Source organism: Arvicanthis niloticus, chromosome 16 (assembly GCF_011762505.2).
Source record: "Arvicanthis niloticus isolate mArvNil1 chromosome 16, mArvNil1.pat.X, whole genome shotgun sequence".
Classification (NCBI taxonomy): Eukaryota; Metazoa; Chordata; class Mammalia; order Rodentia; family Muridae; genus Arvicanthis; species Arvicanthis niloticus.
The window spans coordinates 75,948-148,036 of NC_047673.1; the positions used below are offsets into that span (position 1 = coordinate 75,948).

Sequence of the window (72,089 nt, forward strand, 5' to 3'; positions counted from 1 at the left end):
CCCCTGAAGCTGACTCCCTTAAACTTTAGTCTGTGAAGTAGCTATTGCCTACCCTGTTTAACCTTGCAGGGTACATAGTAAACTGTTCTCCCTGTTTTGATCTGAAGGCAGAAGCCATGCAAATCTTTTTCCTATAATGGACAATTAACCACATGACTCAAAGTTTAGAACTCTGTTATGATATATCCCTTTAACTTAAGGATTTAGGATGTTTAATCAAGAGGAAAGCAAGGTCATTGCCCTGGGAAGCAAAAGACTAGGATCAAGGGAAACTCAAGTCAACATACCTTGCTTCAGAAACATTTTTTTTTTTGAAAAGCTGAAGCTGCAGCTGTTCTAGAATTACTATGCTTTCCAAGGGAGAAATCACTCCATACACAATTAAAAGATTAATTAAAAATCCCTTTAATAACTGCTTGCATCCAACTCGAGTTTGAGAATTCTGAAATTTTTGTTTCTTTAAAAAAAAAAAAAAACTACAGAATTCTTATGAGAATGTACTTTCGTTTTAATCCCAGGTGTAGTGATGTGAGGCTGCTACTGACTATCTGCAACCACGGACCATGATTTGCAACATGCTCTAGCAGAAGCATGGTTTTGCCAGCTACAGATTTCTGTGATGGTGTGACATCTGGAATTCCAGTAACTTTTTGGAGGGCACATAAATGGAAGGACCCTGAGAGGCAGGGTGGAGGGTTGTTGGTCTTTTAGGAAGGTTGGTTGTTTGTGGTTGTGGTCAAAGAAGAAACAAAATGAAAGAAATTAGATTCAAGGATCTCTTTCTCCTCTTTCCTTGTTTATCTTCTTTATGATGGGAGTGATTAAGTCTCTTTTAGGTTCAGGTCCCAGGTTATGTTTTAAACAATTTAAATATGGACTGGAGACTGCAAGTCTAGCCACATAGACTGATAGGATATTTATACAGCAAAGATGTTCCCAGGTTTATTTCTTAAGTACATCAGTGCCCTAAAACAAAATGTCATTCTTTGGTAATGGGATCCTAAGTGGAAGGTCCCAGATGGTGAAAACCATAGCAAAAGGAGAAGATAGAAAGTATAAAAGCTGGGGTGGGGAGGTCTTGCACAAGCTATGTCTTATGCTAAGTAAGCTTAAGAAGAATACCACCTTGTACAGTCCTTATATGGGGGAAATGGAAGGAAATGGGAGACATCTATCAAGTCAGCAGAAACATATGAAGAAACTATGAAGTCCAAGTTAATTGCTTCTGAGATAGAAATCGGGCATCTACAACTTAGAACACATTCCAAGAGGTTGTAAAACAATGAACCAAAGGTCATAAAAAGGGAACTAACATTTTATTATAGGTACAAAGCCAGAAAATAAAATATTGACTAGGTTTCTCTATACAAAACTTCGATGATAACTCAGTTATGGTCTTTAACTCTCCAGGAATCTGGAGAGCTAGTGACAGATAATGAATGTCTAGTCTTAATGGATACACACGTAAACATTCTCTATTGTAAACGTCTTATTTATGATTTGAATTTATGTTTGAACTTTTGGAGACGTTGTTTTTTTTTTTTTTAAAAAAAAGGATGCTTGGAAAAAACATATGATCTATTCCCCTAGAAAAGGTACAAAAACTAGGAACACAGACATTGCAAGGCATTGTTACATCAGAGCAGAAGTAAAGAGCAAGACAAAAAGAAGGACTGCAGAGTAGAATAATTTAGACATTAAATGGAAGCTTAGAAGTTAAGAGAGAACTTTTTAGGGTTTTTTTTTTGGGGGGGAGAATAACTTAGAAATAAAGATTAAAATCACTTTTCAAAGTGTCCCTGTTTCTTCCTGCAATTAGCAGGCAGGGATAAGGACAAAGGCTACTCTACTTAATCCACCTGTTTTATGATGAGGTGCTAAATGTCAGAGACTGAAGTTTCTGGCCTCTGGAACTCAGGCGGGCCAGTTACTACTGTAAAGTAATTTAGACTTAAGAAAGGTAAACGTCTTATTAAAAAGCAACCCTAAATATCTCCCAGGACCAAGTCTTGGCCCCCGCCAACGCTATTCCCTATCGACTACCTTCAAGAGATTGTTGGAGCTGAGTTCCGACACTAAGCGTTAGTAAACCCTTTGCATCAACTCTACTCTTTTACACCACAGCTTAATATTGGATTGCGACCCAACGCATGAGATCTCTTTTACAACATCCACAAAATTAATTTCAAATGGATCGTATACCTTAATGTTAAATGCCAAGGGCAGAACTTGTAGAAACTAGGGTTGTTTCTCATCCTGCCGAGGATGTTTCTACACATAAACCACTGTTCCAAATGGTCTGCACAGATGTAGCCTCCATAGTGAAGTTATTTAGAGGCTACTGCTGGGTCCAGAGAGTGGCTAGGACCACAAAGGACCTCACGGGTGTCTGCTGGTTCCCACCCAGACTCAGGAAAGACCTATCACACTAACTCCCGATGCTCAGCCCCCTGCTCCTCCCTGTTTTTTGGCAATGACCCTGTGCTCACTTGTCGAAAATTGGAGCTTGACTGAGCGCACCTCACAACACCCAGAAGCAAGGCTCAGAGCACATCACATCAGCCACATGGGACCCAAAAGAACCCTCTTTACCTCTGACTGGCAAGTCTGCCTAAGGCTCTGACTGGCCAGTGAGTCTTGAGTGACATGAGCACCTCCCTTAGTGTGCTCAGTGGTGGTTCCTGGTCCGAACTTCAGAGTCAGACCTTTTCCAGCTCTGCAGGGATCTTGTGCTGACCCTCCAATAGCCTACCTGTCTGTCTTGCCATCCACCCCCACGGAGGACCCACTACTCCAGCTCCCACTAATCAACCATCTGCTCCTCTCTTTGTGGGCAGTGACTCTGTGCTCACTAGGTCCCGACTACAGAGATTGCCTGTGCTCCCCTCACAACACTCATTAGAGATTTTCCCTCCTTCCTCCAGGAATCAAGGTAAATAGCTTGCATAGCCCATTACTCAACTTGTAGTGGAGTTATTAGCCTGTCCCACAAGTAGAAGGGTGCCCAAAATATTAACAATTAAGAAAGATTTTAGGAAACGAACTTTGTGGCTTCATGCAGGGTTCAGGTAAACTGCAGCTACTTCTTACCTGGTAGGTATGAGACAAGCCTGGGAGAAAATCAGGAAACAGATGACAAACACTGTGGAGCACTATTCTTAGCTGGCACATCTTCCTCAGTGGGAAGGTAAAAAAAAAAAAAAAATTAAAAAAAACCTCAACCCAACCCAACCCAAAAAACAAAACAAAACAAAAACCACAGCAGTATTAGTGAAGATTCTTTAGATGAGCAGAACTGGTAGAAGGAATGTATATAAGATTTATTAGACTAGTTCACAAGCTGTGGTCCAACTAGTCTAACTATGGTTTGTTAACCAATGGAAAGTTGAAGAATCTAGTAGTGGTTCAGACCATGTGGCTGGATGTCTACAGTACATACCAGAATTCCAAAGAAGGCTTTAATACCAGGGGAACACCTCCCCAAAAAACAAAAATTACCACAACAAAAAACTTGCTGGTCAGAGGTAGGGCAAGAGGAGCTACCATCTTCAATGCTGTGTGTGTGTGTGTGTGTGTGTGTGTGTGTGTGTGTGCACGCGCGCATATGTATATCGGCTGGCTGCCACCAGGAGCTGGCCTAGATTAGAGGTGGATCTTATCACCTCCAAAGGTCCAGATTAAGAAAAGATTTTCTCAATTCAAAAACTAAAATTATGAAAAATCCTGCAGTGCTCACTCTTTCGGTTTTAGTTAATTCTACATGAAGTCAGTTTGACTACTAAGAATAGTCATCAGAGAAGACAAAAGAATTGAACCTCCCCCCCCCCCCCCATTGGTGGGCAAGAAGAGCATTGGAGTAATTTCCAAAGCAATGCTTTTCTTTAACAAAGGAAGTACTGGGGTTTTACTAAGGGAGTCTGGAGATGTTCACATATAGGTTTTCCTACTTCTACAAATAAGTTAGATCTTCTGATATTTAGGGTATTCTTAGCTCAAAGTCAGCAGAAAGATGTAAACTATAAAAATGATAGACAGAAATGCCTCTGGAATGTTCACCTTATACTACAAGGTCTTAGCTGAAAATCCAGCAAATGATGCTGTGAAAGTAGATTGCTTAGGAGCCAATGCTTGCTGTTGATTATGATCTATGTATGATCTAACAGCTAGAGGCATCAATGCCACGATTCTCACAAAGGATAGAGAGCACAAAAACAGAAAACATCAAAGAAAAGTCACCTATCAGAACTGTGGATACTTTTCTTAAAGGAACAGCTTTGCTGAGTTATTTTAACCTCACAATAAGGCTGCTTTAGCCTCTGAGCTTCTGAAAGTGAGTGTGGGAGTACTTTAGTAGCAATTTTTATAATCAATCAAAAGAAACATGTACATTGTTTTATCAATTAAGATTATACTGAAGCCCGGTAGTGGTGGTGCACACCTTTAATCCCAGCACTTGGGAGGCCAACCTGGTCTACAGAGTGAGTTCCAGGACAGCTAGGACTACACAGAGAAACCCTGTCTCGAAAAACAAAACAAAACAAAACAACAAAAACAAATAAACAAACAAAAAATTATACTGAAAAGAAAACATTAAACATTTTTTCTTATATTTTATTTACATTTCAGATGCCATCCCCTTTCCCCTCCCTAGAAAACCCCTATCCCATGCCCACTTTTCCTTTTATACATTTTTAAAAAAATGTTAATCAAAGGCTTTATAAGTTTGGTAATGCTCAATCAGAAGTGTAACCCAATACCCCACCTAGATATATCAACTATCTTTGACTGGTGGAGACACGTGAACATCTGCCTCCATGCCCTCCCCCCTCTTTCTCTCTCTCATCACCTAGCTTCACCCTTCCTGTTAAAATAAAACTTTTCTCTCAAAATGCAATTAGAGCATAATTATTCCTAATTGTACCAGTGAGGTACAAGATAGACCTAATACCCAGTCCATCATTTTGTTGACAAGATAGACCTAATACCCAGTCCATCATTTTGTTGACTAACCAGAACCTCTGTCATCTCTCCTAACTAAAACACTTACTTTTGATCCTGGCTTTTTTCTTGGCTTTAGAATGAATGTCAGCTGAAAACCATCTACTCAGATCTTTTCTCTCAAAGTAAATAGCCAGGATTGGCTATGAGACTATAGGTCTTCAACCCCGTCAGAAATCCAGAATGACTGAGTTAACTGAAATTATGGGAAGCACTAAGCATAGCTTCTAAAACTTAGCCAATTTATAGAGACCTCTGAACACCTGGAAAGCCCCTATACTACTGAACATTGGAGCATCAAATCTTCAGCCTTCAGGCCCAGAATCATCTGACAGACCTTAGTGATTATTAAGGGCTGATTACTCTGTCTAGGCAGATATACTCAGTTGACTATTTTGCAAGTGTGTCCTTTTCTGGACAGTAATTTGTCTGTGGATGGAAAGAGGCAATTCTTGCCTAGTGGCTGTCACCACACAACTGGAGTAACTCCAAGGATGCTCAATTTCTTCTTAGAATCCAAGACAGGAAGCTGTCAGGAGCAGACAGGTCTCTAATCAAAATGAACATTAATATAGAAATATTTATAGCATCAATTCTATGGACTTCTGATGTTTTGAAAACCAACTATCCATGTAAGGTAACCTGGACTGTTGTCTGTTAACTCCTCTCAGCTATTTCTAAATAAAATATGGAAGACATCCTAACAATAAACTCAAAGCCCTGAATTTGCTATAGTCCCTTAACTCATAGGCTAACTGTCCCAAATCAGTTAAAAAAAGTTAAAGAAGGACTGGGTTTAAGCCTTGTATTCCTAAATGTGTTATACAGGCACAATGCCCATGAGCATATCAATATTCATTAAACATTTTCTTGGCTAAGGAAATTTTGTATGAAATATGGATCTATCACTATGAGTATGTCTATGTGTATAGGTATGTATATTTGTGTATAATTCTTATTTTTCTTAGGATATTATCTTTCCTCATGAGAGTAAAACATAAAACTGGTGGCATCTTTTTATTGTAAATACATTAAAAACAGTATTAGAAGAGATACTAATAATTTAGGTTGGAAAATATGTTTTAGTTAACTAACTTGCATAAAGTCTTTAAAAATAAAAGGGTCTATTAACATTACATGGTGAGAATTACTTATTTTTCTGTTTTCAAGATAATTTGTCATTTAAAAGTGTTTTTAGATTTAAGAGATTTCTTTTTATATTCTTTAGGTATATACATGTGAGTTTATTAAATGAGAAAGCTCAAATACAGAATTAGTAGTGAAATAACAGTTAAAATATAAAACAGAAATCTTATACTGAATTCCAAGGAAAAAAACGTTATTTTTGTTATCTTAAATGTGATATTATATTACCAATTTTTCTTTCGTATATTATTTATGGTTGCAGGTCACCACAATGTGAGGAACTGTTGAGAACCGCACTGGCCCACGTTCAGGCACCAAAAATGTTGAGAACCGCACTAGTCCCACGTTCGGGCGCCAAAAATGGACCCTCTCCACTCCATGCTTGGCAGCCACTGTATCCCAGCCCAAGCTGCAGCTCCGGTCCGTGGGTCAGGGTTCAGCAAGAGAGTGAGGATGGACTCGAAGAATGGAGACTAGACAGAGTGTGTTTTAATCCCGTTTATTCTTCAGTCTCTCTTCCTAGTCCAAGTCCCAAGTCTTGAGTTCCTAGTTGTACTCCTCCTAGTTCCTAGTTGTACTCACTCTCTGTTACTCCAAATTGTTCTCACCTAGTTGTACTCAATCTGTTCTCTTCCGAGTGTCTAATGTCTACTCCTACTCCTACTCCTAGTGTCTGAATCTCTGTTACTCCAAATTGTTCTCTCTAAAGTGTCTGATTCTCTGATCTCCAAATTGTTCCGAATTCTCCTGTCTGCCTCTCGCCTTTTATATGTCTCACTTCTAAGCCATGCCTCTAAGTCGAGCCTTTAAGTCATGCCCTTAGGTCTTGTCTCTAAATCTGATCTCTAAGTCACACCTTTAATCTCACACACCTTTAATCTCACACACCCAAGGAAAGTCCTGGGTATCCAAAGCAAGATGTTATCAGAGTGTGCTCAGCTGTTGTAGGCTATTGTAATCCAAGTCTCATATCAGGGTATATGGCTCAAGATGGCTGCAAAGCTGATAGCTGTTTTCTGCTAAAAGTCGGCTCCCAACAAGGAACTCTAATAAATATATTTATATATTCTCTGTTCCTAATCCTCAGTCCACCATTGGGCCAGTATATTTCAAAATTGGTCTTTATTTGTGATACCCTGGTAGTTTTGAGCCTTCATATGCCAAACAAGAAAGACTTCCTTGTTTTGTGCTTAATCTGTCTTGCTCCACATTTATCACTCAATTCATACTCATCAAATCAGATTACTTTGAGCTTTCACCCCATGATGTCTAAATCCCAGTATCTCAGGTCCTGTTCTTACTGCTTTTGGGGTACCTGGATGAGAGCACTGTTGACCCAGTTCATGAAGCTTTACCTGTGGGAAGAGGCTTTGAGAGGTTTTAGCTGATGAGCAGAAGAAATAAGAAAAATTTCAAACAACAGTCTTATGAAATTTCCATATGCCTAAAATAAGAGTCAGGGACAAACTGTTAACTGCAACATACTTTTGTGTACTTCAAAATTTTTACATGAATTTAAATGACATAAAGAGTCCCCTAACCTGCTGCTCAAAACTTAACCCCTAACCCTAAAAACCCTAACCCTAATACAACCCAAAACCCTAACCCTAGCCTTTAGGACATTAATGACTACACAGTTTTAAAACAGCCTGAGGTATAAAATTATTGTCTTAAATAGAAAAGTTGGGGAGGTAAGAAAGGGAGAAAAACAGGAGGGGTGGAGAGTGAAAAAGAATGATTAGAATACAATTAGATACTTTCCTATTAATCATTTATATATTCAATACTGGCTCTGAATACATTTGTTTCATACCTATAACCTATTTTTTCTTTTTTGATGACAATACATTTCAATATAAAAATGTATCCCATTCGAACATGTTTCATGTGTTTTTAATATCAGTACATGGGAGGCAGAGGTAGGCAGATCAATATGAGTCTGAGGACAGCATGGTTTACACACTGAGTTTCTGGACAGCAACTGCTATATACACTATCACAAACAAAGGAACACTGAACACATGATGCTTACTGCATGCTTATTTTCACATTTTGCACTTTTCTCTTTCACCTTCAATGCTAAAGGGTATTTACAAGAAAAAAAAATAGCAGGTTCAATATGGTGGAGCTATGCAGTTAAGAAGAAATTTTCTAGATAAGAAATGTCCAATTAGTTTTATTTCTTTTTGGGGGAGGGAAGTGGGGGGGAGAGCTGGGTATTGAACCTTGGGCATTGGGCCTTGGATATGTTAGACAAATGCTCTACTACTAAGCTACATATACAGTCATCTTTTATGGGTTTTTTTTTTTTTTTGGTGGCTTTGTTATAAAGGTATGCTCTGTATGTAATACATGTAGATAGAAATAAATCTACATTTCATACAAGCTTAATCAAGTACACTTTATATAATATACAGCTATGAAGCAAATGAAGCAAAATATATAAGCAGCATGCTTAGGGCATGTTCAAAATACAATATTTTGTGAGCTATTGATATCATTGTAGCTAGTAAAGAAATGTGCCAAAACTCCCTTTGCCATTCCACTTAAACTGGTTCCCCATAATTTCAATAAACATCTCCTGTGACATTATGTTGTCATCAGCTTGTACGATCCCAAGTTCACTCAGTCTTTTCTTCATCCGGCCTTTTTGCATGGAAATAGCAAGTAGTTCACTTATAATTTCACAATTTCCCTTAGCTTGTTCATTAAAGTCAGCTGTGGCATAAGGCTCCATTTTGTCAGTCACACACTGAAGCATTTCTTCCAGATCTAATCCTTCAGTGACATCTGCCTCTTTATTTTTTTTAACCGTATTGTCTGAGGAAACAAATTATAATGAAGTTAAATATACAGTCTAAACCAACAAGGAGATTATTTCTAATACAGTCTTTTAGACTCAAGTATTTTCTACCAAAAGTTTATTATAGGATTTCTTTACTATAAGAATCTCAATGAGTAGCTACTTGGATCTTCGTGCAAAGTTTCATAACATTAATAGAGTCATCAATTCTAAACTTTACCTTTCTCATCTTTAAATCTCAGTCACTAGAAAAATATTTTCCTAGACATTTACTATCTCCTAAGTTATGCATTGGGAGCTAAGATGCAAAGAATAATATAATACTGCTACTTTTGTTAAATAAACTCATAATCTACCAGCTAGTTACCATCCTCAAGAACGTATTCTCATGCTGGAGGCCTGCCCTGGCCATCTGGGGTTTGGTGTTGAGGTGGATGAAAGCCAAAACTGATGATCTCCATCTTTGTAACTCTAATACTGGGGGCTAGAAGCTGATGGCTTCTGGAAACTTAACATTCTCTTGCTTATTTTCTGACATGAAAACCACTGGCTTCTCTTCTCTTTAACTCTCCGTGCTTGAATAAGTTCTGGGGAAACTTAGCCCTTTGTGCTTAAATAAGCATTGGGGAAACAACTCTTTGTTACTGTTCTGTGCCTCAATAAGTGCTAAAAAACTTAACTCTAACTCCTTTTTTTTTTCCTTTTTTTTTTTTTATTGGATATTTTCTTTATTTACATTTCAAATGCTATCTCTTTTTCCCTCCCCCAAAAAACTCCCTATCCCATCCCCTTTTCCCTGCTTCTATGAGGGTGTTCCCCTACCCATCCACCCACTCCCACCTCCTTGCCCTCAAATTCCTCTACACGGGGGCATCGAGCCTTCACAGGACCAAGGGCCTCTCCTCTCACTGATGCCCAACAAGGCCATCCTCTGCTACATGCGCAGCTGGAGCCATATGTACTCCTTGGTTGGTGGTTTAGTCCCTGGGAGCTTTGGGGGGGGGGGATGTCTGGTTGGTTGATATTATTGTTCTTCCTATGGGGTTAGAAACCCCTTCAGTTCCTTCAGTCCTTTCTATAACTCCTTCACTGGGGACCTCATTGGGGACTCTGTGCTCAGTCCAATGATTGGCTGTGAGCATCTGCCTCTGTTTGTCAGGCTCTGGCAGAGCCTGTTGACAGGAGCCTGCTAAAACTTAACTCTTAATACCTAAATAAGTGCTGGGCAATTATGAAAAGAATTCATTGCTAGTGTTTCCTTCTCTGGCCAGTTAGCTAAGAAGCTTCTCACTGGCCAGGAAGCTCATTAACTCTTTTTGAACCAGAGAGAAAAGAAAGGAAAGGAAGTCACTCACACAAACAACACAAACATTGGGTGAAGTGGAAACCAGCTACACCACCTGTCTTTATTGCTTTCAGCCTTTTTTTTTTTAGCTTTTTAGATAAAAATTTCTCTATATAAAAAGAATTACCTCTTAGATAAAATGTTACATAAAAGGGGAGTTACAGAGAAGTATTAATAGCAAGTACAAAGTTTCATATTATAAGCTCATTATAAGTTCAAAGCAAAAAATTTTTATATGGCTTTGCCCTATCATCGTGCATACCTGTGGCTTCATCCTTGCACCTGAATGTTTTAACACAAATTTGTTCCAAGCATATATGTCTTTTTAGTGTAATTATGAAAGCTCATTATATTGCTTATTATGCAGCTTTTACTTACTATTTTTGAGGAGTGGGCACATTTTATTCTTGATTCTAACTTTATTACATATTTCTAGTAAAACAAATAAAACCATCTTAAAACTTCTTCCTAAAATTATTTGAATCAAATCAGAAATTCTATGAAATCATTAATTCATCTAAACAGCATTAATAAAAGTTCACCTTTATGTTGATCTGCAGGAAATCTGCTCAATAGGGTGGGCTAATGCCCAGGAATCCTTAGGCTATGGAACAGTGACAGGAAAGGCATATCAGCTGCAAGAAGCACCCCTGAGATGAAGTCTTTAGGGACCTTGCCTCTCAGAGCTCACCTGTTACAGACCATGCAAAAATGGTGGGCCACTTCCAGCAAGGTCATCTGCTAGCCTTAGCCTTTCCTAGATGACTCCTGAAACTCTTATGATTGTTACATGCCAAAAATATTTTGTATTATTATCTTGCAATGTGATTAAGGCTATTTAAGAAAGCTTTTTTTTTTTTTTTTTTTTTTTTTTTTTTTTTTTTTTTTTTTTTTCTAGCTGGTTGCTGAAGATTCAAAGCATGAGAAATTAGTTTGAATCTGTGTATCTTAATCAATGGGGCTACGGAATGATTCCAGCCAAGACATTCCTTAGTCCTAAAATCTATACTATGTATTCTGCAAATGAATGACAGGAATAAACTTGGATTCTTCCACTAGATCTTTCAAGGTAAGATTCTGTTCAACATACATCTCAATTTTACTTTGTTCTGTCCTGAGTGGAATGGCTCCTGAAGAATGACAAGGCCTATTCTTTAAACCACTTCAAAATTTCCACAACCATATTAATACATTTTACTTCTTTATGTCTAATATTTAAAAGTGATTTACATCAGTGGCTTGAGATTTATAAATTTCCACTGTGTGTGCTTACCTTTTATGTCAGGAAAAGTGGTGACAAGGAGAAACTTACTTTTACCAATGAAAAGTAAAGGCAAAAGAAACCTCAAACTTAGAAAATTCATTTCCTACTTCCATCCTCCACAAATATTTACAGAAGTCATTTTGTTTTATACACAAGAACCCAAGAAGACTTACTGAACCACATCAAAGCTCCAAATGAATAGATCAACTAGCCAAATTTGAAAGTATCTTCCACGCTTAGATTAATAAATAATGGCTTCACCATTCTTTATAACCTTGTTCTAACTCTATGACCAAGCAAACTCAAATCTTTCTGTTTTTTTTTTTTTTTTAAAGTGATCCCTGATTTCTGTATAGTTAAGTGTAACTTTGAACTTCAATCCTCCTGCTTCTTACTTCCAAATGTTGGGACTGTCCTACAGTTTTGTGCATTTTAAGGCCAACACTCTACAAGCTGAACTATATCCCCAGACTTACAGCAATATTTTTGAGGGAGAAAACCAAAGTCCTCATCAGAATTTGGTACTGAAATACAGTAAACTAGATCTAGTTTTATATTCAATTAATAAATGTATTTACATTCTTTAAAATTAAATTACTAAATATAGCATACCATTAATTTCATCTTGGGCATTTTCCTGTAGATCACAGAAAATCGTAGGCTTCACCAAAACAACACCATAACCTTCATTATTATGTATGACGTTATTTATCATAGATATTTTGGGAATATCATAATGTTCATCAAGGAAGTCCTGTGACATTGAAAACAAATGTCTTAAGGAATTGTCATATTAAACATATGTTTCATAAGTTCTTTATCCTTTCCCACACTATTTCTAAAAATAAAAGTAAAAGCTATGCTTTATTAGTAAGTTATAGCAGTAAATGCACAGTATTATTTCTGTAGATCTAAAGATAACAAACGATTGTTAGGAGGCTTTTAATCACTATTAGTGTTATTAAAATGTAAACACTGTTTATGCTTTACAAAACAAACTAACAGAGCACAACATAAAAATGAAATAAACAACTTTTTAGGGGTGAAATTCATTCTAACCTTTAGAAAAAAATGTTTCAGCCAATACCCACCTTAATGAGGATTCCTTCTTTGCAGTGATGGATTTCATTGTCAGTCAGGGTACATTTACTTCCAGGATATATTTCTATACCAGCACCCTATAAATTATGAGATAAAGTTTTAAAAAGTCAAACCAGGGGCTGGAGAGATGGCTCATCAGTTAAGACCACTGGCTACTCTTCTAGAGGACCAGGGTTCAATTCCTAGCACCCATATGGTGGCTCACAATAATAAGCCTAGTTCTAGGGGATCTGATGCCCTCTTCTGGCCCCCCTACATGAGCACCAGGAACATATGTGGTACACAGACACAGAAAGTGAAACACTCATATACAAACAAATATTTTAAAAAGAAAAGATATAAAGGTTTATTACTATAACTTCTTAGCCTTTCAGATAGGATAAATATAAAATATACTGCTTTAAAAATAACATTTTATTTCTTTTCCTTCCTTCTTTCCTTCCTTCCTTCCTTCTTTCTTTCACATTTATTTATATTGGGGATGTCTGTGAATGTACAAACGTGTGTGTACATATGCCATGGTATGTCTGTGGAAGTCAGAAGACAATTTGTAGGAGTTGGTTCTCTCCTGTAGTGATATGCATAGTAAAGCCTTTATGTCTGGCTTTAAATGAAATGTTTCAGCAAAGTCTTTGCTATATTTGGGTTAATCGGTAAAGATTGAGAAATTGTTTTGAGACTGTTTTAACCTCGAAGAAATGTCATCTCTCTGAAAGATCTGCACATGGTACTACTACATGAGAACTTGTACCTGCACAAACCCTGGTCCTAGAACATTCCTGGCAAACTTTTCTTACTTTTGATTATGGCTAGCTATGATAAAAAAGAACCAAGATTTGTGTGGGTTGTCTTCTCTCTGGCAGCAAGGTCAAGATAACTTTGGTAAGTAGACCCTTTCCCAGTCCCAATTAATTTTGTATAATGATTGAATAAAAAAAGTAACTGGTGTGAACTAGTCATGGTCAATCTTCCAGGAAGGCCGAACCTCTCTACTTCTTTTGCAAATTATCTTGGTGAGCTTCGTTCTCTACTGTGGCACCTACAACAAACACTCAACATTCCTCTTCTATCATTTTGGTTCCCAAGGACCAAAGTTAGGTTTTCAGGTTTAGTAGCAAGCATGTAACCCACTGTCATTTTGATGGCCTTTATTAGGCAGTTCTAATCCATATTGCCACCAAGCAATATTGGGGCACCAAGCAATGCTACAATGATGAACATCTATTCATAATTAATCACTTCCAAAAATTGCAGTCATGGGACTAAAGAAATTGTTCATTTACTAAAATGCCTACAATACAAGCATGAAATATTTGGATTCCAAAAACAGTGTGAATATGTAACTCCAGTCGGAGGAGGAGAGAGATAGGAGGATCACTGTATCTCACTGATCAGCCAGACTAACTGAGTTCCACATCCAGTGAAACTCTACTTCAAAAAAAAAAAAAAAAAATTGTAAAAGTGATTGAAGAAGATACTCAATGTTAACTATGTTAAATATGCACATGTACCTCAGCATACATGTACACATACAAACACACACACACACATTACACTGCACAGACACACACTAGTACACATACACTTATAAAGAAATACATATACATATATAAGGAGTAAAGAATGCCACACTTAATGCTTATTACACATTTTCATTCTAGACAAATCAACTTTCTGATTATATTAAAAAATTACTTAACAATTTTGTTGAAAGATGTATTCAAAATGACCATTGTCTCAATAATTTGTTGGGCACAAGCATTTTAATATACAATTTAGCCCTTGCCCTAAACCACATGTTATATAAGCAGCAATAAATAAATACAGAGGGTTTAAAAAAAAGAAACACAAGAAGTTGGGAGGGAAAAGTAGTAGAGAGGTAGGGGAAAAATTGGAGAGGGAAAAGGAGGTGGATATGTGTATTCATGTGTGAACGTCTTAAGCACTTACAGCAATAGCTTCAATTGTTAGAAACTTATTTACAAAGTTATAAGCTTTTAAAAAGATTTTAAAAATTACGTATATATAAGTAGTTCTGTGTGTAGGAATGTGAGAATTTGAATACAGGTGCCCAGAGTTCACAAAAAAGATGTCAGGACCTCTGGAACTCAAGTTACAAGTAGATGTTAGTATGCTGACATGGGTATGGGAACTGAATCTGGGTCCTCTCAAAGTGCATCATATGCTCTTAACCACTAAACAACCTTTCCAGTTTCACAAAATATAGTCTTAAAGGTCTACACTTTTTAAGGTTTACCATTGATAACATTAGATAATAAATTTTATTCTCAGTGGCCTGTTTATAAAATGCTATAGTGGTTATATGTTTAATGACTACCTACATCTTAGATGAATAGGAGATATTAGTGTCTGATTTTCATTGAATAAATAATAGATTTACATCTTGGTATCATATTTGATTGATTTATTTCAAACAAACAAAATAACTACTTCTTTCCAAAAATAAAGCAATACCTTGGCACCATATATATCCGAGTTTTTCATGAAAAGTTCTGCTGATGTGCGCACTGTGACTCCTGTAGTTTCACATTGCAGGACACAGTTTTCCAGTGTGGTCTTGCCATGGTGAATGACTGTAACAAAGATATTCAAGTATTTTAAGTAATGTATCAATATCAGAAACAGTGTAAAGCTAGCATTAGATGTTGTGATAACTTTTTATAAAAATGTCTCTTGACCCAAAAAAAGACTTAACTTTTGGTGCACTTTGCAGCCAAGCTAATAATATATGACAACTGCCTTGGTCACTGGTCTACTGCTGTGAAAAGACATCATGACCAAGACAAGGGAAAAGGAGGTGGATAAGGGAAACCTTTTAAAGTGCATGTATGGGATTAACAGTTTTAGAGGGTTAGTTCATTATCATCACAGTGGGGAGCATAGTGGCAGATAGGGAGACATGGTGCTGGAAAAAGTACCAGAGAACTTTACATCCTCATCAGCAGCCAGCAGGCAGAGAGTAAGACTCAGCCTGGTGTGGAATTTTGAAATCTATAAGCCCACCTCTGAAACCACACCTTCTCCAACAAGACCACACCTCCTAATCCTTCCCAATAGTCCACCAACTGGGAACCAAGCAGTCAAATAAATGGGCCAATTTGGGACCATTCTCATTCAAACCACCACACCAGCCTTTAAGGGAACAGTGTAACCAACTTGTTTTGAACTTATCATGTAATCAGCTTTTACAACTTAAGTGTGAATGTGTAGCTTTAATCTTAATTTATATACTATCTCATGTCTCTGACCATATAATGTATATGTTTATGTGCATGATGTGGTAATAATTTGCTGAAAGCAGCCAACAGGCTGACAGCAACCTTAAAAACAAAATCCACCATAAATTTTGAAAGCAACATATGGGTAAAAACATGCCATGCTATGGGCGGTAATAAAAACATAAAACTTAAATTCTATGATCTCTTGGGAATTCCAAATATAAACAATCAGGCCACACCTTTTCCTAGAGCTGACAGTCTTCCTGTTGAGATGAATAAGCTCAAAATATGCATGTTATTGTTGCTGATTTAGATTACTTTTTACTATCCTTTGCATATTGATGATAATGATTTGCTTTTTCAGTACCTACTCTCAATAATCAAGCACATATGGTCCTCATGTTATTAAGAAAAAAAAACAGTAAGTAAAAGATGAATGATTTTTTATTCAGTAAAGATTTATGTATAAAGGATAAAATGATTTTCACAGAAGGGAAGATATTTCCAAAATCGAACAAAAAAGTAGAAAGTTTGTACAAACTGTGATGGTATAGATCATAATTAGACAATAGGATATTTTTCAGAGGTATCATTTAAATTTTGTTATACATGTTACAAACTCATAAAATATATGGCAGTATCTACTTTAACTATTTTCTAAAAACTAAAGGCTTTATTTTTAATAATGAATGACTAGCTTAGTGGATAATGCATTTGCCAAAACACAAGGACCTAAGTTTAAATGTTTGGAACTCTGGTAAAGCCAGGTATAGTGGTGCATGATCCTATAGTGAGATGAGAGGTGGACACAGGAGAAGCACCAAAAGAGCCCAGGCCAGCTATCCTGATATTAACTGTAGTTAACAGGTGGATAACATATCCTATAAAGCAAATACTGGAGCAATGTTTTGGTTACTTTTTGAATGTCTACAACAAAATACCTGATACATGATTCTAGTATCTGTAAACCTAGAACAGTATGGTATCTGATAAGATCTCCCCAGATATGTTGCAATGTGGAGAGGCATAAGGAAAAGGAATTGCATGCAGAAGGGGCACATCTACTAGCAAAAAAAAAATAAATAAATAAAAAAAATTAAAAAAAAAAAATAAAAGTACAGAGGTATCATATCATGTTCATTCTTATAAGAACTTACTTCCTGGAAACTAATCTTCTCCTATGGAACTTATATTAATCCATTCCTGAAAATAGAGTCCCTGTAATCTAATTACCTACTACTAGGTCCACCCTCTAAAGGGTTCCACACTTTAACACCGTTATACTTGTGTAAGATATGGTGAAATACACCTATTCATCCAGGGTTCAGGAGGCTGAGGTAGGATTGCCATTTGCTATAAATTCCAGGACAGCTAACTCAGAGTGACTTTTTCTCAAAAACAAGAACAAAAAACCAAACAAACAACAAGCAACAACAACAAAAACAGTAACAGAAATTAATAAGTTTCCAAGAATAAAACAAGTTATTTTTTACTTTGATCCTTCCTAAATTGTCATGCTATACAAGTTATTAATCTGCCTTCCATATATTCAACTACATTAAATTTTAACTTCCATGCACAGTCAACTTTTCTATCAAAGCTCAAAACAAACAATACACCAAATATCCAGATACTTACTTAAGATTCCTTCTACAGAATTATGTTGAATAAATTTTATGCCTGAAATTTTAACATCCATACCCGTGCAGTCCACAAAAGTATCTCCTTTGCCCCTCTTTTCTATGACAATATCATCTGGTAGACCATATCCTAAGGAAGAGAGTAAAATCACTTAGGAAGAATGAAGAGAAACATCTACATACAAAAAGATTAAGACAATCTAAATGTCTAACAACTGATGAACAAACAATTAAAATGAAGCATATATGCACAATGGAATTGTATACAACCATAAGAAAGGAAGACAGTACATTTGCAGGAAAATGGATAGAACTAGAAAGTATTACACTGAGTAGAGTGGCCTAAGCCCACAAAGAGAAACTCAAACTTTCTTTCTTGAATACATTGCTTCAAAAGTTATTTTTTTTTAATTCAAATTGAATTCTTTATAAAGACAAGAAAGATTCCATGGTCAGAGGAAGCACTAAAAGAGGAGGTAGTTAAACACAGGGAACTGAAAGTGGGAGACTAGGCATGAAAGGGTTTGGGCAGGGATATAGGGGTACCGGGAAGATAGGGAAAAGGTAAAGAAAACTGAGGAAGCATAAAAAAGCTATACGGAAACCTACTACTACTACCACTACTACTACTACTACTACTAATTTTAGGAATTTAAGAAAAAAGAAGCTTTTAAATAATAGTCCAATATCAGATATGCTATACTGTCCTCCTATGACTTGTGGGCCAGAAAGGTTTCAGAAGTCAACAAAAGAACATAGGCTATTGTCATTGCTTAGTCACCCACCAGAACTTGAGAATAACATACTTTTGTTGTAGGACACAAAGAAAGAGATATGGAACTGTGCAAAAAATGCCCTCTAACTAGGCTAAGGTTCACAATACCAGAAGGTGCTATCCAGGCTGCTAAGAAAGAATCTTATCAACAGTCTCACCTAACTATAGATCACACATGTGATAAAACACACTTGCCAGACAGGATATTCTCACTGATACAATGGTAGCATGACTATTTTGGGAATAACTAACTGCTTTGTAAATGGACATGAAGTCTGCTCCTCGGGATAGATTACATACCTGGTACTCTAAACCTGGTCAAAATTTTATGGCTGAGGAGCTCATGGTCCCAAGGGAAGAGCATACTACCTCCGTCTACAAAAATTAACATGTTGTCCAACTGCCTTCTAAACATGTTTTAGCCTTTGCAGAGGGAGACATATCTGGTCAAAGTGCTGAGTGACTGCCAAGTGACATCTATATCAACCTCTGCTGAATAACTACTATCTAAAGCCCAGGCGACAGCATAGAAGTCAGGGCACAACATTATGAAGAGTATCATGAAATGCTGACATCCAGATACGACATGGCCATTGCAGCCATGAACAAACAGCATTTATCGATGCCTATACAAGACTGAGCCTTTCAGTGTTTCATCATGGATAGATAACATGTCCATGAGACTTCATTCCTTCCCAAGGAGCTAATGACCGCTAATGGATGTTGGAGAGGATAAGTGTGGGTTTCATTAGGGTACTATGTAGAAAAAAGTGGTTCAGATAAAAAAGAAGGAAAATAATAGAAGGTAATGTGTGAGGATGAATAAAATTATAATAACATAGTATTTGTTTATGAAACTGTCAAGAAAAAGTAAATAAGTACCTCTTTTAGTTTTTAAAACAGTTTTTTAAAGCCAATGTAACATTGAGTTTAAAGAAAAAAAGCATCACCATTTACCAAAACCAGTATGGTGTTGGTTTGTGTGCATGTACACACACATGTAGGGCACGTAGATCAATGGAACATAAGATCCAGATATAAACCCATGCAGCTACAGTTACTTTATTTTTGACAAAGACTCCAAAAATATTCATTGAAGAAAAGACAGTCTCTTTAACAAAGTATGTTTCAAGAAAGATATATGCACGTAGGAGAATGAAATTAGATGACCCCTCATCTCTCTTTCTCCCCCCACCACACACAAAGAAAACCAAATGCCAAATTGATCAAATATCTGAACATAAGCCTCAAAACTCTGAAACTGTTAGAAGAATAAACAGGGAAGACTTCAAGATCTATGCATAAATAAGGACTCCATGTATTTAGGAGAAAAGATTAACAATAAATTTAACCTAATGAAACTAAAAATCATCTGTATAGCAAAGGACCATGTTAATTGAGGGAAAACGTGCCCTTCAGAATGGGAGAAAATATTTCCAGCTATACATTCAACAGATGGTTAATATAGAGAATATAAAAAGGACTCAAAGTACAAAAAAAAAAAAACCAAAAAACCAAAGAACCCAATGAAAAAGGCCATAGAACTGAATAGAGAGTATTCAAAGTAGTACAAATGGCCAATCTTTAGTCTTTGGGAAATACAAATTAAAACTACCATGAGATTTCATCTTGCCATAGCCAAAATGACCATCCTTAAGAAAATAAATGATACCAAATGCTGGTGAAAGATGTAGAGAATTCTTAGGCACTGTGAATAGGAATGTAATATGGACTATGGAAATCAGTGTGGAAGTTTATCTCAATATACTAAAAATAGAGTTAACATGACCCTGCTATACTACTCCTGGACATATACTCAAAGTGCTCTCCAAACTAAAGAGATACTTGCTCATTTGCATTTATTTCTGTTGCACTCAAAACTGAAAAAAAAAAAGAGTCAGAATAGATATGCATCAACTGATGATAGATAAAATTATTGTACATATATATACTATACATATTGTGGTACATATATACAATTTGATTATAAAAAAGAGATGAAATTATAAAGTTTACAGGTAAATGGATGTAGAAAATATTAAGTAAGGTAATCCAGATTGAAAAAGACAAATACCTTGTTTTCTCTCTTACATATGTATCTTAATTTCTAATTTTTATGTATTTGTATTTATATGAGAGAAGATGTATGTATTTGTCATGAAACTAGAAAAGGACCAATGAGAGGAAGAAAAAGGATTAAGGGAGAGGGGTGTGAGAAATAATAGAACACATGTGACATGAAAGCAGAAGGAAAACTGAAGATCAAAGGGTTCAAACAGTTATAGGGAATAAGAAGATGGTGACAGGCACAGGTTGTAGAGAGGGTAAAGTAAAACCAAAAATGAAATCAGATGGGTTGATTCATTCTTGGTGTTAATCAAGGTCACTAACTTACTGTTTTATTGTTACAAATAAAAGTTTGGTTATGATCTTCCATACTCACCTTCTAACTCAATGGAGTCAGCTATGGAGCAGGTACCATGAACTACATAATGGCCAGGACAAATAATGACAGTGTCACCATCATAGCAGGCATTTATACAAGACAACAGATCACTATGGAACTAGAAAACAACAGCACATTGTAAAAATATATCCCTAATAGCCACTTAGGTAGTATTTCAAGTGCTTTTATGCATCACATGAAAATTAATCGAAACTTTATCTTTTTTTTATAGTGCTTTTAGTCCAGTTGTGTGCTTGTCACTAAAGTGACAGGCAGATAAAAATCTGTGTGCTATCTTACAATTTGGATCTCATAGAAAACCAGCTCCAGAAAGTTCCTATAAATACTTTGTAGAATTGATGAAAACTTGGAGTGAATCAAAAATAGTCACTTGGAGCCATAACTTCTTTTACCTGAATTTCCATTTCTTCTTTGCAAGACTCCTCACAAAACTTGTCTCTGAATAGAGATCGAAGTAGACCTGTCTTCATGGTGGAGGAAACCACATGGATGACCTTCTGGCCATTTTGACGAGTACCCTTTGCTTGGATATTAGAGTTCTTCTGATAACCAAAAACATATCTGTAAAAAACCAAGAAGACCCATCAGTTCTCACTAAGATAGCTAGAAAGATGGCATGCTAAGTAATTAAGAACAACAAAAATACACATACCTCAACAAAGGGTTCTCAATGAGTTTTAGCTTTTGTTTCAACTGTTCAATTTCTGAATACAAATTTAATCCTTCCACCATGGAGATATTTTCCTGCTCAGAGTCAGAATTACAATTTGACAAACTGCTTCTCAGATTTAAAAATTTCCTGTAACTCTCTTCACATTGAGACAACAGATTGTGGTAGTCAACAATAAGTCCTGAGGGAACTCGATCTTCAAGTATATCATAATACCTGAAAGTTTAAAAGTAAATTAAAATCTATTCCGTTTTCTAGCATATTTTCCTATCATTAAGACTGGATTTAGTCCTCAAAGACCCAGCTTATTTTATTATTGCTTTTAACACTCTCTTTGTTCACAAGCCATTTTTCCTGGGTCACTTCTTACCTTTCTATCCCTTTCTCTACTCATCTGACATGTGCAAACCTACAATTCTCATTCTTGATCCATTGGCCTGTGAGTGAGTCATCTTTATTTGGTAAGCCCTTATTCCCTTTCCCTGGCCTTTATCTCACCCCTCCCCACCAGCTGCAAATTCACAATCCCAATTCTAGACCTGTCCTCATGAACCATCTTCATTTGTAAACCTCCTTTCTTGTACTAGCTATAGACCTGTAGTTTAAAAGCCACCTTTCCCTAGTCCAATTAAAAAGCTCATCCACTTGCTATACCCGGTCTTGCTTTAGGGGCACATCTCCTGGTCTGGCCTAATCTAAAGAAGGCCAGATTCACATATCAGACACACAACCAAAGAAAGAAGTCCACATGCCCGGGTCAAATTATAAAAACAAAAACAACATGAAAGGGCAAAATAGCATGTCTCCCATCAAACCACTGGTCCTACAGAAGTGCTGTCTAAAGAGAACTTCCTAGATGAACTTCAGATCACAGAATTTAGAAAACCATTCATAAATTTTATCAAAAACTTTAAAGGCACAAACATTTAATTGATCTCCAAGAGGATAATAATAAATACTTGAGTAACATACAAGAAAATATATTTAAATATACAGCTGAATGAAGATAATTTGAGATTTGAAAACAATTCAATAAGGGGAAACATTTAAGAGAATATAAGTCAAAGTGAAGGTGAAATGAAAAAACTCAATATTCCAATTAGAGAACTTAGAGGAAAGTCTTACAATTATATGAGTCAAGTAGAAGACTGAATAGCAAGACTCTAAGCTACAGCACAAGTCTTGGGGGAAAAAGCTAAGAAATGATTATTATTTTTAATCAAAAAGTTAAAAAACAAACAAACCCAGAAATGTGGGTTTGAAAAATTTGAAATTGTAGGCATAGAAGAAGGAGAAGAATCTAAAAGCAATGGCATGGACCAGATCTTCAACAATATCATTGTAGAAAACTCTCCCAAACTAAGAAAGGACACAATCATAGGTAGAAAGCACAAAGAACTCAAAACCAGAAAATTAATCACCCTACAACATATCATAGCCAAAACACTATACAAGGCAAAGAAAAAACATAATAAGCTAGAAGAAAGGAGACACAAATGACATATAAAGGAAAGTACTCCAGAATAACATCTGATTTCTCAGTGTAAGTCCTGAAGGCACAGGCAAAATCAGTACACTCTTAAGTTCTAAAATACCACAACTGTCAACTCAGATTGTATCCAGAAAAAAAAAATTATCTGTCATACTTGAATGATTAAAACAAAACAAAACTTCATGATTCAAAATGGCATAAAAGAATTCATATACAACAATAATAAAAAACCTTAATACAGAAACTTAAAATAATCCCATTAGCCTATCTAAATATTTAAATATAAAATCGATACAAATAAAACTCTGGTAAATGTATAAACTCATAGATGTTAAAACTACTGATTACTGAATGGCAAACTGGTCAAAGAAATCAAAATATTCCTGAAACTAAGTAAGAACAAAAGAACACCACCATAAAACCTCTGAGACACATTAGAAGCAGTTTTAGGAGAGAAGTTTATAGCCCACAGGACCTATATAAGAAAATTAGAAAGAGCACAAAAAATGATTTAATGATGCAAATCTTAATGATCATTTGATTGATGATTAATAATTATGAAACAACAATGAAAACAATAATTGCTTAATGATTCAAGAATGTAGAAAATTGAAAAAATTAATGTAGCAATTAATAAGATAGAGAAAAAAACTACAAAGCATTAATGAATCAAGAGTTAGTTCTTTGAGAGATAAATAGACCTCTGTCCCACCTTAAGAGTTACATAAAAAAATTAAAAATTTTTAAAAATATGCAGTAAAATGAAACATCCAATGGATAAATTAATGGGTAAGAGGTAATGAAAAAAGAAATAAATATGAAACTTAAGTACAATATTACTGTCATTATATATAATTTTTATTGGTTACTTTATTTATTTACATTTCAAATGTTGTCCCCCTTCCCAGTTTCCCCTCCATAAAACCCCATCCCATCCCCCTCCCCGATGCCTCTATGAGGGTGCTCTCCTACCCACTTACCCACTCTTGCCTCACTGTCCTAGCATCCCCCTACCCTGGGACACTGAGCCTCCATAGGACCAAGTGGCCCCCCCCCCATTGGTGTCAGATTAGGCAATCCTCTGCTACATATGCAGCTGGAGCCATGGGTCCCTGTATGTGTATCCTTTGGTTGGTGGGAGCTCTGAGGGGTCTGGTTAGTTGATATTGTTCTTCCTATGGGGTTGCAAACCCCTTCAGCTCCTTCATTCCTTCCCCTAACTCTTCCATTGGGGTGCCTGTGCTCAGTTTAATAGCTGGCTGTGAGCATCCTGTCTAAAGGAAATGCAGGGACAAAGGGTGGAGCAGAGACTAAAGGAAAGGCCATCCAGAGACTGCCCCACCTGGGGATCCATCCCATCTGCAGACACCAAACCCAGACATTATTGCTGATGCCAAGAAGTGCTTGCTGACAGGAGCCTGGTATAGCTGTTCCCTGAGAGGTTCTGCCAGCATCTGACATATATACATATATACACACACACACACACGTGTTTGTGTATGTGTGTGTGTATATCAGTCTCAGTTAAAAATATACTAAGTAGTCCCAGACCAGAGGTTTTTAACCATAACTTAATATTATACTTACCTGTGGAACATCTAAAAATGTAAATGCCCTGGCTCCTAATCAGAACAATTAACACATGTACTTTCACATGTAATTTCTCTACAGAAACTAATATATACTAAATGTTGAGAACTATTGACTTAGGTGTTTTGTTTTGGAGAAGAGTTTTGTTGTTTTAAATCAGCAATTCTCTGAATAAGATAGGAGAAGAATTAAGCTTCACATCTATAAAAGTCAATCACTGCTGTTTAAGAGGAACCAGAACAAACAGAAACTATTCAGTCTCTTAACAATATTCAGGAGTCTTAATGTACTATCTCAGTTGAATATTATTCAGTGAACTGAACACGCAGGAATAAGGGTCTTAAATGGCTAAGTGTCAAGGAGGAGGGCATGGAATGAAAAATACAGAAGACATATTGTTGAGACCAGAAGGTCTTGTATAAGCTAAAGACTTATTCCAAGGAAGTTTATTAAAAAGCAGAGCATCTCATTTACTGTTTGTAGAGGGGAGATGGTCAAGGTCAGCAGAGATAATGCTGGCAAAGAAAACGTAGGATTCCTCAGATACAGCTGCCTTGGTACCGATAACCACATCCCTTCAGAGGGGAAAGCCAAGTTCCCAGGAGCAAAACCCATAACTCTTTTAAGGCTCTGGCCCCAGTCCTACTCTGGATTTTGCAGCGTCTGCCCCTGGACAAGGATACAGAACTAGAGTTGCTTCCCCCCCCCCCCCCCCGCCCACCTCCTTTTTTTATCATTGGAAGATGCTGAGGAAGCTTTGGATTGAATTAGCTCTTAACAATTCAGATTTACAAGCTTTCAACCTAGATAGTCTTAAAATTCGTTTAAATTTAGTTTATAAATATAGCATAGCATGAGGGCACCCTATTATCAGAATACCTGGGAGACTGAGACAAGACAATCACAAGTTCAAACCCAGGTTGGGCTATAGAAAGATTCTATCTCAAAACAAATCAAAACAGAACACACACGAACGAATACACACACGCACACACTCTACAGATGTTTACTTTCTCCCACAAGGTTTATTTAATAACTTGTCACAAATGCACTATTTGTACACCAATCTATTTCTGGCCCATGAAGCTCCTGGGTGTGTGTCTACCACATCAGTAATAAATACTTACAATCTCAATCGAGGTTCAACACATCTGACAAAATAATCATACTCATCCTCCTCTTCTTCATCCCAACTCCTCCAGATGTTTTTGTAGAAAAATCTGAAAAGAAACTTAATATCAATAAAATTCAATCACTGGCTCAAAATGGTGGATATTGTAGTTTAAATACGCCCATCATAGACTCATGTGGGTGAACACTTGGTCCCCAGCAGATGACAATATTTAGAAAGATGAGGAAATGGTTAGGAGATAAAGTCTTGCAGAAAGAAATACTGAGTACAAGGTTTTAACTTAGCTGTGTTTGTTGTTATTTTTCTGCATCCATACTGCCTGTACAAGGTTTGGGGATGGCATCACACTACCTTCCTTATTACTATGATGGTCTATACAGCCCCTGGGGCAGTAAGCAAAAAGAAATCCTTTTTTCACTAAGTTGCATTTCTTTGGGTATTTTGTCTTAACAACAGGATATAAACTTTAGTTTTATGTCAGAACAGTTTTTGTGTTAACAGCTGGAACTTCCCACCTACCAACACATCAAGTATACATTATAAGATTTTATATATATGTGTGTGTTGGGTATTTGCTACAGTTGACATTTATGAGTCATACAAAATAAAACCTTCAAACAAGTTAGTTTCTCTACAATATTGAAATACTGCTATTAGGGCAATCTACTTTTTTTTGGTTTTGTTTTTGAAGTGAGGCTAGTTTTTGTCTGTTTAGTTTTTTGAGAGAAAATTGTGTTCTGTAGTAAGCTGGTTTTGAACTTCTAATCCTCTAGCTTCAAGAGTGCTGGAAATATAGGTGTGGATCACCAGTCCAGGCAAGATTTCCATTGGATCACAACTATTTATTAACAATCAATAACGTAACAGATGGTAGTGTCATTTATTCACATAGTAAAGAAAGAAGTTAGGATTTAAATAAAAGGTGTGCTTTAAATGTATTTCAGATGAGATGATTTGACTTACAAATGAGTAGTGTCCAATAGACAGATCAATATAGCCTTTTCCCGCTTCCAGAGACAAGGGATAAAAAATAGAGACATAAATCTAGGACTTACTAAGAAAATTTATTGCTTTTTATTAAAGCTGTAAAAGATATGATACAGGAACTTAATATAAAACATTGGCTCCCAACCACAGCTACACATTAGTGTCTCCTGATATACACTTTTAAGAATTTTATTTCCTAGCTGGATGGTGGTGCATTTAATCTCAGTACTTTGGAGGCAGAAGTAAGATCTCTATGAATTTGAGGCTAGCCTGATCTACATACTGAGTCCTAGGTCAGTTCCAGGGTTACATAGGGAGTCCATCTCAAACGAACAACAACAAAAAAAGATCTCAGGGGGGAAGATAACATCCATAATTTCTTTAAAATTCCCTAGAAACACAGATAATATTATTAATAGCAGCTTCAAAAAATCAGTTCACAGGTAATTTTTTTCCATTCCTATCCAACTCATGTATTCCTCTTCTCTCCCATATCATCTTGATATCAGATTATTTCAAAACAAATCACAGGCATTAGTCATTCATTTTTAGAATGTATCTTTAAAACACTTTTTCTTCAGAGCCCTTACATGCAAACTTTCAATTTTATACTCTTTCAAATTTCTTCGTAGCATGTTGGTCAAATGCCTCTCACTTTCTCCAACTGGTAAATATATTTAAGTTTCATACGTAGCCTAAATTATTACCCATACCAACACAGTACCAGATGCTTATGTATCATTTACTATACATCTCCTCCAGAGTTTGCATTTTCAAAGCAGAAATCTCAAATGAGCCTCAGCTTCCCATACAAGTCATATATCAGCCTGTTTAGATGCTCAAGTCTCAGCTGTTCTACTCAGTTTCTCTCCTGTCCTATCAATGTCCCCACTCTAGTGCAAGCATTTATGTTTGGGTCCACTGCCCACACCTCTTAATTGAACTCCCTAGCCTATCTCCCTCCTTTTGTTTTATAAAAAGAAGCCTAAGTGAACTTTTTAAGACACAAAGCTGATCATATTTTCCAAACAATGAAAACTTTGCATTGCTTTTCCAATGTTCTATTATAGAACTGATTAATTGGCTGACAAAGTTCTGCACTTTCTGACTTACAAAAAATGCCAGGTCCAGCATGCCTGGACTGTGTTCTAATTGTGCAGGCCTTTTAGTACCTTAATATCACAGACATCCTGGACTTGTCCTTCTTGCCTAGGTAATCTTCCAGACCCAAGTTTATATGTTACTTCCCTAAGAAACAACCATAGGATAGCAATTTCAATATGTTAATTCTAATTTAGAATTCATTGCCATTTCCAGTCATGTATGTAAGTCTGGATGATAACTACCTTTTTGTTTTGTTTTAATATTGAGTACTCAAGAGGTATAGAAATAAAAATCTCAATTCCAAAGGCAAATCTGAGCATAGTGAGTCTAGGTGTTAGGGAGGACTCAGGAAAACCAGCTTAAGCCACTAAAGGTATAGAAATTAGAAAGTACTTTTTAGACTACAAAACACCAAACAATATTACTGATATCACCTAATCTTCCAGTTCCTAAAATATACATCTAATTTTATTATTTTTAGTATCTTTTCAAATATGTTTCTTTGAAATTTTATTTGTGAAAGACAAATTTGTTTAGACAAATAGGCTTAATAATAAAAAAATGAGTATATCAGTGCCTATTATATCAACATAGAAGAGTTGTATTTATATTCCATACCCTAAAGAGGCAAATACAAAACAAAGAACAAATATACTAGCATGTACATAGATTATATAGAACTTGAAAACAAAATGTTGGAACTGGAGAGATGGCTCGGTGTTTAAGAACACTGACTCCTCTTCCAGAAGTGCTGAGTTCAATTCCTAGCAACCACATGGTGGCTCACATTCAGCTGTAATGAGATCTGATGCCCTTTTCTGGTGTGTCTACAGACAGCAATAGTATACTCACATACATAAAACAAATAAATCTTAAAAAACAACAACAACAAAATTCCTCCCCAAACCCAAAATGTCTTTATTATTAAGTAATAATACAATTTTCTTCTTTTACTAACCAAATCAGATTTAGATTTTAGAGTCCAATTAAAGATAGTCATGATATATATTCATTTTAAGCAGCTAAAAGCAAAATTTCTTACACACACACACACACACACACACACACAGAGAGAGAGAGAGAGAGAGAGAGAGAGAGAGAGAGAGAGAGAGAGAGAGAGAGAGAGAGACTATAACTCTAGTTCCAGGAGATCGAATGCCTCCATGTTCACCAGGTATACATTTATATATGTGGTATACATTTATAAATGTAGGCAAAATACCAATACACATAAAATAAAAATCTTCTTAAAGAAAAAGTATATTCAGTAAGCCATATATTACAGACACATTATTTCACTTAAAGGGACACTATCACCTACAAAAAAAAGACACATGAACACATCCTCTAAGAACCTTCGAAGTAGCATAAGAAAATAGTCTCTCTGGTTAGACATATTCTTGAAAATAATGTATACTATTCCAACTAGTAGTATACAACTTTATCTTCTTACCTTTCATCTTTTTTTCTGTCCTATTACATTCAAAATGTACCAATCACAAGCCTTAGCATCCATGACTTTTAAAACAGTTTCTAAATCAATAAGAGCCAAATTAAGAATTCTTTATCTTTTGTAAACATTTGGAGAATTTTAATGATAAACAAGAATTCCAAGTACTATTTTTTTCAACTTTTTAAAAATGGGTTTGAAGTGATAACAAGATGAAAATTTAAGGCATTAAGATTTTTGTTTTTTATTTTTAAAAGATTTCCTAGGGCATGGATATGTGGCTCAGTGGTAAAGACATTTTCTAGTGTGTATGAGGGCCTAGGTTCAAGCCTCATGACAGAAAAAAAAAAAAAAAAAAGAAAAGAAAAAGAAAAGAAAAGAAAAGAAAGAAAAGAAAAGAAAAGAAAAGAAAAGAAAAGAAAAGAAAAGGATTTATTTCAATTAAATTGTAGTTCTGACCACAAGGTTACTTCTATCAGTGTTCCCTTCTACCTGACATGCTCAATTGCAAGTGCCATCTGGTGAAATTCATGTGAGTCATCTGATACCACCCACAACTCCTGCAGAGGCAGATGAAACTCCTTCAGGTCCAAAAGCTCCTTCACATTGGCCAAGGTAAAAGTGCTCAATTTAGATTCATAGATACATGGCTCTGCAAGCCTCACTACTGCCTTCAATGATGAAAAGTCCACATTTGTAACCTGAAATTCAAAATAATGTGTTTCATTTTAATACCCAGAAATCAAAGTGGAAACACACAACATAAAATACTATTTATAACCTACTTTTAAAACAAAGTATATAATGTGTCAGAGTGTTTTCTAAGGACAAACAAAACAGAAATGGCTCTTATCCTCAGAATATAAATCAAGGAGAAAAATAAACAGGAGGACTTATGGGTAAGATTGCAGAAAGAAAATTGCCTTGGTGAGACAGTGGAAGAAAAGACTTCGAATTTTTTTGAAATGAGAATATTAAACAACAACAACAAAAAAAGAGGAACAGCACTAGAAATTAAAAAGGCAGTGATAGAAAAACTGAAATTTCCTGAGAAAAAGATTGGCAACTCAAGTTCCTTAGCAGTGGGAGGGAAAACAGGAGCCTCCTTCAAAGGGTAAGCCAGATGGTGCTGGTACAGAGAATGAGAGTCTGACTTTCAGAAAAGGACCACAGCTTTTACAAATTTCAAAACCAGTTTTGAGTTTCAGTAAAGCAGTGATTCTGGAATTTTACTAATACTCTACATGCCCAGAGGGAGGAGGGGTTGCTCATGCCAGACAAAATGTTACTTATTTAGAACTGAGCTAAAACTGGTGCCTCATTATAAGGAACAACCATAATAAAGAAAGTCTGAATTTAACCTGCCACAGTTCCAGATGACAGACAGATAGTTCTGGATCCCAGCTATAAAGAACAGAAAGGCCGGATGCAGAAAAGTGCCAGCACTAGGAGGCTCTGATCAAATAGTGAAGTGCACAGAGAAAAGCAGCCACATCCTCAGCTGCCAAGAGCACAAGTCATCAACTGAAAGTAACCCCTAGAGTTCCACTGCCCTAAGGCTAAACTCAACAGAGCCATTAACCTCTAGTCACCTATCTGCCATTCACTGCTCTGAGTTCCAAAACCTGGATGTTCCAATACTCTACTTTATTTGCATCTCTCTAGCAATCTGATTAATATTTAAAAGACTTCCAATGTACAAACAAGCTAGACCTATATAAGAGTTCAGTGCTACAGTTGTTTTGTACATTCTTAATATATTTGAGCGATAACTCCCAAGTAGAACATTAGCTACCTCATGGGTATAAACTGGAAAACATCAAGAGGCTGACAAAAATCTGCACAGCCCACGTAACACAAAGATAAACTATTAAAGTGAAGACAGATCTGGTGGACCTCAGACACTGTAAAATACAGATTCAATACCAGCGTAAGACAAAGGAAAGATAAAGGTACATAAGCCCAGTAACCTTCTACCTCTCCAACCCTATGCATATGACATTTTCCAGTTTTCAAGGACCTAAAAAGAAGCTACTCCAACATTATTATTATTATTAATTATACCCATTATATTTTACTGTCCCTCAGCTTTTTGTCTTTAATACAATATCAGATGTATTTTTATTTCATTTATTTTTAAAAATGGTTAAAATTTTTTTAAAAAATTATTACTTCACTTCCTTCATTCACCTAATTTGTGAACTTTTTTCATTAGTGGGTAATCTTTTTTCCCCTTCTTTTGTCTCACTCCCTCCCCCTTTGAATTCTGTCCTATAGTTTTAGTAATATTTAATGGATTTTGCTTAAGTAATATTTTAATTTTTATTCCTCTCCATATGTTTAGGTAATTTTGAACTTTTTCATTCCTGAGGGATTTTACTCTCCTTTTTGCGTTTAATCCCTTGTTCCTTTCTCTTTCCTCTTCTTAACACTTTTCAACCTTTCATCTTTTCATTTATTTAACCTTAGTTCTCTTCTATTTCTTTCTTTTCCCAGCCTCTTTCTTTTACCTCATTAATGAATTAGAAATAAATTTATCCTAAATAATTTTTAACTTTATAACACATTCTATATGAATTTTCCCACTGTCTGGCTTATGGTCATCAGTGATGTATTAGTGGGCTTTGATTTTATGTGTATTTCTACATTTTTGACACTTTAGTGTTGAGCTATCAGAACTGCGTTCCCCTCGCTGAATGGTATTAGGAATTAAAACCTGAAGAAAGGATTTAATTTAATTGTGAATTAAAACCAGGAAGCTGTCCATGTAAGATCTCCAAGTAAAACCAGAAAAGTTATCTAAACCAACAAATGTATAAATTCCATCACAAAATATACAAAAGCAATAGGAAAAAGTAACATAACAAGATGCCTCCAATAACACAACTTTTCAACTGCTGAATTTAGATACTGAAATAGGTAAAATGTCAAATGAAGATATCAAAAATTCTCTGCTATACATTTGTGGTCAAGAATCTAGAGTTTGGCCGGGCGGTGGTGGCGCACGCCTTTAATCCCAGCACTTGGGAGGCAGAGGCAGGCGGATTTCTGAGTTCAAGGCCAGCCTGGTCTACCGAGTGAGTTCCAGGACAGCCAGGGCTACACAGAGAAACCCTGTCTCGAAAAACCAAAAAAAAAAAAAAAAAAAAACCAAAAAAAAAAAAAAAGAATCTAGAGTTTGGCAAAGCTCAGCAGATGAAGGTGCCAAACCTGCCAAACCTGAGTTCCTGGGATCAGTTCCCTGAATCTAGAAGGTGGAAGAAACTGACTTCTGTTGGGAGCCGACTTTTAGCAGAAAGTGGCTAGATTATCTTTGCAGCCATCTGGAACCATATACTCTGATAAGAGATTTGGTTTTCAATAGCCTACAACAGCTGAAGCACACTCTGATATCCCACATATTCTGTTTTGCTATTTATTGCCCCCAGCTTCAAGGCGCACGTGGTAGTCACACCTGCAAGGCATTGCAGTTCACGTGCTGTCCACGTGCTATCTACGCCATACATGCTTATAAGGCGCCCGTGGTATCCATGCCTGCAAGGCGCACGCGCTATCCACGCTATAGACGCCTGTAAGGCTTACGTCATATCAACACCTGCAAGGCATGGGGTATCCACGTGCCTACAAGGCAAGTGGCAAAAGGGTATAAATACCTCAAAATTCCCTTCAATAAAGAAGACTTGAGACTTGGTAAGAGACTTGATCAGACTTTCTGTCTTGTCTCCATTCTTCACGTCTCTTCCCCTTTATCCTCTCTTTCTCTCTCTCTCTCTCTCTCTCTCTCTCTCTCTCTCTCTCTCTCTCTCTCTCTCTCTCTCTCTCCCCACACCCTCGGACTGGAGCAGCAGCTTGGGCCAAGACACAGTGGCCGCCAAGCGTGGAGCGGAGCAGGCCGCAACATTTTGGCCCACAAAGCCGGGCAGTATGGGCCATGACAGACTTCCATAAGTTGTCCTCTGATTTCTACATAAATATATAGGTGCATACACACACACAATTAATAAACATAAAATATATAAAAAATTTAAAAAGAAACATGAAATGGAGGAAAATATCTTAATGAAGCATAAAATAGAAAAGGGTAAAGGAATACATGTGATAAGAAAGCAGAAGTCAAAACTAACTGGAGGAGGTTTCTGGGGAGGACAACAAATGAGAACAAAGTATGTCACACATGTATGAGGATGCCATGTATTAAAACTAGCACGTTTAACCCTTAAAAATTAGTTTAAGACTTTACTATTAAAAGTGATCAATGACTCCAAGGAGGATTAGAAAGAAAAAGATTAACTCAATCCAGGACCTAGGAAACAAAGTCAGAAACACAGAAGATAGCTTGGTAAAATATACTCATAAGAGAATTCAACTTACCTCAACCAATACCTCAAACACATTTGTGTGCCAGACTGCCCACCATCCAGATGGCTCAAGAACTTTTTCCAAGAAGCTGACTGTGAATTCCTTTACCTCAGAGGCCTTACAGTCAGCTACAAATTAAATAAGAATTGGAAATGTATAGATGAGAAGTTAATAAATCCATCTGAATCCATTTTCTCAGAACAATCTTACAATCTGTGGACAAGCTACTTGCAAAATAAAACTGCAAAAAAAGAAATTACTCACCTAAAATATAATCTTGATAGGCTCTGAATCGCTCATAAAACAGAAGTTCATTTGTTTGAATAATTTGTGGAAACAGAATTTTTCCTTCTGGCATGAGAGATTTTACAGTAGCACCTGGATTAGCATGATGGCCACTGCATGGATCTGAGTCGTGGAATAAACCTAAAACAATATAACACAAAGATTCAACTATCTAGTGTAGTGTAATGGGCTACACCACTTTGGCTCCCAACAGGTCACACTCAAGCACCTGCCCAAGAGCTATCTGGATTCAAGAACAACAGACAGACAGACAGACACAGACACAGACACAGACACACCCCAGTTAATTTGAAAATGCCTTAGCTAGCTCAAATAACTGGGCAGTTCTAATTCTTCCAACAGCTTGCACACATTTCCCTCCTGTAATCCTGGCTTAAGGTCTTCTAATTCTATATTTTATCTTTGTTGCCCTGGCTCCTTCTGGCCAGCTCCCTAGTCTTTGCTGCCCAAGACATTTCTGGGCAGCCCTTTCAGGAGCCCATATTCCTTCTCACCTACATTTCAGATTTTCCTTCTGCAGCTCTCAATCTGATCTATCTCCCTCTGAATCATGGCTATTCCTTTCTTTCTTCCTCCCAGTTCCTAGCCTGTGCCCCTCTTTCTCTGTCCAGCCATTGGCTGTTGGTTCTTTATTGATTGTTCAAAGACCAATTGGAGATAAGGACCTTCAGCATTTGGCCAAGCAGATTGCTGATTAATTCAAAGCATTAGAAACAATCTCCACCATCTAGTTATCAGATAGTGTTCCTAACTGCAAGTCTATTTTAAAGGATTTTTGTTTTTAATTATTTGTATGTGTTTAACCCTGTGTGGGTATGAATAGGAGTGCTAAAGGCCAGAAGCATTGGAACTCCCTGCTCCTACTAATCTGCCCCACATGGAAGCTGGAATTTGAATGTGGGTGATCCACTGCAAAAGCAGTACTATTAACTACTGAGCCAGCTCTACAGATCTCAGGATTTTTATTTTTCACTATAATTAGCAGGGTTTCCTCTAAAACAATTCCATCAATATATATTTTAAAAAGAAACTAAAAGGGGCTGGGGAGATGGCTCAGCAGTTAAAAACATATACTGTTCTTGCAGAAAACCAGAGTTTAATTTCTAGCACCCATGTGGCAGTTAACAATCTCCAATTCCAGGAAATCCAATGCCCTCTTCTGGCCTAGGCAAGCTGTTTTAGACACATGGTATAAGTGTTCCTGCTTGGATGGAAGGGTAGCCTGGGACTCATTAGCCCAGGAATCGTACAGCTCTGTGGGGGAAAGGTATCCTAGTGAAAGGGCATCCTGAGACACAGGAGCCCAGGAACTACACAGCTCTTGAGAGAAAGCCTCCTCGGCAGAGATGTTACAGCTCCCAGAAGAGGGTATCACTAGCTGAGCTGAGGGGCTCAGGAGCTTCAGCTCTACTCCACTTCTTCAATTCTTCTCTTCATTGCTCCTTGGCTTCTTCCAATAAGAGAGTCACACCAGGCAGCAAATCTCATAAAAGAGATTAACTGGAGAGTCCATAGTGTAGAGGGACAAATCTAGGGATGGATGCCTCTGTTCCCAGGAGTAGACAGTAGGGAACTGGAAAAAGGGCAGGGCTTACATAAGAATTTTTAGTGGGGTGGGGGGCAGAGCTTTTCAGGACAGAGAGTTCTAGATTTAGGATTTGGTGATTTTTTGTTTTTTTTTGGGGGGGTTTGTTGTTGTTTTTAGAAGCTCAGAGATTGGTTTTTCCCAGTTTGTGGGGTCCCTTTAGGAAGGATTAGGAGGTGTGTCATTGTTGGATGAGGTATGTCACTGGGGGTAGGCTTTGAGGTTTATGAACTCTCCTCACTCACAACACTATCATAAGGACAAAATGGCAGCCTATGGAATGGGAAAATATCTTTTCCAACCCTACATCTGACAGAGGGCTAATATTCAAAATATATAAAGAACTCAAATAGACATCAACAAACCACATAACTCAAAAAATGGAGCTAAACAGAAATATCAACAGAGGAATCTCTACTGGCCAAGAAACACTTTAAGAAATGTTCAATGTCCTTAGTCATCAGGAAAATGCAAATCAAAATGACTCTGAGATTCCCTTTTACACCCATCATAATGGCTAAGATTAAAAGCTCAAGTGACACCACATGCTGGTGAGGATGTAGAGCAAGGGGAACACTCCTACATTGCTCATAGGAGTACAAACTTGTACAATCTCCCTGGAAGTAAATTTGGTGATTTCTCAGAAAATTGGGAATACTTCTACCTCAAGACCCAGCTATAACACTCCTGGGCATATACCCAAAAAGATGCTCCATCATATCACAAGGACAATTGCTCAACAATAGCAGCAGCTTTATTGCCAGCAACTGGAAACAACTCAGATGCCCTTCAACCAAAAAATGGATTAAAAATATGGTTCATTTACACAAATGGATTACTACTCAGCTATTAAAAAGGACATCATGAAATTTGCAGGCAAATAGATAGAACTGAAAAATATTATCCTAAGTAATCCATACCCAAACAGACATGTATGGTATGTATTCACTTATAAGTGGATATTAGCCATAAAGTACAGCATACCCACGACACAATCCATAGATCCAAAGCAGCTAAATAACAAGGAGGGCCCAAGAGGGGATGCTTGAATCTCATTCAGAATGGGAAATAAAATAATCATTGGTGGTGGATGGAGGGAGGAAACTGGGCAGGAGAGGGGATGGGGAGGGGAAGTGTATGTGGGAAATCAGGTGTAGGGAAAGTGGGGCATCTCTAGGATGTACCAGAGACCTGAGATGGGGGAGGCTCTAGGGAGTCTATGAGGGTGACTCTGGCTGAGACTCCTAGCAGTGAGGGATATGGAGCCTAAAATGGCTCCCTGCTGTAGCTAAGCAGGACTCCCAGAGGAGGGATAAGGAAACCAATCCACCCACAAACCTTTTGACCTAAAATTTGTCCTGCCTATAAGAAGCGCAGAAACTAAGATGGAGCAGAGACTGAGGGAATGGCCAACAAATTATTAGCCTAACTTGAGGCCTATCCCATAATCAAGAACCAATCCCTGACAGTATTGATACTCTGTTAGGCTTGAAGACAGGAGCCTAGCATAACTGTCCTCTGAGAGTCTCCACCCATTAACTGACCCAAACAGATACTGAGACCACCAATCAAACATTACACAGAGTTCAGAGAGTCTTGTGGAAGAGTTGAGTAAGAATTGAGGACCTGGAGTGGATAGGTATTCCACAAGAAGACAACAGGGTCAACTAACCTGGACACTTAGGGGCTTCCACCCTAAGTGTACCACCAACCAAAAGCATACCTGGGCTGGACCAAAGCCTCCTGCACATATGTAGCAGAAGTGCAGCTTGGTCTTCATGTGGGTCACCCAACTGGAGTAGGGGCTGTCCCTGTTTCTGTAGATCCTGTTCCCCTAACTGGGTGACTGGCTATCCCATGGCAGAGTAGTACCCAAGGGAGGCTTCACTTTTTCTCAGAGAAAGGGAGGGGGTGTGGGGGAGAGGGTTCTAAGGATAGTACTGGAAGGAGAGGAGGAGGGGGCTGCAACTGGGATGTAAAATAATAAATAAAGTAATGGGGAAAAAGCAACTTAGGGAGGAAAGGGTTTATTTCATGCACAGTTGCATATAACAGTTCATAATCAAAAGCACGCAGGAACTAAAGCAGGGAAGGGAGCAGGAGGCAGGAGGCAGGAGCTGTTGCAGCAGTCATGGAAGGGTGCTGCTTACTGGCTTGAATATCATGGCTTGCTCAGCCTGTTTTCTTAGAGAAAACTTAGAACTACCAGTTCAGGGACAGCACCATCCACAATGGGTTGTGTCCTCCCTATCAAATATTAATTAAGAAAATGTCCTACAGCCTGATAAGATTTTACAGAGGCATTTTCTCAGTTGAGGTTCAGTCCTTTCAGATACTGTGTACAGATGACATAAAAGTAGCCAGCACAGTGACCATCACCCCAGAACATAGTTTTAGGTTACCCCAATGTCTAAGTTAGGGTTTTACTGCTGGGAACAGACATCATGACCAAGGTAAGTCTTATAAAGACAACATTTAATTGTGGCTAGCTTACATGTTCAGAAGTTCAATCCATTATCATCAAGGCAGGAAAATGGCAGCATCCAGGCAGGCACAGTGCAGGAGGAACTGAGCTCTACATCTTCATCTGAAGGCTAACAGAATACTAACTTCCAGGCAGTTAGGATGTGAATCTTTAAGTCCAGGCCCACAATGACACACCTACTCCAACAAGGCCACACCTTCTAATAGTGCCACTCCCTGGGCCAAGCATATACAAACCATCACATTCCAATCCTGGCCCCCACAGGCTTGTTCAAACATATGAGTCTATGGGGTCCATATCTAAACATAGCATAATGCAAAATACATTTAGCCCACCTTCAAAAGTCCTCATAGCCTATAGCAATCTCACCAATGATAAAAGTGCAAAGTTCAAAGTTCTCTTCTGAGATTCATCCAATCACTTAGGACTAATCACCAAGGCAAGACAAGAAAGCATCTGGGCAAACTCCAAACTCTGCATCTCCATAGCTGATGTCAAAGCAGTCTTCAGATCTCCAACTCCTTTTTCATCTTTGTTGACTTGCAACAAACTTCTTTCTCCTTTTCCCATTCAATCTTAGAAGCTTTCCTCAGTAGATATCCCACAGCCCTGACATCTTTAATATTGTTGAGTCTCCAAGGCATCTTCAAATTCACAGCTTCTTGTTCCAATGTCTGGGATCTACACATGACTTTCTGAGCTCTTCCAAAGGACTGGCATCACTTCTCCAGCTCTGCCCTCTGTAGCATGCTAAAATCAGGTTGATCCACTGCCACTGGTGTTCTTGGTTATCAACCCCATGGTACTGGGAACTCCAATACACTGGGGTCTTCTGCTGCAACTAGGCTTCACCAATAGCCTCTCATAGGCTCTCTTCATGGTGCCAAGCCTCAACTCCTTTATATGACCCTTGAGTTGTAGGCCATCAACTGCAACTGAGGTTACACCTTCACCAATGGTCTTCCATGGCCTCTCACAGTGCCATGCCTCAGCTGATCTTCATGACCCCCTTCATGCCTTCAAAACTAGTACCACCTGGATGACTCTTACACATTACCAAGAACAGCTGCAGCATGAGGCATTTACCTTGGCCATCTCTGGAACAGCTTCTTTGTGCTCTCAGAAAACACTTCCCAGAAGATCTCACCTCAGTGATGCTGGTCTCTTCTTAATCACTGCTAATTTCTTAGCTCCAGCTAACCAGCATCAATTGTCCCAGTAGACCCTTTAACCCCACAGCCACATGGCCAAAGCTGCTGAGTTCTGCTGCTTTCTGGGGCTGGAATATGGCCCCTCTTATTCCGTTACCAGCTTTCTGTTTTTCAATTCCTCTCTGCCTAAGCTTGGCTTTCCAGGAACTTCCCCTGTAGACTGAGTTTGAACTCAGAGATCTGCATGGCTCTGTCTCCTGTAATGCTGGGATTAAAGATGTATACCACCATCCCTGGATTTAAGCTTTTCTTTACCTAGAACCTGCTTTGTCCCAGGCTGGCCTTGAATTTAGAGAGCTGTTTGGCTTTGTCTCCCGGGATTAAAGGTGTATAGCACCATGCTTGGATCTAAACTTAGCTGTGTAGGATCTTGCCCCCAAATCCCTTAATCTTTTATCTCCTAGAACATAGGGTTCAGTTCTATTTCATTTCCAGGTGCTCTTTTAATACTAGAACCATATATTTTTTTCTTTCTAAGCTTGCTATGCTTGTTCAAAATGCTCTTCATGATACTTAACTGTTGGGCTTTTTTTTTGAGACTTCCTTTGTCAGTGCAATTAATACAAATCTCTTTACCTTAGACTCAAGTAGACTCTTCAGAGAATGGCAAAAAGCAGCCACATTCTTCACCAAAATGCCACAAAAACAGTCTCTAGGCCACATTCTGAAATTCTTCTCCACTGAAACCTCTTGGGCCACGTCTGCACAGTTCAAATCATACTCAGCAACAAAGTCTTCCATATCCATACTAGGATAGCCCATTGAGCTCAAGTTAAAGCATTCCACTGCTTTACAAAGTTCCAAAACCCACATTCCTCAAAACAAAAGCATGGTCAGATCTATCACAGCAATACTCCAGTTCTTGGTACCAATTTCTCTCTTAGGGTTTTACTGCTGGGAACAGACACCATGACCAAGGCAAGAGTTCAGTCCATTATTATCAAGGCAGGAACACGGCAGCATCCAGGCAGGCATAGTGCAGGAGAAACTGAGAGTTCTACATTTTCACCTGAAGGCTGTTAACAGAATACTAACTTCCAGGCAGCTAGGGTGAGTCTTAAAGCCCACACCCACAGTAACTCACCTACTCCAACAAGGCCACACCTTCTAATAGTGCCACTCCCTGGGGCGAGTGTATACAAACTATCACACCCAAATTCTATGTTCTGTTGTAGATGCAGTTTCATTAAGTTTTTTTTTTTAAGTGACAGAATAAAATAAGTCATAAATCAAATCATAAATAAATTGGTGGAAACATAAAAGGCGAGTTATAGTCATATAGATAACTCTCAGCTATAAACCTCTGATGCTGATAGCATTCTTAGCCCTTTGATTGGTAGAAACTAGGGTTTATTAAGTTGATGCATTCCAAATGCTTTTTAGCTGTATCTGTCTTTAAAATTAAAATTATTAAACAAAGTAGAAAAATGAACTCATCTACGGGAGACATTCATGTTTAAATTTACATATTAACAATGATTACCACAAGAAAGCTAAGATTTCCATCACCCCACATAGCGTCTTTAAATGGTGAGAATACAGGATCTACTCTTCATGCTATGCATTAAGTTTCCTTTGACAAACATGGCCTCAGTTTCTCTATGCTTTGGGAAACCATCAAGTAAACTCTGTTTCTTCAAGTTCAGTGTTTTATTGTGACTGTTCTTTTGGTTTAATTTTATGCAGGCAGAGTCTCATGTAGCCCAGGTTGCTCTCCAATTTATTAGGTAGCCAAGGATGGCCCTTTATTCCCATCACTCCTGCTCCTACCACTCAAGTGCTAGGATCACAGGTATGTACTATTATTCCTGACTTGTGTATGTAACTTTTAATATTTCAAATATGACAGTATACAAGTTTAGTTCCTTACAGCCACTTTAAAGCTGACTCTTCATATTATAATATTTTCACATAGGAAATACTGGTTGTTTTCTAAGGCAGTAAACTGTACATATGAAACTTTTGGCTGTTCGCAAAGTACATGGGTTGCAGAATTAAGTCACACCTATGACTTCTCACTTCAACTGAATTCTTTCCATTACACATTATAACTGAATGTGTTAATATAAACTAGCCTTAAAAAAACCATCAGGGCCAGGCATGGTGATTCATGTCTTTAAACTCAGTACAGGTGGAACTCTGAGTTAGAGGCTGGCCTTGGCCTGGTTTACATAGTGAATTTCATGTCAGCCAGGGCTATGTAGAGACCCTGCCTCAAAATAAAAAAGGAACTGGGGATATCGCTCAGTGGTAGAGCACTTTTCCTAGCATATGTAAGGACATAGTTAGGCAAATAAAAATTAAAATGGAATCCCCATGACAAGGTACAAAGAACCTTTAGAAAAGGTTAGAAAATCTGGGTTATTTTTATTTCTGAATTCTATTCGGACTCAGCTCTGCTGTCATCTGTCCTCAGTGCTTAGGATCACAGTTCAAGGTTGTTTTTTATAAAGGAGAAGTGTAGCACATGATCCCCTAGATGTAGGTTAAAAACAAACAAACAAACAAACAAACAAACAAACTTGGCTCAGCTAATAAATGAACACAAAGCTTCCCTTCCATCTGGGGAATATCTACCCAGATCCAACCCTTTCTCTTCTCCGGAAGCTGAGTCAAGAGGATTGAGAGCCTAAATTGGGCACAGTATCTGCCGACTCTCCAGGCCCGGCGCAGCACTCCCCAGGCAGGTAATCGCGTCCTAAGACTGGCCAGGCCCGGCTGGCAACCACGAAAACAGCCCTCCGACGCGGGTTGAGGTGCTCACCTTCCTTCCAAGACGCCGGTTCCTCCTCCGCCGCAAAGTCAGGTCTCGATGGAACCATAGCTGCTTTAGGTTCCAGAACTACACCGGTCTGCAAATCATCAGCCATTTCAAATTTACGCGGGCGGCTGTCACAAACCAGAACGCGATGACGACATCGCTAGCGTCGGTACTCGGATAGAGGAGCCTCTTCAGCTTTCAGTAACTGCTCTGACAGTGCTTCAGCGCCACCTAGAGGATTGGCGGACTGTTCTGGACCAACTTCTTCCCAGTCTCTGGTTTAGCCAAACAAAAGGAAGTAGAATGTTGATATAACTTGGAATGATTTCTCAAAAATCAGCAAAGCGAACTTGTATGTTGAGCACAGTAGAAAAGATAATGAAAGTGAAATGATTAAGAATATGCCATCTTGATTAACTCTGTTTTATGTTTGTTTAAAGAGTTCTTAGGCAAGCTGGGCAGTGGTGGCACGCACACCTTTAATCCCGGCACAAGGGCGGCAGAGGCAGGCAGATTTCTGAGTTCGAGGCCAGCCTGGTCTACAAAGTGAGTTCCAGTATTACACAGAGAAACCTTGTCTCTAAAAACCAAACCAAACCAAACCAAACCAAACCAAACCAACCCAACCCAACCCAACCCAACCCAACCCAAAAAAACAAAAAGAGTACTGTCTCTGGGCTGAGAATATAACTTGGTGGTAGAGTGCTTGCATTATATACTTGAGACCCTAGATTCAATCCAAAGTGCCACAAATACAAAAACAACAAACTATCTTTGTATTTTAAATACCTTGTAAATTTTTGGTATATTTTTGATCGTCCTCTCCATATAGTTGAATATATGCATTTGGTATGTATATCTGTACCAGATACATATGTGTTCATATTTTGATATATGTATATATATTAAATTTATCTTATGTATTCATATATATATATATATATATATATATACATAAGTTCATAGACCTTACTTTAAATCACAGCATACATTGTCTATGAAAATTAATCATTCATAGAAAATACTTCCAACTTGAAATTCCAAATATGGGATTGTGTGTGCTCCTCTCCTTTGTGAATGGTGGAAGCAGGTCCACCTAAGTGTGGAACTCCTAATGGTGACTTCAACGTTATAGGAAACTGGAGCTGGTGCAGTATATATAGTTGTGTGTTGTTGAATATGTCCTGATTGTGTTGCTTTTGATTACTTAATTCATGTCCCCATTCAGCACTTGTTTTTAGTTTCTGATGTGTGAGTTCCATTTAACGTTTGGTTGCCAACACATGCTATTTCCAGCAGTTCTCTTCAAACACTGAGGCAAAAAGTAACTTTGAAGCATCCCTTTATTAATTGACATAATTATTATTTTTAATTTGCTGTGGACTTTTAAGCTCATTCTAGGCCTTGAAGATAACACATGTAGCCTATATTTAGAACTCAACTTCATGGGAACAAGTAACATGTACTTTGAAAAGAGTTTTGACACAATTATGCCTCCTTGTGCACATGGGATTGTGTTACACCAGGAAGCCCTCCTTTTTTCCTGAAAATTATACTGTATTTAAATATGCCTACAATAAGCTATCCAGTGTTAAACTATTGAAATTTGAACCAACACCAGATACTAAGTCATGTTGAATCCGATTGGTTTTCTTCTTGTCTCATGTGAATCATTACTCTCTTGAAGATGCCATTTGCAGAGATCTTCCACAATGGTAGCAGATCTATCTGTTAGTTTTGGATTAACATTTGACTTGCAAAGAAAGTTTGAAGAAATTATAAGAAAGTGAAGCAGGTCCAGGCAGTGGTGGTGCAAGCCTTTAATCCTAGCACTTGGAAGGCAGAGGCAGGCAGATTTTTTAGTTCAAGGCCAGCCTGGTCTACAGAGTGAGTTCCAGGACAGCCAGGACTATACAGAGAAACCCTGTCTTGAAAAAAAGAGAAAAAGAAAGAAAAGAAAGTGAAGCAGAGCCAACATTGGGACCTGGAGAAAGAAAAAAGCTATTGAAATGAAACTAGTTTTGCACAACCTTAGAGAGTGGTTCCTGGTCTCCTTTGGAAATGTATACAATGTGCAGAAGCTGAAAGCTAGCAGAACTGCTGAATTAACTTGACTCTTTCTGGCCACTGCCTGGTAGCTTTGCCCATGTCATTATCATTAGAGTTTCACAGGAAAATGAATGTAGCTGACCTTGGAGCTCTGAGCTCTGAAGTATAATAAGTCAAAAGTTAAAGTTTAAATAATTATAACTTTGCAATTATTATTTTGGTCACAGGTCTGGGAATAGGGGAAGTTTGAAACTTTGGGGAAGAATTTTAATTCTTTTTTTTCTATTTCGTTTACTTTTATTACCTTGTTGTTCAATCACCTTATCAACAAAATAAATAATTCTTGAAATCATTCACTATAAAGAGATAGGGATTCTCATTAGGAACTTTTTGGCATATACCCCAAAGATGCTCCAACATATAACAAGGACACATGTTTCACTATGTTTATAGCAGCCTTATTTATAATAGCCAGAAGCTGGAAACAACCCAGATGTCCCTAAAACAGAAGAATGGATACAGAAAATGTGGTACATTTTCACAATGGAATACTATTCAGCTATTAATACCAATGACTTCATGAAATTCCCAGGCAAATGGATGGAACTTGAAAATATCATCCTGAGTGAGGTAAGCCATATACAAAAGAACACATATGCTATGTACTCACTGATAAATGGATATTAGCCCAAAAGCTCACAATGCCTACAAATACAACCGACAGACTAGAAGGAGCTTAGGAGGAAGGAAGACCAGGATGTGGATGCTTCAGTCTTGTATTGAGAGGAAAACAGGATGTTGGCAGTAGGTGAAGGGAGGGGGGACCTGGGAGGAAAAGAGGAGGGAGAGGAAATAAGGCAGGTAGTATCAGGCACCAGAGGGGACAGAAGAGAGGTACAGAGGGTCGGGAAATCGAATAAAAATATGTATCAGTGGGGGATGAAGAACTGGGGATAGCCACTGGAGAGGGTTCCAGATGCTAGGGAAGTGAGAGGCTTCCAAGACCCAACAGGGATGACTTTAGAAGAAATGTGAACAGTGAAAGGGAAATAGAACCTGTATAAACCGCCTCCAGTAGATAGGCATGGGCCCCAGTTGAGGGTTGGGGCCACCCACCCATCTTAAAGCTTTTAATCCAGAAATGTTCCTGTCCAAAGGAAAGTCAGGGACAAAAAATGGAGTGGAGACTGAAGAAAGGGGCATCTGGGGACCGACCCACCTGGGAATCCATTCTGTCTGCAGACACCAAATTCCGACCCTGTTGCTGTTGCCGAGAAGCATTTGCTGACAGGAACCCAGTGTGGCTGTTCTTCGGAAGGTTCTGCCAGCAACTAATGCAGATGTGGATGTTGGAACCAGCTATCAGACTGAGCCTGTGGAACCCAGGTGGGGGAGCTGGCGCAAGGTCTGGAGGAGCAGAGAGGGAGTGCAACCCCATAGAAAGAACAACATTGGTTTTTATTGTGTATGAACCATGAAGAAATAATTTGCCTTCTAACTTACAGAGGCATGCTGCAAAGAAAAATATGGTACCTGGAAAAGTGTGTGGGATTTTTGGAAGACAGGAGTGTTGTATTAACTTATGGGAATACTGGGTATATTTGTCAAGGCAAGTCAAAATGAGAAGTAGAAACATCTAATTGTCTTCAGAGACTAACAGCTCATTTAAACTGATTCCAATTACCTGCTCTAAGTGAATGGCATACATGTTGATCTTCTTTTAAACCTTTCCTGTAGTAATGTAGATTGATAAAGGTAGAAGCTACCCAAAACACCTCCTGGTGGTTCAGTCAGTTGATATTCCAATTTGTAAATGTTATATTGGTGAGACTAAGTGCATTGTTAGGAAAATTTATTTTCAATTAATATAATGGCTTACACAGAATAAAACCTACTTATTTTCAATGTTTAAAACATTTATTACCATTTAGAATTGATGTCTTCTTAGTTAATACAACAATTATGCCTTTCCTTGTGAAGGCTGATGTTCTCTTTCCCTAAGAGAGACTTGACCATGTAGCCACTGCTATGATTCTGATGTGTACTGTTGTTTACATGACTTTCTTAGATCATACTTTGTTAATATATGAAATTTTACTATAATTTCTCAGCTATATGAGGTTAAACTACTATGCAAGTACAAATACACTTACTGCAAGTTTTGAATTAATTATTAGCATTCGATATTTTAGTGAATTATGTACCAATTGTTCAACAAATGATAAAGAGTGCATCAACATATCACTATTCATTAATTCAGCAATTGATGGCCCCAGAAACTCAAAAAGGTAAATAATTTTGTTTTTTATTTTAATTTGACCAATTGTACGTAGATAACCTATTAATAGAATATAAAACCTTACCTTTTCAGCCTTCATTAATACTTAAGGTTTATTAAGGGAACTAGAGCTTATTAATTGCATATTATACCTTGGCTTGTGATAGCTAGCCTAAAATACCTCTAATAGCCTTCCGGTCTGGGCCAGAGCACTGAGCAGATCTTGGGTGGCAGTTCTGCCCCCAACCTCCAAGAACCCAGAGGAAGCAGGGATCCCAGGCACTCTAACTTGGACAGTGTCTTAGAAACTAGTTCTCAGATCTGAGGCCTGGACCAGACCTCTGCCAGGTCTGCTGTTGTGTGGACCCTGGATTCCACCTGAGACATAACTGAAAGGTCCACTCAACCCAGAGCCACAGAGGAACAACTGAATTCAGAGCGTCAGAAAACATATCCTGAGATATTCTAGAGGAGACACTGCACCCAGAACAGCAGACACCTAGCTGGACTGCTACCTTGGAGGCACCATATCCTGAGGCATCCTAGAGGTACCACTGTAATCAGTGCAGCTGGAAAAGATCACAGAGACATCTGGACCCCTAGAAGATCAGACACAAGCTAGATAACTGAAGGCAGGCTTCAGTCAGAGACATCAAGTACAGGCAGCACTAGAGTTAACCAGATGGCAAAAGGCAAGTGCAAGAACGTAATCAACAGAAACCAAAGTTACATGGCATCATCAGAACCCAGCTCCCCCATTAGAGCAAGCCCTGAACACCCCATCACACCAGAAAAGCAGGATTCAGAATTAAAATCACTTCTCATGATGATGATAGAGGGCTTTAAGAAAGACATAAATAACACTCTCAAAGAAATTAAAAAGAGCACTGGTAGACAGATAGAAACCCTTAAAGAGGAAACACAAAAATCCCTTAAGGAATTGCAAGAAAATGCAACCAAACGGGAGAAGGAATTAAACAAAACCATGCAGGATCTAAAAATGGAAGTAGAAACAATAAAGAAATCACAAAGGGACAATACCCTGGAGATAGAAAACCTAAAAAAAAGATCAGGAGTCATAGACACAAGTATCACCAACAGAATACAAGAGATAGAAGAGAGAATCTCATGTGCAGAAGATACCATGGAAAACATTGACACAACTGTCAAAGAAAATGCAAAATACAAAAAGCTACTAACCCAAAGTATACAAGAAATCCAAGACACAATGAGAAGGCCAAACCTAAGGATAATAGGTATAGATGAGGGGGAAGACTCCCAACTTGAAGGACCAGTAAATATCCTCAACAAAATTATAGAGGAAAACTTCCCTAACCTAAAGAAAGAGCTGTCCATAAATATACAAGAAGCCTACAGAACTCCAAATAGTTTAGACCAGAAAAGAAATACTTCCTGCCACATAATAGTCAAAACATCAAATGTACAAAACAAAGAAAAAATACTAAAAGCAGTAAAGGAAAAAGGCAAAGTAACATACAAAGGCAGACCTATAAGAATTACACCAGACTTCTCACCAGAGACCATAAAAGCCAGAAGATCCTGGACCGATATCATACAGACCCTATGCCAGCCCAGACTACAATACCCAGCAAAACTCTCAAACATTACTGATGATAACCAAAATATTCCCTGACAAATCCAAATTCACACAGTATCTCAACACAAATCCAGCACTTCAAAGAATAATTGGTGGAAAACTCCAACACAAGGAAGGAAACTACAACCTAGAAAAAGCAAGAAAGTAATCTTCCAAAAGCCTTAAAAGAAGGTAGCTACACAAAGATATCTCCACTGCCAATAACAAAAATAACAGGAAACAACATTCATTTCTCCTTTATATCTCTTAATATCAATGGACTCAATTCTCCAATAAAAAGACATAGACTATCAGACTGGATACGTAAGCAGGACCCAACATTTTGCTGCATTCAGGAAACTCACCTTTGTGAAAAAGACAGGCACTCCCTCAGAGTAAAAGGTTGGAAAACAATTTTCCAAGCAAATGGTCCCAAGAAACAAGCTGGAGTAGCAATTCTAATATCAAATAAAATCATTTTTCAACCAGAAGTAATCAAAAAAGATAAAGAAGGACACTTCATATTCATCAAAGGAAAAATGTACCAAGAGGAACTTGCAATTCTGAACATCTATGCCCCAAATGCAAGGGCACCCACATACATAAAAGAAACTTTACTAAAGCTTAAAGCATACATTGCACCCTACACAGTAATAGTGGGAGATTTTAACACCCCACTCTCAGCTATGGACAGATCGTAGAAACAGAAACTAAACCGAGACACAATGAAACTAACAGAAGTTATGAACCAATTGGACTTAACTGACATCTATAGAACATTTCATCCTAAAACAAAAGAATATACATTCTTCTCAGCACCTCATGGTACCTTCTTGAAAATAGACCATATAGTTGGTCACAAAACAGGCCTCAACAGATACAAAAATTTTGAAATAATCCCTAGTACCCTATCAGACCACCATGGACTAAGACTTGTCTTTGACATGGACAAAACCAACAGAAAGCCCACATACACTTGGAAACTGAACAATGCTCTACTCAACGATAACTTGGTCAAGGAAGAAATAAGGAAAGAAATTAAAGACTTCTTAGATTTAAATGAAAATGAGGACACATCATATTAAAACTTGTGGGACTCACTGAAAGCAGTACTAAGAGGAAAAATCATAGCTCTAAGTGCTCACAAAAAAGAAATTGGAAAGAGCATACATTAACAACTTGACAGCAAACCTGAAAACATTAGAACAAAAAGAAGCTAATATACCCAAGAGGAGTAAATGGCAAGAAATAATCAAACTCAGGGCTGAAACCAACCAAGCTGAAACAAAAAGAACTATACAAAATATCAACAAACCAGGAGCTGGTTCTTTGAGAAAATCAACAAGAGAGACAAATCCTTAGCCAGACTAACCAAAGGGCGCAGAGACAGTATTCAAATTAATAAAATCAGGACTGAAAAGGGAGACATAACAACAGAAACAGAGGAAATTAAAAATATCATCAGATCCTACTACAAAGGCCTATACTCAACAAAATTGGAAAATCTGGATGAAATGGACAATTTTCTAGATAGATAGTGAATCTAACCAAAGTTAAACAAGGAGCAGATAAACCATCTAAACAGTCACATAACTCCTAAAGAAATAAAAACAGTTATTAAAAATCTTCCCACCAAAAAATGTCTGGGGCCAGATGGTTTCAGTGCAGAATTCTTTCAGACCTTCAAGGAAGACCTAATACCAATCCTCTTCAATCTATTCCATCAAATAGAAACAGAAGGAACACTACCCAATTCTTACTATGAAGCTACCATTACACTCATACCTAAACCACAGAAAGACCCAACAAAGAAAGAGAACTACAGACTAATCTCACTTATGAATATTGATGCAAAAATACTCAATAAAATTCTTGCAAACCGAATCCAACAACACATCAAAACAATTATCCATCAAGATCAAGTAGGCTTTATCCCAGGAATGCAGGGACGGTTCAATATTCAGAAATCCATCAATGTAATCCACTACATAAATAAACTCAAAGAAAAAAAAACACATGGTCATCTCACTAGATGCTGAGAAAGCATTTGACAAAATTCAACATCCCTTCATGTTAAAAGTCTTGGAAAGATCAGGAATTCAAGGCCCATACCTAAACATAGTAAAAGCAATATACAGCAAGCCAGTAGCCAACATCAAACTAAATGGAGAGAAACTTGAAGCAATCCCACTAAGATCAGGGACTAGACAAGGCTGCCCACTCTCACTTTACCTATTCAATGTAGTACAGGAAGTCTTAGCCAGAGCAATTAGACAACAAAAGGAAGTCAAAGGGATACAGATAGGAAAGGAAGAACTCAAAACTTCACTATTTGCAGATGATATGATAGTATACTTAAGTGACCTTAAAACTTCTACCAGAGAACTCCTAAACCTGATAAACAACTTTAGCAACGTGGCTGGATATAAAATCAACTCAAAGAAATCAGTAGCCTTCCTCTATTCAAAGAATAAACAGGCTGAGAAAGAAATTAGGGAAATGATATCCTTCACAATAGCCACAAATAAAATAAAATATCTTGGAGTGAATCTAACCAAGCAAGTGAAAGATCTGTATGACAAGAACTTCAAGTCTCTGAAGAAAGAAATTGAAGAAGATCTCAGAAGATGGAAAGATCTCCCATGATCTTGGATAGGCAGGGTTAACTTAGTAAAAATGGCCATCCTGCCAAAAGCAATCTACAGATTCAATGCAATACCCATCAAAATTCCAAATCAATTCTTCATAGAGATAGAAAGAGCAATCTACAAATTCATTTGGAATAACAAAAAACCTAGGATAGCGAGAACTATTCTCAACAATAAAAGAACTTCTGGGGAAATCACCATCCCTGACCTCAAACTGTACTACAGAGCAGTAGTGATAAAAACTGCATGGTATTGGTACAGAGACATACAAGAAGATCAATGGAATAGAATTGAAGACCCAGAAATGAACCCTCACACCTATGGTCACTTGATCTTTGACAAGGGAGCTAACACCATCCAGTGGAAAAAGGACAGCATTTTCAACAAGTGGTGCTGGCTCAACTGGAGGTCAACATGTAGAAGGATTCAAATTAATCCATTCTTATCCCCTTGTACAAAGCTCAACTCCAAGTGGATAAAGGACCTTCACATAAAGCCAGATACACTGAAATTAATAGAAGAGAAGTTGGGGAAGACCCTCGAATACCTAGGCACAGGGGAAAAGTTCCAGAACAGAACACCAATGGCTTATGCTCTAAGATCAAGAATCAACAAATGGGACCTCATCAAATTGCAAAGCTTCTGTAAGGCAAAGACACTGTCAAGAAGACAAAATGGCAACCAACAGATTTGGAAAAGATCATTACCAATCCTACATCCGATAGAGGGCTAATATCGAATATATACAAAGAACTCAAGAAATTAGACACCAAACAACAAAATAACCCCATTAAAAATGGGGTACAGAGCTAAACAAAGAATTCTCAACTGAGGAAACACGAATGGCCGAGAAGCACCTTAAGAAATGTTCAACATCCTTAGTCAATCAGGGAAATGCAAATCAAAACAACACTGAGATACCACCTCACACCAGTGAGAATAGCTAAGATTAAAAATTCAGGTGATAGTAGATGCTGGCGAGGATGTGAAGAAAGAGGAACACTCCTTCATTGTTGGTGGGGTTGCAAACTGGTACAACCCCTCTGGAAGTCAGTCTGGCGGTTCCTCAGAAAATTGGACATAGCACTACCTGAGGACCCAGCTATACCACTCCTGGGCATATACCCAGAAAATGCCCCAACAAATAACAAAGACATATGCTCCACTATGTTCATAGCAGCCTTATTTATAATAGCCAGAAGCTGGAAAGAACCCAGATGCCCTTCAACAGAGGAATGAATACAAAAAATGTGGTACATTTACAGAATGGAATATTACTCAGCTATTAAAAATAATGAATTCGAGAAATTATTAGGTAAATGGATGGAACTAGAAAATATCATCCTGAGTGAGGTAACCCAATCACAAAAGAACACACATGGTATTTACTCACTGATAAGTGGAGATTAGCCCAAATTTTGAAACAACAAAGATTCAACTACCAGACGACATGAAGCTCATGAAGAAGAAAGAACAAGTGAGGATGCCTAGGTCTTTCTTAGAAGGAGTAACTAAATACTCAAGGGAGCAAATATGGAGACAAAGTGTGGGACAGAATCTGAAGGAGAGGTTATATGGAGACCATTCCACCTGGGTATTCATTCCATGTGCAGTCACCAAAAATAGACGCTGATATGGATGTCAGGAAGGAAAAGCTGACAGCAGCCTGATAAGGCTGTCTCATTAGGGGTCCCCCAGAGTCTGACATACCCAGAGGCAGATACTCACAGCTAACCATTAATCTGATCAAAGGTTCCCAATGGAGAAGTTAGAGAGTAAACTGAAGGAGCCTAAAAGGTTGGTGGCCTCATGAAGAGAGCAACAATATCAACCAGCCAGAGCTCCCCAGGGTCTAAACCACCAGCCTAGGAGCACATATGGAGAGCCACATGACTCCAGCTGTACATATAGGGGAGGATGGCCTTGTTGGGCATAGGTGGGAGATGAGGTCAATGGCACCTTGAAGGCTGAGCACTGAGTGTGTGTGTGGGGTAATCTGAGGGTGGGGAGGGGGATTGGGGGGTAGGTGGGTAAACACCCTCATAGAAGCAGGAGGAGGAGGGATGGGATAAGGGGTTCCTGGGAGGTGGGGGGAATTCGGTAAGGGGATAAAATTTGAAATGTAAATATAATATCCAATAAAAGAGGGGGAAAATACCTCTAATAATGTTCAGTGAGTACTGTTAAACACCCATGGTTCTGATGATATAGTAGTATACCATCAGTATAATAATTGACATTATTATAAATGACTGACAATAATAAATTAATTTATATTATAAATGACTGGAAATAATACATTAATCTGTAGAGGATATAAAAGGTTTTAAAGTTTTTCTTTGATCAGCAAAAATAGACATTTTAAAACCAATGCTAACAAGATACACATAGTTGTGATTCTAAATTATTTTAGACAAGTTTTAAAGAAAGAGTAAAATAGTTGTTTATAAAAACTAAACATTTAAAAAATAGTTATTCATTGATTTTAAGTACATGTGTACACTGTAGCTGTCTTCAGACACACCAGAAGAGGGTATTGGATCCCTGCTGTGAGCCACCATGTGGTTGCTAGGAATTGAAGTCAGGACTTCTGGAAGAGCTGTCAGTGCTCTTAACTAAGTCATCTCTCTAGCTCTAAACTAAATATTTTTAGTGAAGCTTGGATAAAATATGTATTCAGGCTACAAAATATCTCTATGTTTTAATCATCTCTGTGACTGTTGATTCAAGGCAAAAATAATTAATTTGATTTCTAGATGTAAGAATTTAAATTTGAGTTTTTGAAAATGACCCACTACATTTACAGTCTTGCATATGAATTATGGCTTTGCATATTATGAAATATAATAGTCTTCATTGAGAAAAAAGTTTCAGTTCTTATATAGACTAGAAGAATTGCCATATTTTGGTGGAACAGTCTTAAAATAGATTGAATTTTCTTCCACTCTTTTTCTGCTTCTTTTATCTATTCATATTATAAATGTTTTTGAAGAACCATAGATCTATGTCTTTCTTTGGTCTACACAAAGTAGTTTCTACCTAGGTGAGCCTGTCTCCTGTTAGGCAGAGTTAGGTACAAGCCCAGATCTGGCAGCCTATTAAATGCCAGTGCTATGACTATACCAATTCTTGCAAACCTAAAGATGTAAATTGTAATCTCACAGAGAACGAAGCCCTTCATATATTTTGAATACAGATGCAATTTCTGTGTAGTTCACGAATAGAATTATGTCACTATATCATTACCATTAGTAACAATTCTTGGTTTCAACTGTGTGCCTGATGATTTGGCAACTTACAAAGGAAGTGGAAAAAGTTCAAGATGAGGTTGAGACATAGTGTTAAAATATTTCACATGAGCAAACTCATACCATAATCATTTATATAGCCAATTGTTGGGAGTCAAGTCCTAGCAGAAAGCCGCTATCATCTTTGCAACCACTGTGGCCATATACCCTGTCAAGAGACTTGTTTTCAACAGCCCACAAGAGGTGAGCACACTCTGATAAACATCTTGTTTTTCTCACATATCTTGCTTTGTTGTTTAGTGTCCACAGCTGCAATGCACACATGGTAAAGTGTCTTCAGCTGCACGCCCCTGCTTGTGCTTATATATACCTATGATTTTCTTTCAATAAATAGGACTTGATCAGACACCCTGTATTGTCTCCATTTTTCGAGTCTCTTGCCCCTCCATCTCCACGCTCTGTCTTGCAGATCCCATTGACTAACCTGTGGACCACCTGGCCCTCACACGTGGGCTAGTGCGAACCGGGTCAGCCAATGATAAATTTAAAAATATGTTCATATGCAGAGTGCTAAGGGGATTAAATGTGTACTGCTGCAGCCATGTCAGATGACATTTTGTAGACATTTTGTGACATTCTGTAGAGAGACATTGGGTTTATAAGTACTGAAGGATGTTCATCTGTCTTTTCTTTCATACTCAAATCTTGGGTTTGGGAAAGATGAAGTAAAACAATAGCTTGGTCCTCAAATGTCAATACTGGCAGGAAGATCGGAGAATTGTAAGATGTCGTTTATTTATTCAAAGATTAAAACTAAGACGAGGGTGAAAGCTAAATTTTTTTCTTGTGTATTTGTATGTTAGTGCTACAATGTAATCTAACTTTAAAGCCTCATATACATTAATTAATCTAAATACACCATGTTGCCTGTTCTGTGCCATAATCACAATCAATTCCCCTAGCTGCTCATACATGCAGCAGTGTTATAAAATGGCAGCTCCCAAGAGTTTTCAGTTGTGCAGCAGACTCATCTGTATCCAAGGTTCAATCTTCCCAGTGCACAGCAAATCTCAAACCTGTTACTTTACCTGTTTTCTTGGCATTGTGGTTATTGCCTGTGTTAGTTTGGGTCCTTCTGGAAGTTATGCCAAAATAGGATTAGTTATGTAAGAGATTTACTGGGGATAAATGGTTGTGGTGTGGATGAATGAAAGATGAAAGGAAGAAATAGTGAAAGCCTTCAAATTACACCATAAATGCTCACATGTGAGAGGAGGGAAGATAAATAAATTGGGTAGGAAGACCTGTCAACTGTGATATCGGACTAAGAAAGTCTCAGGTGAGTTAATATGGAACTCATTGAGCAAAAAAATTTTGATTTATAGAAGTGTATAGATGGTGGTTTAGTAGGCAGATTCAGCCTCCTAGTTGCTGAGGCTACATTGGTTTCTGCTTCTGGAAGGGAAGCTACCTTCCTTGTAGTGGATCTCTTGGTCTTAGTGGCACATTTCCACAGTAACTATTTCATGTTCTAGATAGTCATATGTGCACTGAAAGTAGATTGTCTTTGTAAACCTCCTCTTCCCCTTGGCTTTCACACTCACTCTATTATGACATTATTTTCATGGCTTCTTGAAAGCGGGGTCATGCCAATGATAGTCTTCTCCTTCCCACCCTTCATCATTGCATCTTTTATCTTCTACCTCCTTAGCAAGTTTCTTATTTCTAATACCAATTCCCTAGAGTATTATTTCTCCCTATCAATGCTGTTAGCTAATTGGCTTTCTTTTCTAGTCTTACTTTATTACTATCTATAGCTCTTTGCAATGCATTAGCTCAGATATATTAAATAAATCCTCTAACCATGCCATATTTATCTTCTGCTTAAAATTCATCTGTGCCTCACTATTTTCTATAAAAAAATGAACACTTGTTAGTGTGATACAAAGTACCTTCTTATCTTGGGCTACTACATTACTTATCTTAAAGTCTATTTATCACAGTTTCATAATTTGCAAAATTAGCTGAAACTTTTGGCCAGTAGGCTTGTGCACAGGGTTCTATATACACCATCTCTTCTTATTTAACTGGTGATGAATGAATATGAAATTTATAATATCCTTTGCTGAGCCCCATGATATGTACAACTCTCTAGTTTATAGTCATCTAGCTAAACTTCTATAATAGGACTTACAAGTTGATATATAATCATAGTCACAGTATACAATAAATGCTCAACAAGAAAATAATGCATTATCTAGCTATAGCTTAGGCCCAGTGACCTCTCTTCAGTGATGCATTTCTAACTATGATGTCTTTGACCCCCTTCAGGACATAGAATAATGTTCTGTGTGGAATATCACATGAAAATTTCCTCAGGAAGGTTCATAAATCTTTAATGAGTTAGAATAATAGGTAATACAGATTTTATTAATGGCATTGCCTTAATATACAAAAATTTGAATAATTCTAGTTTTGTTTGCAAAATCTATCAAATTGTAGTCTGAGGTGACATATTTGTATACTAACTGGAGTCCTATAGAACACACAATGATAAAGTAAGACTCATGAACACATTAAAGGTTTAAAAAGTAACCTGGAGAAATATATGCTAAATAAGACTCATTTTCTACATGTCTAATAAGAACTTAAATTTACCAACCTGCCTCAGATGTCTCCAAAACTCAGGTTTGGATGTAACAATTCAATGCTATCCAAGGGGTTGTATAACACCACTTTAAAAGCATATAGCTTCATGGCTATGGTTGATGGCCTCATTTAGACTTTTGTCACCTTCCATGTTGATCATTCCAACAAGCTACTAATTAGCTTCTGGTCTTGCCCTTTAGCTACTACTGCCAGAGCTAGTTATTCAATATCACACATGATCATGCTAGTGACCACTTCAATGATCTTTATTGGCTCTTGTCACTTATAGATGAAGTTAATGCTGCACTGAAGTCTCACCTCAATGTTCATCAACAGTCCAGTCTTTGGCAATAATTCCCTGAGTGTGAATGTCATTTCCTTTAGGATGCTTCTCTTTAAACCAACCCACCAAGATGCTTCTATAACACTCCAGAGACAGCTCTATATCTCAGTAAGATATGAATTTTCTCTTTGCTGTAAAGTTATATAAAATATAGTATTCTTTAGCCTGTTTCATTAGTTATACATCCTGTACTTCTTTGAAACTAATTAGACCAATAGACAGGAAATATTGCAGAATCTTCTCAAGAGTCAGTTTCTGTAAAGGACTCCAAGATTCTAACATTGCTGAAGTACTCAGAATTGTATCTTTTTTCTACTAACCCTATATCCAATAGAGGACTAATATCCAAAATATATTAAGAACTCAAGAAACTAACCTCCCCAAACCCCAAATAACCCAATTAAAATGGGGTACAGAGCTAAACAGAGAATTCTTAGCAGAGGAATCTTGAATGGCTGAGAAGCACTTAAAGAAATGTTCAACATCCTTATTCATCAGGGAAATGTAAATCAAAATGACCCTGAGATTCCACCCAAAACTCAAATGACAGCACATGCTGGCAAGGATGTGGAGAAAAAGAAACACTCCTCCATTGCTGGTGAGATAGCAAACTGGTACAACTACTCTGGAAATCAATCTGGCAGTTCCTCAGAAAATTGGAAATAGACCTCCCTGAAGATCCAGCTATTCCACTCCTGAGCATATACCCAAAAGATGCTCCAAAATATAACAAAGATAAATGCTCCACTATGTTCATGCAGCTTTATTTGTGATAGCCAGAAGCTGGAAACAACCCAAATGTCCCTCAACCAAAGAATGGATACAGAAAAATGTGGTTCATGTGCATAATTGAATACTATCGAGCTATTAAAAATGAGAACATCATGAATTTTTGCAGGCAAATGGATGGAACTAGAAAATATTCTGAGTGAGGTAACCCAGACCCAAAAGGATATGTATAGTTTGTAATCTCTGATGAGTGGATATTAGTCAAAAAGTACAGAATACCCAGTATACAACCCACAGACCCTAAGAAGTTTAACAAACAGGAAGGCACAAGTGAGGATGCTTCAATCCCATTTAGAAAGGGAAACAAAATAATCATGGGAAGCAGAGAGAGGGAGGGAACTGGGTGGGGGAAAGAGGGGAAGAGGAAAAGGGGAACAGGATCAGGTATGGATGAGAGAACAGGAGAGAAACCCAGAGGACCAGGAAAATGAATGAAAATATGCAGCTTCTGGGAGAAGGAGGTGGGAGGACCCTCTAGAAAGTTCTAGAAACCTAGGAGGTGAGAGACTCTTAGAACTCAGTGAGAGTGACCTTAGCCAAAATGCTCAACAGTGGGGAGAGGAAACTTGAAGAGTCCACTTCCAGTAGATAGGGACATATGGACAAACAGGGTTACCAAACCATAGTCAAAATTTCTGACTCAGAATTGTTCCTGTCTAAAAGAACTACAGAGGCAAAAATGAAGACACTGAAGAAAAGGCTGTTCAGTAACTGGCCCATCTTGGGATCCATCTCAGCGGGGAAGGGTGCACCAAGGCCTGACGCTATTCCTAATGCTATGATGTGTTTACAGGAACAAGCCTAGCATGGCTGCCCTCTGAGAGGCCCAACAAGCATATATTTACACCCAATCATTGGACTGAAGTCGGGGATTCCTATGGAGAAATTAGGGGAAGGATTAAAGGAGTTGAAGGGGAGGGCAACCCTGTAGGAACACCAGCAATCTCAACTAACCCAGACCCCTGATAGATCCCAGAGACTGAGCCACCAACCAGGCAGCATGTTTGGACTGGTCCAAGGACCCTGACACATATATAGTAGAGGACTACCTGGTCTGGCCTCAGTGGGAGAAGATATGCCTGATCCTTGAGAGAATCCCAGGGAAGGGGGATACTCTTGGGGGGTGAGGGAAGGGGGAAGCAAGGAGGAGGAAAAATGGGGTGAGGAACTGTGGGAAGGGTTAAGAGGAGGCAACGACTGGAATGCAAATAAAAGAATGGAATGTAAAATACTTAATAAAAAACAGAATTGTATTTTTTATGTTGGCCTTTGACCATTTACTAATCTGAAAATTCTTTAATATTTACTCAAAAAGTCTGCAGAAATTTTTCAAAAGCTCATGGTACTATTCACTAGAAGATTCAGTTGAATGACAACCTCTTTCACTTAATGGAATAGTTTATACCTTAAATTTTGCTGACCGGTTTCATGGTAACCCTTAAATGGAAGTTTAAACTCACTTGTCATAGCTGTTTAATGACTGGTATTCTTTTCTGTTTTTGTGTGCTTCTATGCTCTGACCCTTTCACTTTTTATTGTTCCTAACGTGAGACAAACATAAAAAAATGAGGTTCGTTTGGTAAGTATTCTGAAAATGGTAGTGTTTGTGTCTCTAAACAGAAAGACATGAATTATTGAAGCTGGGTCCTTTTACAGGCTATTTTCAGACTCTGTTACTGCTCAAAGTTCACTTCAAGAAACAAATTTCTTGAAATATCTGCTGTATAGGTTCTTTCTGAAAAGCACCACTTTTCACTCAATACTCAGGAACCACTTTTGTCTTCTTCTTGTAAGAATTCTGTTCTGCATCTAGAACCTTTGACTTTAGGACTGTATACATGTGGGCTATGTTATAAATATTTTCTGGTCAGAAGATTTACACTTACAATAGAGTCAAGGTGAAACTGGGCCATAAACAACCATGTCCCCATATTTTTTTGTGTGATGAATTGAAACAGTATTTTTTCCTTTATCTACTTACATGGGCACGTTTGGTTCAATGTTACATATATTCATTTGGTCCTATGTGAAAGGTTCAGAATGCTTTTCTTTCTTAATTTTGGTGATTATGTTCATTAGAATGTTGGAGAAAAATAAAAATACAAATTAACTTTTTTTTAGGATTAAAAGAATCAAGTTATTTCTTAATATCAACATGATGCAGGCCTTTTCAAATGTCTTACACATTTAAAGAAGTGATTGTACAAAGTCTTCTATTTTCTGCACAGAATAAATCTTTGCTTAATCTAACTCTTAGTGGAATCACAACTAATAGAATACCACACCTCAAGACAAAGAATATTTGAACATTCCACTTTGTTCATTTATGCATTTCTTCATCTGACTTTGCATTGATTTTTATAGTAGCCACAGTTCTTTATATGTTATCCAGTATTATATTCCAATAATGCTTATTAGTGGGTAATTTGCCTGTAAGGCTAGGTCATTCCTCCATCTTGATTGGCTTATCCAGCTTGCACTAATGAGATCTAGGAGCTTCTTTGTGGTATTTGTTCTAGCTAGCTTTCTGTTTCTATGATAAACATCATGACGAAATAGAGTTTAATGGAGTAAAGAATTTAATTAATCTACAACTCTCATGTCACATTTCATCACTGAGGGAAGTAAAGGCAAGGACTCAAGGCAGGAAACTGGAGTCAGGAGCTCATACAGAGGCCATACAGGTATGCTGTTTACTTGCTTGTTTCTCACAGCTTGCTCAGTCTATTTTCTCATACAACAAAAGACTACTTGCTCATGGGTGACACTGTCTTCAGTAGGCTGAACTCTCCCACAGCTATTATTAATCAAGAAAACACCACCACAAACTTGCCCATGGGATAATTTGATAGAAAGATTGGTGCCAAGTTGACACATGGTATTAGTTTGTTGCTGATCTATGTTATTCACTGTTTCTTTTTTCCCTTTTTTTTCTGTCTTAATGTTTTTTATATTGGATATTTTATTTATTTACATTTCAGATGTTATTCCCTTTCCCCATTTCACCTTCCCCAGAAACTCTCTATCCAATCCCCACTGTGCCTGCTTCTATGAGGGTGTTTCAAACCATGCAGAGGCTCAAGATTCGTTTCAGGAAGTATCTGTTTAGCTTTCATAAATGACCTTGGATTTTGCATTGAAGTGGCAAGTATTTCAAATTTCTCTATTTTATAATTCTATTTTTACTAGTGTTCAAGTAGACACTATTTTATAATTCTATTTCTAGTAGCATTCAAGAGAACAACAAAGACAAACTTGACAAACAAAAATTCAATTGTCAGAAGGATACCAAAGTTCAAGAGATTCTCTGTCTCTCTGTCTCTGTCTCTGTCTCTGTCTCTGTCTCTGTCTCTCTCTCTCTCTCTCTCTCTCTCTCTCTCTCTCTCTCTCTGTATCTCTTTCTCATTGTTTTGTTTTACTTTAAAGCTGGACAGGGAAGTGTTTTAGCCCCCAGTTTTTAAAGCACTGTATTTATGAATGAGCTGGCCAGTATTTACTTTGAGATTAGTAGTAGTGAGGAATCTCAGAGTGCATGCTGGTTAAAACCTGACTGGCATTATTATAGAAGGATCACTTTTCCTACTAACCTTTGGCCACAAGTGCTTCAGTGACTGCAGCAAACTTACCTCAATTACTTGGAAACCTGCAAAATAATATTCCCAGAAACACCAAAATAAAATGCAAGTATTTGCCTTATAGAACTATACTGAGGAATAACACCAAATTGGAACTTCCTCAGGTCTTTCAATAATTCCTACTCACTACATTCTGGTGGTAGATGTCTATGCACATCTGTTTCTGGAGAAGCTCCTCATTATCTTTGACCATCTCTGCAGAGAAACTACTACCATCCTCTGGGACATGAGATTTAGGCCAGAGAAAGAAAATAAGATTGTATATATGTTTAAACAACTGTTGATCTCAAGGAAATTTCTAGTTTCACTAGCCTGAATATTAAGTTGTACAAAGTTATGAAGAAAATCAAAAGATTGTATAGTGCATAATGTCTGTGAATGAAGACATGGGAGTAACAGGTAATTTTTAGTAAATCATTACACATACATAAACACACACACACACACACACATGCATGCACACACAGAGACACACACAGTGAGAATAAAAGCTAACTCTCTAAACTTTTCTTATGCAAATACTTTACACACATGAAATAGATGCAACTGTAGCATTAGGGTAACTTGTTATCAAATATGTTTACTCAGCCCTCTAATTTCATGGTAATACAAACTTTCAATAACACCATAGTATGCCATCATTGCAAAAATGATAACTTTAAATATGATGTCTAACTGAATGTTATTTTTTTTTCATTTTAAAAAAAGTAGCCAAAATAAGCCTTGAACTTGAAATATTCTTACTCCAGTGTCACAAATGCTAGTTTACAGGTATCCATCACCACACCTATCCAATGTTGTTAATTCTTTTATATGTAGGTGTATCTTTAGAAATAAAGAACAAACTACAGTATAATTTACAAATAAATCTGAAAAGGCAGATACATGATGTAATGGTCAGTACTATGTGTCTGTGGTTCTTACTAGTGCTATCTAAGAGGTGGACTGTCATTTCTGCCTGGCAGCTTGAACCTCTGGCATGACTATGGAATCAACCAAGCATGTGGATCTGATGTTATGGGCAAGAACATTTCCCTCTAACAGGGGGAAAAGGTGTGAAAACAACATAAGACTAGCTGAGATTCTGGACCCATTATGTTTTTTTTTAAATTATTTTTATTATTATTGTCTTTTAAGCCAAGTAAATTTAACTCTTTTACAGAAATGGAAATAACTATAATAACTTTGAGTTGGAAGAACATGACAACATTTAAGTTTATAATTTCATATAAGCAGACATAAGGTTCATTTTGAAGTTTAAATTGCTTCTAATAAACACAGACCTAAATATTTCAAATCCTTTTGTATGTTTTCATGTGGCCCTTGGAGATTAGAATAAGTTTTAAGGTAATTAAAATCAGTGTGGGAAGAGTAAAGAATTAGGACTTTGTGCCACATGATTGCCTATATTGTATTGGTTGGCAACATACTGCAATGTACTCAGTTGGGCTGTCATGTGCCTTGGTGACACTTGCTCCCCCAAGGTCAGCTCTGCTGTCTTGGCTGAACATTGTTATGGTCAAACATATCTGCCATTATTTCCCAGGCTCTGCCCTGTAAGTTAGGATGCAGATATACTAACTACACTGTAGCTCTTGGTGCATAAGATTTCTTAGGACTACTTCTCAATACTTTTCTGTTTGCATGGATCTTTGTACTTTTCGTGTTCATTTAATATTCAGCCTACATAGGGCAGTAATAATATTATTTCACAGATAAGAACAAAGGTTCAAGTTGCACAACTGCAGGGTGAAATATGGGAACAGTCACACCCAGGTTTGAATTTATAATTCCAGTATTGCCTTTATGCATTAAGAAAAATTATTTTCAAACACTATTTTAAACAACTAAAGTTAGTTCTTCAAAAGAAAATGACATTTAAAAAGAAATAACAAATATATTTGAAAAAAACCCACCTGTTTCTCTTAACACTCTCCCCAGACTTTCTACCCATGGGAGAAGACCTCAGGGAAGGCCAGGGTGGAAAGTACACAATAGCACCATTGGAAGGGGTGAGAGTTCTATCTCAGGAAGGAAGAATATCCTTGCAGGAACATCCAGCTATAGATGCAGACCAGTCCTCTTGAAGAAACATCAAAGGTGTGTGCCAGAGGGGCAGACAGCAAGATTGGTGAGGTTTGAAGTAGGAGAGGCACTGGGGAACTGGATCATGGAAGTCTATACTTCCATGGGATAGGATACCCAGATACAAGTTCTAGGGAGATTGTGTAAGTATAAATGTTTCTTTTATTTTCTCTGATGAAGGGCTGAGATGAACCCAGAGCATTTTCTTCTCTGTTCTAAATATTTCTGGGCCTAAGCCTTGAGGATCTAATCTTCTGTAAATCCATACCTTGAAGGCTTCAGCTTCTAGCTCTCATCTGCTAACCTAGGCCTAGAATGTTTCAGCTTCCCAGATTTACTGCTAAATAAACTCACACATTCCAGATCTTTCTGAACTCTGGCTGGCTGCTTAACTTAGCTGTTTTGGCTTAAACTCCTTTCTAAGCTCACTGGTTCAAATTGGCTTCTCTAAGCATCTGACTGAATTGCTTTGCTTGGTAAAATGATGAACCCTATGAACTGAACTGCTCTGATCTGACCTGATCTCAACTTCACTCAACTGAACTGTACCAAACTGACTAGAAGGGACTGAACTATATTGAACTGCTTCTTACCCTCTCTATTCACTTTCCTGTCTGTTCTCATGAGTGTTGGGCAAAGCTTATCTCTGACTCATTATGTCAAATATTTCTTTGATTCATCACTTTGTCTCTCAATTAGAAGTCATTGTTTGGGATCAAAGGTATGTACTAAGAGTATGTCTGTATTCCAGCCAGAGGAATTAAAGGTGTGTGGCGTGTCTGCATTCTGGCCAAGTCATATCTTTGGATGTGTCAGAGCAGCCATGTTGCTGGATTGAAATTTCTCTACAAGTTTGTGGTGTGAGGTCATTGATTAGGCTGTGCAGCCATTGATTAAATTGTGCAGGCATTGCTTAGAATGGATGGTCATTAGATAGGCCCACTCAGTGTCAAACTTTAAGTGGCCTGTTTTATGGTGATTCTGACTAGAGTAAGGCATTTGGGTCTCCACATGTTCCTATAGCTATCTTGGGAAGAATAGTTTGAAGATGGTGATGGTTGTGAGCTGTCTGCATTCACAACTGCCTAGAGATAAAATCATTCTTAACTTATCTTGGCAGTTCATCCACAGCATTTTGACTTTTTCCTCTGCTGATATGGAGAAATACTAGATGGTTCTAAGTAGAGGAGTAGAGAATGTTATTGCTTGTCAGGACTGCTCATCCTGGTTTTCTGAGAACTGGATGTTAGAGTTAAGAGATAATCTGGGAGCTTTAGTATCCATGAAGCAGAGGACAGCTAGATATTTACATAAAGAGGGTGAGATTGGCCAGCTCTAGCTGTATCCTGAAGCCAGAGGCAGCAGGGAGAGTATAGAATATGAGCAAGAAAGTCAGGGATGACTGAAATTTTCCTGTGAGCTATGAGGACATAAACTCAGCCATTTGTTCAGAGATATCTTGTGAAGTCCCCTCACAGAGCAAGAGAGATTAAAGGGACAGAGACACAGAGATTCCTGGCATTAGGTATCAAACATAGCCACATTTTCAGAATTTTTTGAGGTTATGTTTCCTTCCTCAGGTGTAGTAATATATATGTATTCTAAAAAATATGGGTTTAATGCCACAGGCTTCTAGAATCTGTCTCCAGAGTTGCAAATTCCTTTAAATTATCTGAGCAGAATCTAGAGATCTGAATATCACAAGCCTGATAGCAAGTATATTGGTGTAATAAGTGGAGGGAAAAAAAAACCAAAAAATCCCTAAAACTCACCCAACTCTTTTGTTAAAAATGTGTTTGAATATCATTGTGAAGTTATTTTTAGGTAGAGGATATAAAGTATTCTTTCAAAGACTGTTGGGACCAAACCAACCATATGGTTCTTTAAAGTTCTTCTTTCTTTTGTGTCACCCTGTCAAACACAACTGTTCCATATCCATTGTCTTATTCTGTTTATAGCTTTCACTTGAGAATTTTCACACCACCCCCGCACATGATGCTTCTTTACTTTTACTCTCTGTGTTTGTTCTCTTTTTCTTTCTTTCTTTCTTTCTTTCTTTCTTTCTTTCTTTCTTTCTTTCTTTCTTTCTTTCTTTTTTTCTTTCCTTCTTTCTTTCTTTCGTTTTTACCTGCAGCTTCTCTGTTTTTCTAGGTTTAATTTCACAGCAATTTAGTTTCAAAAGCTGCAACTTGATGAGGCCTTTTCTACCGCACAATTCTTTTAGAAGAGGGTAGAAATTGATTTGTTAGCTTCAATCTAAACAACACACCTGTGAAGTTTTGCTGCTTTGCATTTGGCTTTTAGACAAGTGAAACTATGTTTTAAAAAACCTGATCCAATTTTTGCAGCAGCTTTCTGGATTTCCAATTGAATGGAGTTCTGGCTACCAAGATTTTAATACAGGTGTTTGCAGAATAATTATTGCCCAGAGACGACAAATCAACATGTAAGTAATGTTCTTACATACCTTAAAATGACACACTGATAATTATAGAAATGGCTTCCCATACACTAACAACTTTAAATACTACATGAAAATCTGCGTTTAGAATTTAATAATACATGTTTTGTACCTTTTTTTCTGCTAGAATACTGAAAACATTTGATATTCGAGTTCTATTTTCTCTTTTTGTGAGGATTACAAATGGTTGGAATTGAGCAACCTCTTAACATTTTCAGCAAATAAAGTGAATTCGTTCTTTTAGAAAATAAGTAAGTATCAGAGACAACATTTCTTGTTTTGTTTTGTGGCTTTTTTTTTTTTTTAAGCATCAAATTACAGGGAGATAGTGTATATGAGGATGCCCTGTTTTCAGAGACATCTAACTGGCTTTAAGCAGTTACATTTACATATAAGTAAGCCATTTCCAAATGCCCTTTGGAAGTGAAACATACCCAGTAGGTGGGATTTAGATACAAGAAGAGATTTGCATGTACTGGCTTTGAAAATAAAACAGGGGCTTGGGTTCTAAGTAGAAAAAAAAAAAAAAAAAAAAAAAAAAAAGACAGGCCAATTTTAATAAAGTCAGACAAGTATGTACACTTTTAGCCAGTCACAGGAAACAAAGTCACTATAAGATCAGGCAATAGAAATGTGAAACCACAGACATGTGTGCCTGTACATGGGTGTGTGTGGACACGTGTGGCCTTGATTCCTTACATGTACTCTAAAGCTTGGTACTGTGGAAGTGGCTCATAGATGAACTCCATTATCACGACTTAAGCTGCAGATACCATAGAGTCACACTATGCAATAGATCTCAAGGGAGAGATTTATTAGTGGGGTGTAGGGGGGCAGTATGCAAAAGCTGCTTCTGAGTGACAGTGGGAGAGAAGGCAAGAAGGGAAGGCACTGTCATTTTATAAGGAGGTATAGCACATGTGCTTAGGGGGAATATAAGACTCTCTATGTGACAACAGAAACGTATCTCATTTTGGTGGTTATTGATGACATGGCCTGCTATTGTAGATTACTGAACATGGGTTTAGGATTGGGGTTTTCCAACATCCACACCCAGGTTTAACATCTAAGTTTGTACTGTGAAATTAAGTGTAGGGTACCATTTGCAAGCCCAGTGTCAACATTTGCTCTATTTCTAAGTCCCACATGAAAGCAGAGTGTTCTGTATAATGATATGGTAGTATTGGTGGGACGGGTTATGCTATGTAGCCTCAGGATTGATTTATTCTGTGGCTATATTAACTCTATTACTAAGACCTGGACTTCAGAATTTACTTGGATGATGTGTGGCTATGTTGTATTCAGATTGACAAGCATTTGCAACTGGCTGCTTGAACTTACCCTGAACCCCTGTTATAAACATGTTTTTTATTTGGGACTCTCAAAGTTAAGGTTCAACCTGCTAACTCTCAATTTTCTTTTTTTCTAAGATTATTGTCTTTCTATGAAATCCAATAAAGCTTCAGAATTGGCACTGACCATCAAGGAATTTTAAGGGTTCATTAAAAATGAAAACAGATGTCCAGGGTGAGTTTATGATGACAGAAAAATTAGAAAAAATATTGAACATTGGTTGCCCAGCAATAACTACTAAAACTATTGCTTGGATCTTCAAAGAAATGTGCAAGCAGAATAAGATTAAAATGTGCCATTAAAAATCTAGCAAGACGCTATTTCATAATGTCACAAACAAAGATGAAGGTGTTGGAAAATTATGCAGTTGGCAGCTGTTAGACCCTGTGGTTTAAACTTTTTTTTTTTTCTGAGACAGGGTTTCTCTGTGTAGTCCTGGATGTCTTGGAACTCACTTTGTAGACCAGGCTGGACTTGAACTCAGGAATCCACCTGCCTCTGCCTCCCAAATGTTGGGATTAAAGGCGTGTGCCACTACTGTGGTTTGAACTTTAATTTTTCTTTTTTACTCCTTTCATTTAAATTATGAGTCAAATTCTTACCTTCACTTTATATTAATTTTGTGTTGTGATTTAATTTGTTTTTCCTCATCTAGAGCTATCATTTAATTTGTTTCTTATCTCTTTCTGTGTTTCTTTTGTTGCTAGAGTATAATTTGTAATGTGAAAGGTTGTTTCTTTGTCACAAACCACCACAACTAAGCCCAAAGGCTAGACCATAAAAATTAAAAAAAAAAATTCTTAGATTAAAGACTATGAGTAGAGGGAAGCAGGTAGGTTAACTGTAGATTGTCATTCCTCCCTTCTTTTTTCCAAATCTAATTCCCAGTCTCATCCCCAACTCTATAGTAGAGCACCCCTGAAGCCTCCCTCTCCTCTCTGCACCCATCTCCAGCTAATGATACATATATTCGCTCACAACCTTCTTCGACACTCATCCTGTTATCCAAGCCCTGACACCAGCAGTCATTCTCTAAGAATTCCAGCCAAACCTGTTCACCACCCCCTTCTCCAAATCCAATTCTGCAGTCTCATTCCCAGATCTTTAGCAGACTACCTGTTGTAGCCTCTTTTTACTCTCTTCCCTTAGTGAACCTGGTAGAACATTAGCTTGCTTCTCTCTTGTGGACCCACTCAGCCCCACCTCCTAACCCATACCCATGCCCATTTAGATCCTAATACCTAGAAATACATTTTGTCTAGAACTCTCAGTAACCACATATAGCAAGATCTTAGGAGAATTTCCTAACAGGCAGCAAATAGCTAATGCATTATTCTAAGAACCAGAGAGGGAAACAGAAAACAAGGAAACACCCACCAATGAAGACAAGACCAGATATCAGCACCTAGAATTACAATCATTCCAAACCCAGATGCCTAGGTGCTAGCATAAAAAATAATAAGATTCAGGAATATGTCTCCATTAGAACCCAGTAAACCCACCACAGCAAGCCCTGAGGATTGTAACATAGCTAAAGCACAAGAAAAAGACCTTAAAATAGCCTTTATGAATATGAAAGTTCTTAAAGAAGAAATGAATAAATCTTTTAGAGAAATCTATGAAGAAGCAGACAAACAACAAAACAGTTCATGACCTGAAAGTAAAAATAGAATCAATAAAGAAAACCCAAACTGGGGGAAATCTGGAAATGAAAAATTTAAGGACTTGATCAGGAACCTTAGAGAAAAATCTTACCAACAAATTCAAGAGATGGAAAAGAGAATCTCTGGCACTGAAGACACAATAGAAATGGATTGGTTGGTAAAGAAAATACTAAATTAAAAAATCTTGTTACAAAACAAGCTCAGGAAATCTGGGACACCATAAAAAGTCCAAGTATAAAAATAATAGGAATAAAAGAAAGAGAAGTAACCCAGGTCAAAGATATAGAAAATATTTTCAACAAAATCAGAAAAGAAAAATTTCCTAACCTAAAGAGGAAGAAAGGTTCAAGAAACACACAGAACACCAAATAGATTAGACGAAAAAGAAAGCCTCATCGCTACATAATAATCACCGAACACTAAATGCACAGAACAACAACAAAAAAAAAAACCTTAAAAGCCGCAAGTGAAAAGACTTAGTAATATATAAAGACAGGCCTAATAGAATAACTCCTGACTTCTCAATGGAGAATCTAAATGCTAGAAGGGCCTGAACAGATGTTCTACAAATTCTAAATGACCACAGATGCCAGTTATCTCAACAAAACTTGCAAATACAATAAATGGAAATAATAAGATATTACATGATTTAAAAATTTTTAAAGGGATATCTATCTATAAACCCAGTCCTACAGAAGGTGCTACAAATGTTCAATATCCTTAGTCATCAGGCAAATGCAAATCAAAACTACTTTGAGATTTCATCTTACTTCCTTCAGAATGGATAAGGTAAATAAAACAAATGATACCTCATGCTGGCGAGGACATGAAATAAGGGAAACACTTATCCTTTCCTGGTAGAACAGCAAACTTGGACAGCCACAGTGGAAATCAGTGTGGCAGTTCCTCAGAATGATTGGAATTGATCTACCTCAAGATGCAGTTATATCACTCTTTGGCATATACCCAAAAGAAGCTTCATCTTATCACAGAAATACTTAACTCAGTGTGTCCATTGCTGCGCTATAAACAATAGCCAGAAATTATAAACAATCTAGATGTCCTTCAACAGATGAATAGATAGAGAAAATGATAAAAAATTAAGTCACAAAAACCACAGGTAAATTTATGGAGCTAGAAAAATAGATGACTCTGAGTAAGATAACCCAGACTAAAAATTACACATATAGTATATATTTGATTATATATAGATATTAGTTGTTAAGAGAATGATAAAAATGCTACAACCTGCAGAACCACAGAAGTTAAAGTTAATAGGAAGCACAGATAGTTCAGTGTAGGAAAAGGAAATATAACAGATAGTTATGGATGGATGATGGGAGTACTAGAGCAGAAAGACCAAGTGGGAGTGGTAGGTGCACGAGACAGGGAATATGGGACAGACAGCTAAAATTAAGGATCATTTGAAGGACAGTTTAGAAACCTTAAATAGTAAATGCTTCCTAGAATATTCCTAAAATATATAAAAATATTTGAAGGAGTTATAAATAAAATTGTCAAATAATGCAGGAGACAAAGCCCCAACTGGCCATCTCTTTTCACCAAATGAAGCTTCTCGTACTGGGACTGGGTTACATCTAATTGAATTGTTGGTCAAAGGGACCCTAAAGAAATTACCAAAACAATCCAGGCTGTTGTAAAAACTATAGATAGCTCTCCAGAAACTGATGGCAAGGCCCTATTGCTGAAGATAACATATACATAACTCATTGAAGATGGAGAAGTTGAGCTTGTGCCTACATAGAGTCTTTACTCCTATGTGCTAGCATCTTTGATATAGGAAGGCACTCTGAATGCCACCAAAGGGGAAACATAAATACAATCCCAGCCACAAACCTTTTGATCTATAATGGTGTCTTGCCTGCAAGATGTGGTACTGCAATGGTGGCACAAAGCTTTGGGATTAAATAACCAATATCTGATTTGAGTTAAAATTTACTCTGTGAAATAGAACCCATACCAGACACTGCTTGAGTGACCAAGAACATAAGACCAGATAGCCCATGGACCTAGGGAAAAGCCAAATACTACTGTCCTACTAAAGGAACATATCAATTAAATAATTCATAATGACATTTTGCTGTACTTGTAGATTAATGTCTTGCTCGGTCATCATTAGAGAATTTTCCTCCAGCAGCAGATTAAAACATGTACAGGGACCTATAGCCAGATAATAAACAGAGAGTCAGAGACCTCTGAATACTAATCTTTAACTTGGGTGTCTCTATAAAGTTCCTCCCCTCAGGAAACCCTGTGGAAGAGGAGATAAAAAAAATTGTAAGAGCCAGAGGGAATGGAGGCTACCAAGGAAACAAGATCCTATTAATCAAGAGGATTGATGCACATGTGAATTCACAGAGACCGAAGAAGCATGCACTAGGTCTGCAAATGTTTGCATCAGATGACATCTTAGAGCAGAAAGGAGAAGAGCACACATGGGGTTATAATTGTTGTTTGGCGTCTAATTTCTTGAGTTCGTTGTATATATTCGATATTAGCCCTCTATCGGATGTAGGATTGGTAATGATCTTTTCCAAATCTGTTGGTTGCCATTTTGTCTTCTTGACAGTGTCTTTGCCTTACAGAAGCTTTGCAATTTGATGAGGTCCCATTTGTCGATTCTTGATCTTAGAGCATAAGCCATTGGTGTTCTGTTCCGGAACTTTTCCCCTGTGCCTAGGTATTCGAGGGTCTTCCCCAACTTCTCTTCTATTAATTTCAGTGTATCTGGCTTTATGTGAAGGTCCTTTATCTACTTGGAGTTGAGCTTTGTACAAGGGGATAAGAATGGATTAATTTGCATTCTTCTACATGTTGACCTCCAATTGAGCCAGCACTACTTGTTGAAAATGCTGACCTTTTTCCACCGGATGGTTTTAGATCCTTTGTCAAAGATCAAGTGACCATAGGTGTGAGGGTTCATTTCTGGGTCTTCAATTCTATTCCATTGATCTTCTTGTATGTCTCTGTACCAATACCATGCAGTTTTTATCACTACTGCTCTGTAGTACAGTTTGAGGTCAGGGATGGTGATTTCCCCAGAAGTTCTTTTATTGTTGAGAATAGTTCTCGCTATCCTAGGTTTTTTGTTATTCCAAATGAATTTGTAGATTGCTCTTTCTATCTCTATGAAGAATTGATTTGGAATTTTGATGGGTATTGCATTGAATCTGTAGATTGCTTTTGGCAGGATGGCCATTTTTACTAAGTTAATCCTGCCAATCCAGGAGCATGGGAGATCTTTCCATCTTCTGAGATCTTCTTCGATTTCTTTCTTCAGAGACTTGAAGTTCTTGTCATACAGATCTTTCACTTGCTTGGTTAGATTCACTCCAAGATATTTTGTTTTATTTGTGGCT

At 37.6% G+C, this 72,089-nt stretch overlaps 1 protein-coding gene across 1 annotated transcript; it reads right to left on the bottom strand.

Moving 5' to 3' along the window:
- Positions 1-8,295: 8,295 nt before the first annotated feature.
- Shcbp1 (SHC binding and spindle associated 1) lies at positions 8,296-42,063 on the bottom strand. Its single transcript, XM_034520470.2, has 13 exons — positions 41,914-42,063; positions 33,827-33,988; positions 33,575-33,690; positions 29,696-29,904; positions 25,658-25,750; positions 21,431-21,664; positions 21,171-21,339; positions 20,755-20,875; positions 17,535-17,666; positions 15,133-15,251; positions 12,648-12,734; positions 12,169-12,310; positions 8,296-8,964 (listed from the first exon to the last, which is right to left on the bottom strand). The coding sequence occupies exons 1-13, from the start codon at positions 42,017-42,019 to the stop codon at positions 8,651-8,653; spliced, it is 2,004 nt and encodes a 667-aa protein (XP_034376361.1). The 5' UTR covers positions 42,020-42,063; the 3' UTR covers positions 8,296-8,650.
- Between the last annotated feature and the right edge of the window lie 30,026 nt (positions 42,064-72,089).

Excerpts from the sequence above, each read along its gene's own strand:
- Shcbp1 (XM_034520470.2), bottom strand. The coding sequence starts at position 42,019 with ATGGCTGATGATTTGCAGACCGGTGTAGTTCTGGAACCTAAAGCAGCT. Across the intron at positions 33,691-33,826 it reads CTATCAAGATTATATTTTAG|CTGACTGTAAGGCCTCTGAG; the intron begins GTGAGTAATTTC and ends TTTAATTTGTAG. Across the intron at positions 12,735-15,132 it reads CGGATATATATGGTGCCAAG|GGTGCTGGTATAGAAATATA; the intron begins GTATTGCTTTAT and ends CATAATTTATAG.